We start from the raw sequence: 61,251 nt of genomic DNA, 5'->3' as shown, positions 1-61,251 counted from the left end.
ATGGGACTCTCGAAACTGAGAAGCTTTTGCAGGGCAAAAGACACAGTCAATAAGACAAAAAGACAGCCAACAGATTGGGAAAAGATCTTCACCAACCTCACATCTGACAGAGGATTGATCTCCACAATATATAAAGAACTCAAGAAACTAGACATCAAAGTACTGAACAGTCCAATTAAAAAATGGGCTAAAGAGCTAAACAGAAATTCACAAAACAAGAACTACAAATGGCTGAAAGACATTTAAAGAAATGCTCAACATCCTTAATCATCAGAGAAATGCAAATCAAAACGACTCTGAGATACCACCTTACACCTGTTAGAATGGCTACGATCAAAAACACCAATGACAACCAATGTTGGAGAGGATGTGGAGCAAAGGGAACACTCCTCCACTGTTGGTGGGAATGTAAACTTGTACAACCACTGTGGAAATCAGTATGGCGGTTTCTCAGAAATTAGGAATCGAACTACCTCAAGACCCAGCCATCCACTCTTGGGCATATACCCAAGGAATGCCGATTCATACCATAAAGATACATGCTCAGCTATGTTCATAGCAGCACTATTTGTAATAGCCAGAACCTGGAAACAACCTAGATGCCCATCAACGGAAGAATGGATGAAAAAAATGTGGTACATATACACAATGGAGTACTACTCAGCAGAGAAAAACAATGAAAGCATGGAATTTGCAGGCAAATGGATGGTACTAGAAAAAATCATCCTGAGTGAGGTAACCCAAACCCAGAAAGACAGTTATGGTATGTACTCACTCATAGGTGGATTCTAGATATAAAATAAAGAACAATCAGACCACAACCCATAGAACCATAGAGGCTATATATATAGCATGGAGGTCCCTAGGACGACTGTGACATATAATAAATTTCAGTTTTACTCAATTATTGAAAAAAATTAGCCAAATGAATGGAAACACATGAACTATGAACCAAAGGCAGAGGGGCCCCCAGCTGGATCAGGCCCTCTGAATAGGTGAGACAGTTGATTGGCTGATCAGTTTGGGAGGCAACTAGGTGGTGGGACCAAGTCCTGTGCTCATTGCATGAGTTGGTTGTTTGAAACCTGGAGCTTATGCAGGGACACTTGGCTCAGTCTGGGAGGAAGGGACTGGACCTGCCTGGACTGAGTCTACCAGGTTGATCGCAGTCCTCAGGGGAGGACTTGTCCTGGAGGAGGTGGGAATGGAGGGTGGGCTGGGGTAAGGGGAGGGGGTGGGAGGGGGAGAATAGGGGAACCCATGACTGATATGTAGAACTGAATGGTATTGTAAAATAAATATATATATATATATATATATATAAATAAAATAAAAAAAGAACACAGGGGAAAAAAAAAAAGAAAAGAAAAACAACTAAGTCCCAGGAGTTAGCTCAAGTTCTTTCTGATATTGGAAAATATGTTTATGGGTTTCAGTGTGCATCATAGCTAAAATAAAGCTTTAAACAATTAACTTCAGGTAACTAGAAAACAAAGAATTGGATGGTTAGTTAAGATAAATGGACTGAGCTCTAAAATATGGAAAGTGAAACTAGTAACCTGTTTTGTGGCAATTATAGAAACCTCTACTTATGTAAATGGCTCTGGCTGAAAGGCTCCTGATCTATGAAAAGTCTTGTTTTTCACCTGCAATATGTAAAATAGTTGATCATGTAAGAGATATGAAAAATATGTTGTTTTTACTTGTAGTCATTGTAATCATTCACTTAAAAAATAAAATGTAACCACTGTTGTTCGAATCTTAGATGGTCTTTTAATAAAAAAAAAAAAAAAAAAAAAAAAAAAAAAAAAAAAAAAAAAAAACACAGTACCAAATATTGGGGTAAAAGCTGAAAAATCAGAGAAGCAGAGCAAGCCACAGCTACTACCTATTTATTACCTCATGAACTCCACAAATCCTTTAACTGAAATCCTCTGAGTCTTCACCTAAAAGGCTCTGAGCTGAACTACCTTAGTTCCTGTTTCTCAAACCTTATACACCTTTCTCTGCCCTGCTGTCACTTCCTGGGATTAAAGGCGTGTGTGCTTCCCAGTACTCAGATTAAAGATGTGTGCCACCACTGCCTGGCTCTGTTTCCAGTATGGCTTTGAACTCACAGAGACCCAGATGGATCTCTGCCTCCTGAGTGATAGGATTAAGGGTGTGTGCCACCACTCTCTGGCTTCTATGTCTAATCGAGCGGCTGGCTCTGTCCTCTGATCCTCTGGCAAGCTTTATTGGGGGTACATAATATATCACCACATAACCACAGTGTAACTTTTATATTGCTTGAAAGATTCTGTTGGGCTGTATAAGCTGTAAGGGAAAAAATAAAAGAAGAAAGAAGGAAATCACCAGGTAAAATAAAGAAGGAAGACATCGGGAAGGATGGAGAACGAAGACGTCAGGAAAGATGTAGGAGGAAGACATCAGGAAAGATGTAGGAGGAAGACATCAGGAAGGATGGAGAAGGAAGACATCAGAAAGGATGGAGAAGGAAGACATCAGGAAGGATGTAGGAAGAAGACATCAGGAAGGATGGAGAAGGAAGACATCAGGAAGGATGGAGAAGAAAGACATCAGAAAGAGGAAGGGAAACATCAGGTAGAAGAACAGAACAAAAGAACAGAGCAGAACAAGGACAAAATAATAACATAAAGAAAAAGCTTTCATTCCTCAGGAAAGAAGTCTGTGTGTTTTTCTCACTGACTCTGCATCTCTCTGACCTGCAGAAGGCTGATCCCTCTGCATCAAACTTTGTTCAAAAAGTGTTTTCAATTCAAATGCACATGGAACACTCAGATTGGGCAATTAGGCCTTGATGGGTTTTCTAACTCTCTACAGTGAGTGCATCACACTTTTCACAAGCAGTTTTAAGAGAAAAGAAGGAAGGGAAGGAGGGAAGGAGGGAAGGAGGGAATGAGGGAGGAAACTAGCTAGCTAGACTCTGGCTGTGGATTATTCCCACTGTTGGCCCATATGGCATATTTCAACTGTCCTGACACTATGACCACTGTTACAGGGAGGAAACTGAGACCACAAGCCCAGGCCCTTAGTCCTGTGTTCCAGGACTAGAAACACAGCAGAAACCATGAGCCCCCACACTAGATGCCTACCTACCCACCTGCCCTGACCCCCAGAAACACCCCCAAAGAACAGAGAGGGAAAAGGGTCAGCTCATGCTCACACATATTTAATCTCTGTTCTTGTCTTAAATTCCAGAATGTTGCTTCCAAGCCACAGTCCCCTTCTTCTGGCCACTCAAGGCCTAGTCATCCACCACACCCCTCCCCGAGGACCCAAGCTCTCCAGGGACCACTCCGTTCCTGCCCTGACTTCTGTGGAATATGGACATGCAACCTTGATCAATCATCTACCTAATGCCATTCAGGAGAGGCAAATCAGGAGAAGGAGCTGCGGCAGCCAGAACAGGAGTAGGGGGTAGGGGGCCCTGCAGGGCCCTGGCAGTGCCCCGTGGTTCCTTTGCTCCTGGATCCATCTGGTATATCTGGTGAGGCGAGTGTATACGCCTGGATTCTGAGCTTTGATGCAGGGCTTCTTCCGTGATAACACCCCAGCCAGAATCCATCTTCCATCAACTTCACAAGCCAATGGCCCCCCGGGATCCTCCTAGGCAAAGACAAAGGAGGAAATGGAGGACCTGCCGGGACCACAGGACCTTCGACACCCACCCCTCAGTTTAGCTTAAGAGAATCACTCCTCCAGGAGCTCACTGGCTGGGGCCCCTTCGGCTTCTCAGCTGGAGACCACACTTATGAATTGCAGCCAATAGCAGCAGTCCCAGAGAAAAGAGGATGAGAACAGAGCTTGGTGCTGGTCACGGGAAAAGGGGCCAAGCCCCAGGACTCACCCTCAGAAAGAGAGTTGCAAGAAGTCCCCAGAAACTCACGTAGCACAGGTCCACTCCGTAATTAGTGGCACAGATCATGCTCTTCCGGACAAGGGGGATGACTCGTGGATAGAAAGACTTCTCGTGGAAATCACGGTCACACCTTCTGTTGTCTATAATGAACACCTCTGCCTCCCAAAGCTCTGGAGTCTGTGTCAAGTTGTCTGTAGGGCACACAATGGATAAGTTGTGACCCCTCGCTCCCTCCACTCAGCCCTGCAGGTCCGCTGAGCTCTGCCCCACCACACCCAGGCACCTCCCTTCACGTGGTCTTTCTTTACAGTGTAGGCCTGACACAGGGAGCCCTTCACCATGCGAGGCTTGGTTCGGAGCCCCTCCTCAAGGAAGCTTTTGCTGCTGAACCCGGAAGGCTACCAAGTCCCAGCACGGCCACCTACAACTTGGGACCCCAGCCCTGTGATTGTCTTCTTTCACCAGCATTTGCTCCCTTAGCCCCAACCGACAGCTGCTTCGCTAGGCATTTCCGGTCATCTGTCTACTCAGAGCTCGGCTCAGATCCCCTGCCCTTGACCTCAAGATCCGCTGGCAAGGTCTTTGCCTTGTTTGCTTTGTTTTTAAATAGTCTCATACAGCCCAGGCTGGTATCAAATTTATGTACCTAAGGCCAGCTTTGAACTCATCACTCCCTGGCTCCACCTCCCTAATGCTGGGATTACAGGTGGCATTCATCAATGTACCTGGCTTCTTCGACACTTTCTTTGTCAGCCTCTGTACCACCCACCCCCGTCCCCCACTCTGTGACTCCCTTTCCGGCAGGGCATGCATTCCAAGGCCAAGGGCTCAGAGCAGGGCAGCTGTTTCAGTTGTGGCGGGGGGGGGGGGGGGGGGGGGGGGGGGGGGGGGGGGGGCACTGGATGGCTTCCTAACTCTGAGTTTCTGTGTGAGGCAGATAATTATGCCTGCCCAGCCCAAGCAGTGTTAGCCTGACTGCAGTGCCTGTGTGAACTGTGACAGTGAACACCATGTGACAAGAGCGTCACACACTCCAAACCGCAGGCTGGAGACCACAGCCATAGCCTCCTCAAAGGCGCCACCAGGGATGGGGCAACAAAGGCCCAAAGGGACATCCCCAAACCCATCCAACTTACCCGGGGAGTGCTTCTTACTCTGGCCCCAGCCAGTCACCCAGCACTGAGTCCCAACCTTCAAGTTGAAGTTGTACTCTGGGAGACAGATGGGCTGCACATACTTGTTGTAGGTGACAGGAATATCCAGATGGAGAAGGGCAATATCGTTTCTGAAGAAGTTCCGGCCCCAGTACTTGGGGTGTAAAACGATGTCACCCACACGAATCTTCCGGGCCCAGGAAGAGGCTTTGGGCTGCAGCTTGCTGCTACCCAGCATCACTGAGTATTCCTTGTTGCTGCAGAAACAAAGCCCACCTGGCAGACATCCGTTTCCCACACAACTATGCACCTGCCTCCTCCCAGGACCCTTCCTTTCCCTAAGTCCCGAGAGACATACTCTGTCCACTCAATCTGGATTAATTCAGTCTAGGCACCCTTTCATTCACAGTCCCATTGAGTCAAGGTGTGTGGGCGTCACTCCTGGGGTGGGGGTCTGGGTTTTCCTGTTGCCCAGCTTAGGATACGGTCTCTGTTGTTTGGGGTTCCACCCCAACGTAGTCCCAAGATCTTGTAAGATCCCAAGCCTGACTCTTTCCCTGTGCTGGTGACTCTTCCCACTCTGCCTTGTTCCCATCTCCTCCATCATCTCATAGAAGTACTGAGGAGGCTGGGCTGGGCCCATGGTAGCGCTAGGCCTCTAGATCCTGGAATCATGGGTCACACTCACCCCTGGATGCAGTGAGCTGCAGAGATCACCCAACTGAAATCAATGAGGGCCCCTCCACACACGTGTTCATTTTCTATGCGAACGCTCACTTCCCAGGGCCAATGGTGGATCTCCTTCAAACTGTCTGGCCACCAGGGCTTGCCACAAACTTCAGAACAAGCATTGCAGAGAGTACAGTGTCCACAGAGAGGAAAATCAGAATGAGTGGTAACAAGTCGCCCTCCAGGGTCAGGTTGCCAAGGCTGTTCTATCAGGGGCTTCTTCCCATTTCAAAGGGAAGACACTGAGGGGCAGAGGACAGTGGACCCCAAAGGCACCGAACTAGACAAAAAATGACAGTCACAAAGATAAGAGCAGGAAGGAAGAGACAGAGAGACCAACAGCTGGAGAGTGAGGATAAGATCCACAGAAGGCCATCCACGCCGAACCTCACAACTATGCAGACACAGAGCAGGAGTTTCAAGATGGAAAGTGCTTCTCTTGCACTGGACCATGTTCTTAGAAAGTGTCCCGTTGGCTGCGTCTCTCTGATGCAAAAAGTCCCTACACTGGTCAGAGTGGGAAAAAAAATAGCTATGAATTTCTCCGTGAGAGGTCTTTACCCTCAGCAGTCCGGACCCCTCAATTATTAGTTTGCATGCTGGCCTACCAGTCAAGGTGTATGAATGAATGAATGAATGAATGAATGAATGAACATAGGTGCAGAGATTCTAAATAAAGTACAATGTGCTGCCCGGAGTGGTGGCACTCACCTTTAATCCCAGCACTAGAGAGACAGAGGCAGGTGGATCTCTGTGAGTTCCAAGATAGCCAGGGCTATGTAGAGCAATCCTATTTCTAATAAATAAATAAAATAATAAAAACAAAAAAATAGGGGGCTGGAGAGATGGCTCAGAGGTTAAGAACACTGGCTGTTCTTCCAGAGGTCCTGAGTTCAATTCCCAGCAACCACATGGTGGCTCACAACCATCTACAATGAGATCTGGTGCCCTCTTCTGGCCTGCAGGCTGAACACTCACTGTATACATGATAAATAAATAAATATAATCTTTAAAAAAAAGAAAGAAAGAAGAGGAAGAAACCCTCAAAACATTTTTGAAAAGAAAGGGTGAGTGAGAGGGAAGAATATGACAAAGTAAAATCACAAACATGTTGCAATTGTTCTAACAAAGCTGACTACATACTAACTGGAAAATCAGCAAGGGGCTGGCTGGAGAGATGGCCCAGCCATTGAGAGCGCTTGCTGCTCTCCCGGGCTTGGCCCTCAGCACTAGCATGTTGACTCACAATCATCTGGAACTGCAGTTCCAGGCGACTTGGCACCCTCTTCTGACATAAGGCACATACACACAGGCAAACACGCCAGCACAGAAGATAAAAATGAACAAAAACAATTTCATGTCCAAATAAAAACATCTTTAGGGGCTGGGAGACCGCTCAGCTGGTAAAGTGCGAGCACCAAGACACGACTTCAGTCCCCAGCACAGAATAAAGCCAGGCATGGTGGTACAGGCTTGTAATCCCTGGTGCTCACTAGCCAGCCGGTCTAATCCTAACCGGTAACCTCCCAACTAATGAGACTCTGTCTCCAGAAACAAGGTGTGGGCAGTGCATGAGGAACAGCACCTGAGTTTGACTTCTATTCTCTACATGCATTTGTACACATTCTCACACACAAGCCTGTGCACCTGCACACACACACACACACACACACGCACACGCACACGCACACGCACACGCACACGCACACGCACACGCATCATCTTAAATAAGACTGAATTACAGAGGGAAACCAGGAAGAAGTGAGGCTTGGCCAGAAGCAAGAACATAGTAAATTAACCACTTAGTCAACAGTGAACCTTAGTGGAGTCCTGACAGAATCCAAGGCCATGGAGACTATGGACTCAGCCATGAGCTCCCCGGATCTAAGGGGAAAGACAGGAAGCCCCAGGAACCAGGCTCAGCAGCCAGTGCCCCCAGGAAGCTCCTTATGAAACTGTAGGAGAGGCTCAAGCCTGAGCCAAATTCAAAGTAGCCCGCATTCTCATGGAAGACCTAGGTGCTCTTTCTTCTAAGCAGTTCGGATCATGTCCTAGATCGACAATTGCTGTTTAGGAAGTACATCCAATACTTGCTTCCTACCAAGCCAGAAATGCTAGTGAGGCAGAGACGTTGAGAACATACTTTCCCCAGGAACTGGGACTTCCCCTGCCACGGGGACCCACTGACCCACCTGGTTGGATGCGGTTCTCTTTATCACCTGAAGGAGAAAAGGAGAGCAGCCATGAAGCTCTAGCTTGCAAAGGGATGGCAGTCAAGTGGTGCATTTTGTATTAATTAGTCCACTCACTCCTTCACCAAATCGCCCCTAATCTGAAGCTGTTCCCCAGTCTGAAGTCCAGGCTGGGAAACACCTGTATCAAACAGAGCCTGTCTGGGGACACGTGCTGCCCAGCTGTTGAGACAGTAAACACGTAACTACCATGTGAGATCAGGACTGGGACAGGGCCAGAGATGTCAAGTGACTCCAGAAGAGGGGGCAGGTTTAAGAGACAGTGGAGAAAAACAAATAAAATTGATTTAAAAAAAAAAAATCCCTCGGGGAGAAACACAATAGTATATTCCAGAGCCTTTGGAGGACAAAAATGATGTCTGTGGTGGAAGAGAAAAATAATGGCAAAAACAAAAATAATAAGTAAATAATGTCTGGAGCTGAGCATCAGAGGCCAACCAGAGAGGGCCACATGAGCCAGGCTGAGAGGCTCGGGGAGGCCAGTGGAGGTGTGGACCGTGTGGACTGTATTATGAAGGCAGCAGGGCAGAGCCAGGAAAGTGGAAAGACAGACGGCGTTGAGATCTCCATAGCGTCTCTGCAGAACTCGGGCAAGCAGTGAGGGATCTGGAGGAGGCTCTGAGACAGACATGATGAGGACATGGGTTGGTCTAGAGGCACTGGCTTCTGAATTCAGAGACAGGGGGCTGTCCTTCACTTCACTAAGACAGACAACTAAGACAGCAAGCCAGTTTTCAGGAAAATGAGAGTCTGGCATGGACACCAAAGAAGTGAGATGCTTCGGGATGGTTCCGGGGAAGAGGTCCAGCAGGTGGGTACGCCTGCAGGCCATGGTTTTAGGGGTGCCATGGCACACTGCAGCTCCATGCCTGGGGCGAGTGGCAAGACATAAGCCAGGGAGTAGAGAAGGGGAAGGAATCAGTCCCTTCAGAAACATCCTATGTCAGAGGTGAGCAGAGACTGGGCACGGCGTGGGCACGGAGGAGAGGGATTCTACTGAAACTCAAGACTCAGAAAGCTGGGAAGGTGTCATGTGCTTGTAATCCCAGTACTTAGGAGGTGGAGTCAGGAGGTTCTGGACTTCAAGGCTATCCTCAGCTACATGGAAAGTTCAAGGTTATCCTAGGGTTCATGAGACCTTGCCCCCCTCCCCAAATAAAAAGAGAAAAAAAGGATTGGAAAGGGTTGGGGGAGGAGCCACAGGAAATAAAAAGGGGGGCAATAAAAAACCAAACCAGCAATAAGGACAAGGACAGGTCAGGAATGGGCTGAGGATTGCGTGGGAAATAAAATGGCAGAGGGAAGCATGAAGTGATAATGACTCTTGGGGAAGGCTGGCAGCACACTGGGAGGGATGCTCGAGCAAAGCAATGAATCGCTTGGACGGATGAGCATGTCCGGTGTAAGCAGCACCTCTCAGCCCCCGCTCCAGCTCCACTCCGCTCCGGAGGCATACTCCCACCGGCGAAGAAGTGGCCTTGGTTAGTGTTACAGAGTCCTTAGATATGGAGGGATCACTGGGGACTGCGGGGGGGAGAGTCTGAAAAGACAGCACTCAAGGGCTGGTGATGGGAAGAAGCCAACGTTTAGAATATCATCCTGTTGAGAGGCTGGAGATATGGAAGGTGCCTGAGCATGGAGGATGCTCTCCGCTACTGTCTCCAGAAGGCCACAGGGCAGTTGTAACCTGAGGAACCTAGGATGGGTAGCAGAAGGGAGGTGACAGCGAGGTGGGGATGGCGCACACAAGTTCCAAGTGGCTGGAAAGGAAGAGCCAACCTGAGCAAGACTGGAGAGGAGAGGACCCAGAAAGGGCAACAGAGAAGGGGCCTGCCTCACCTGAATTTGAAGGCGGAGGCAGCAACATCAGCATCACAAGACAGGTTAAGACCCAGGGCCTCAAGGATCCGGGCCAAGCACCCAGGCCACACAACGACGTAGCCATGAGTATCTATGGGCTGCGGAGACAGCACCAGCGTGCTGCCACGTGCCCACCCACCCCCGTACGTGATGACGTCTTAGACACGTGACATGACAGCGCCAAGAGCCTGGCCACGCCTCTTCAGGACCTTCGAATTCTCGCACCTGGACCCAATCTGGTCCTTAAGATGATTTCAGATCCTCTGACTGGGAGTGGATCTCAGATTACAGATCTATGAAAACAACCTCAGAACTCTAAGAGTGTGGCGGTGCATCGGGGCCGAACTGGTGAAAGATCCCCGGGCCAGGAACAGCCTCTTGTCCAGCCTCAGGCTGTACTCTTGTTCTCTGGGCCTGTTGCCCAAGGAGTTTCATGGTCACTACTGACAAGGACGGGAAAGCCCAACAACAGAAAATAACAATATTGCTGGGAAGGTGATCTTGAGAAAGTAATGGCTGAATTGGATCAAGGATCGGGCAGGGTTGGGGACAGGGTGCTGAGTGAAGAAGAGCATCTGTCCTCTTCCTTCCTCAGACCAACAACATGAAGGATTGTCACCACTGAAAAGGAGCAGTTGTTTGTGCCCGGCCTTGGGCATAAACAGGGCTTTCCACAGTGGGATGATCTCTATGGATCTTCAGAGTGTATATTGTGAGATGACCACCCAAATTCCTGTTTCCTGTTTAGTTCCAAGTGTCCAGCAGAACTCTTGAGATCCTGTCACCCAGTCTGGCATTTGAACATTGTTTGTGTGTTTGTTTTTTGAGACAAGGTTCCTCTGTGTAACAGCCCTGGCTGTTCTGGAACTCGCTCTGCAGACCAGGCTGGCCTCGAACTCGCAGAGATCTGCCTGCCTCTGCCTCCCAAATGCTGGGATTAAAGACGTGTGCCACCACCACCCAGCCAGCATTTTTTTTTTATTTAACCACAGTGGTGGCCCTCACTTCTAATGCCACTGGAGAGGCAGAGGCAGGTGAATCTCTTGAGTTCCTGGCCTACCTGGTCTATAGAGTAAGTTCAGACAGCCAGAACTGTTACACAGAGAAACCCTGTCTTGAAATACAAAACCAAAAATGGTTAATTTTATTTTTTATGTGTGTGAGTGTTTTGTCTGCATATATGTCTGTATACCACAGTATGTGCCTGACGCCCACAGAAGCCAGGAGGCATCAGATCCCCTAGGGCTGGAGTTATAGGTGGTTAGAAACCACCATGTGGGTTCTGGGAATCAAACTTGGGTCGCATGAAAGCTCTTAACCACTGAACCGTCTCTCCAGCCCCCAGCTTGGCATTTAAGTGAGTTTGAATGAATAACTTGCGCCACTTACACAGCAAGGTAGGCAAGAGACGCTTGTCCTGCCAGCATTTGGTTCCCAGAGTTAGGTCCTCTCAGCAGCTACACCAGCAGCACCTAGGAACTTGCTAGAAACCTTCATCCTCAAGCCTTGGCCCAGATTTCCAGGATTGAAAACGTCCTTGGTGAGACCAATAATGTGGATTGTATTTCTCTTTAGACAGGGTCCCTCTCTGTGTAGCCCTGGCTGGCTTTGAACTTGTGGTAATCCTCCTGCTTCTGCCTCCCAAGTGTTGGGATTACGGATGTGCCCCATCACTCCTGGCAGTAATGTGGACTTTAACAAGCCCTCGGAGTATGCTCACACAGGTGAAGAACGGACCATGAGGCTAAGAGTAGACCTATATAATGGGAAAACGCTCTCTCTTGACATAGACTAACTTGCTGTAGTGAACAACGTGAAATTCGTGGTGTTAGTCTGTGAAGAGTCAGTGGTTTCTGCAGGGTGGAGGTGGTTTGGGGTTTTGCTGTTGTTTTGACACAGCACCTCATGTATCCCAGGTTAGCCTCAAACTCAATTTGTAGCAAAGGACCGACTGGCTGTCCTTGCCTCTACCTTCCAAGCAGTGGGGATATGAACAAACATGACCTCCTCTGCTCTGCGTCCAATGGTTTCTTCAAGTATCTGGTGATGCATGTGTTCATTAAGAGGTGGGTCTGACAGGGCTACATAGTGATATCCTGTCTCAAAAATAAAAATAAATAAATAAAGAGGGGGTTGATGTAACCTTGTCGGATTCATCCAACCTTGGGCAGTGGTCGGAATTGAATGCCCACCAAAGCCATGGAGAACAGAGTGTGAAACATGGAGCCCTGGAAAGACAAAGGGTGGGAGGGGGGCTCGGAGGAGACTGGGGAACACATCTACAGTCAGACTGTGTATGAGATGGAGGAAGCTGTACGGAATGCAGTGAATCTCTTAACATCCTCCTGACTTTGGGAACACGGCCCTCGGAAATAAAGTCAGATGAATAGCAAGAAGAGAAGGACAAATCAATCAATCAATCAATAAATAAATAAATAAATAATAAAAAGAAGAGAAAGACTGTTTCTCCGGCCCCAGCTTCGTTCTTGCTCCCAGGTCCTGCCCCCCCCACCCCCAAGTCCCTGCTCCCAGCTTGGAAAGTGGTGCAGCTCAGCTGAAGTTCCTGCCCGGACGCTGATCTCTGATAACCACACCAGGCACACAGGGGGCAGGACTGCCTACCAAAACTACCTACAGGACTCCGGTCTGAGCTAGCCCAGGAACTACAAGTAACTTCCCTAGGTAAATGGGGATCCAGTTCTCTGAGTGGCCAAATATCCAAATACCCCAGGTGAGCAGAGCTTTCGGGACACACAGGACATGCTCCAAACATTTATTCGGCTCATATTTGAAATCTCCCCACTCCAAAACTGCCTCAACACAACTTAGGGTGACTCTGGATGTGATCACCTGAGGAAGGGGTGCCAGGCAGGATTGTCCTTTCATGAAACCTATGAGGCAGAGCTTGTACACTCACTGAGACCCCCACAGGGAATTTCTGCCAGCCTCACATACTTAAGTCCCAGCTTCATATCTCTGCAGGGAGCTGGCCATGTTCCCCCTCCCCTCCTTCCCTCTCTCCCCCTTCCTCCCCCCTTTCAGCAGTCACTGAGCCGTGTGATACAGAGCCAGTCTCTCTTCTTGGCAGGTGTCCTCCATAATGTTAAGAGTCATTGTGCTCCACCTAGCAGTCAAGCTGGCCCTCTCGTTGGGGTCAGTTCACGCTCATTCCCACCAGGCAAGAACAATCAGGTATGGGTGCGTCTGAGACAAGTGACCCGAACATCAGTCGGGACACTCTGCCACAGTCCACTATGGCTCTCCCCAGGGCAATGGATCCTGACTGGAATCTGAAGACAGGGTAGAGCGAGGGAAATGAGACTGGAGAAGAGGCCTAGTGGGAGACTCAAAACCAACAGGAAGAAAGTGGGCTAAGGCAGTCACAGCATTACCAGGATGGCCAGCTGAGGCACCAGAGACAGGGACAGGACCAAGACTCCCGTGGAATCCACACAGGAAGTCCGACTTAAAATATATTTGAGCCATTCATCGTATTCTGCAATGTCTGTGTAAACTGAGGGGACAGAGACTTGACCACAGTTGATGCCCCAGCTCACAATCCCCACCTGGATCCATGTGTTGTCAGATTCACAGACAAGGGGGCTCCCAGAATCTCCCTGAAAAAGAGGAGAAAGAAACCAACTGCAGGGAAGGACAGGGAGCAGGCTGGCTGCATTGAAAGGTGCTGGGAAGACTTCCTCCGGCCCCAACAACTCTTCCAGGCCTAGCTTCCACTATGCCTGGCCCTAGATTCTTTTAATGGCTGAGATTTAACTTTAGCTTATATGAGAACTGCAGTATCCTCTGAGCAATGCTACACCTTCTCTGATGATCAGGCGCATAAACACAAGATGCAAAGCCAGTCCAGCCCAGTGGAGCAGTCATATATTGAAATTGACCTCAGGAGTCCCTAACCTACAGATCCAAACCCTTTCTGGAGAACTTCTAGGCCTGTCATGACTCACAACTCTGACACTGTGACAGCCCTGTGCTCTCGAGTATGCAACCTGCAGAGCCCTCTCCAGCATCAGGCTAGTGTCTAGCTAGACTGGTCAGTCCTGGGTTTTGAAAACCATGAGATATTTTGAGCCTCATCATTGCATGGAGGTGCTGGAATCTTTATCACAGCCTCAGAAATTCTCTCTGCCCTAACCCCACTGAGTGACCCGCTCAATGTCAGCTGCACTGCCTGTAGGAGCCTGAGACAGTTCCACTTCAGCACAATTCTGCATGGCCTTGCTCCACCCTAAACCCAAGGCCCTCCAACCAGCCCCCTCAAGCACACCTCCCTCAGCACCCAGGCTCTGCTCAGGACTCCTAGACGATGCAACAAGCTCTGAAGTCTTCAGTCCAGGCACCGTCCGCCCAAGGGAGTCACTTATCTGGAAGGTAACTCTCACCACGCCCACCCAGCTTCACCTCCCAGTCCTGGCTGGGCCAGTCTAGAAATTTGACATAGCACTCCAGGCTGTATATATTCCAACTCTAACCACTTGTTTTTTGTTTTGTTATTTGCTGCTGCTGCTGTTGTTGTTTTCTTTTTTCTTTCTTCTTTTTTTTTTTATTTTGGTTTTTTTGGTTTTTCGAGACAGGATTTCTCTGTGTAGTTTTGGTGCCTGTCCTGGAACTCACTCTGTAGCCCAGGCTGGCCTCAAACTCACAGAGATCTGCCTGGCTCTGCCTCCCGAGTGCTGGGATTAAAGGCATGCGCCACCACCGCCAGCTGTTGTTGTTTTCTTTGTATAGCCCTGGCTGTCCTGGAACTTGATCTGTAGTGTAGATCATGTTGACAGACCACACTAGTCCCAAACTCAGAGATCTGCCTGCCTCTGCCTCCCGACGAATGCTGGGATTAAAGGAGTGCACCACCACTTGTCTGACCACATTGTGATCCCATTGCTCCAAATAGATACACAACTTTCTTCAGCATAGGACCTCTGGACCCTTAGACATGCCTGTGCCCCGTCACAACAATGACACCCTCCGCTTTCCACTAACAGCCCAAAACCCCTTCTCAAGAGTGCAGCCTTATGCAGAGGGAAGAAATGAACCTGGGGATCCTAGAGGTACTCGCAGAAAGAGCTTCAATTTATCTCCTTGGATTTTGCCTTCCAGAGATTTATAATGTCTGTGTTGCAAGGGTGAACTAAGAAAATATAGGTCAAATGCCCGCGTTGGCATGGTTGAGTGCCACATAAAACTCAGTGCAAAACACTGCATTATCACCCTCAGATTTAAATGCTTTAGCAAAGTCACTAGGTAGCAAGACTAAAACTTTTAGAAGGACCAGGCCAGGCCAACTCATGGAAAACGTGAGGACTCACTCCATAAGCCTTAACGAAGGGGTCTGTACAAGATGAAGCAGCATGCCACTGTGGCTCACACCTTCTAGCCTGGTGTCAGGAGGCAGAGGCAGGAGGATCTCTGTCAGTTTGAGGCCAGCCTGGTCTACATAACAAGTTCAGAGCTACACAGTGAAACCCTGTCTAAAAAAGGAGGCGGTGATAGCAGGTAACTCAAGCCTTTGAGGTGATGACCAAAACATACAGGCTTTAAGGGGCCCATAAACTGACCCAACAAGGACTCTGTCCTGACTCATGCCGGCCGCAGATCATCCCTTCCATCACTAGGTTTTCAGATGTCTTCAACTGTCTCTGGAACAGCCGATTACAATGCTTCTGGAGAAGAATGTTTTGCTGAACCTCCTGAAGGGGAACTGAGGTGAACACTGGATCTACAGAAAGACAATTTAGGATCTGTACCAGGAGGTGGCAGGAGCTACCAGCATCTGCTCTGTGCCACAGGGTATGTGAACATACAGTTGATCCCTTAAAACAGACAGGCCAGCCGGGATGTTGGTGGCGCACGCCTTTAATCCCAGCACTTGGGAGGCAGAAGCAGGTGGATCTCTGTGAGTCCGAGGCTAGCCTGGTCTACAAAGTGAGTTCCAGGACAGGCTCCAAAGCTACACAGAGAAACCTGTCTCGAAAAACAATAGATAGATAGATAGATAGATAGATAGATAGATAGATAGATAGATAGATAAGACTATGCACTGGACACCTGTCCCATAGGAAACAGACAAGAAAAGTTTTGCCAGCTAGAAAATGACAACCAAACATCTGCCAGAGTCTTTGTGGTAAGAGGGTCAAAGGTCCTGTGCTCTGCTCAGCCCAGGAAGGAGGAAGCTCAACCCTTCGGGGGAAGAACAGCTCGAACTGGTCAGTAAGTATCACATGACCCCAGCCAAATCTAACCTGAACAGAAACCATCACACCTGTCACCCAAGCACCCAGGCCCTGACACAAAACTAAAAACCCTAACCCAGTGACAGTTCCTCGATGGCAGTGCATTCTTCTCCCTCCTCCCCTGCGCCAGCTAGGAACCCGCCCCCCCCCCCCCACCGACCAACCCTGGAGCACCAGGCGGTCCCATCTGCATCCCGCCTGCCAGGCTCACCATTTTCCCTCTGGTGGCCCCAGCCGGTCACCCAGCACAGCGTCCCATTCTTCACCTGGAAGGGCTTCCCAGGGAGGCACACAGGCTGGATAAGTGAGGAGTAATTCACAGGGGTGGCCAGCAGAGCAAGGGCAATGTCGCTCTTCATGCTTTGAGAGTCAAAATTGGAAGGATAGACGATGTCTTGGACTGGGACCAGCGTTGCATTTTCAGACTCAGAATTCAACACGTTGTCTCCCAGCATCACCGTGTACTCCTCCTGGCTGCAAGGAAAGCGCGTGACCCTTGCAGAGGTCCTTAAGGGCTTACACACCCCCTCTATACACGGCACTTGCTTCTCAGCCCAGCCTTGTGTGGATGCCAAGCATCAACCCTCCTCCTCCCTCCAAACCATGTTCCCTTCTCCAGGACCCCTGACCACCCTTGCCTGCCCAGCAATGCTCCAAGTGTGGTTCTTAGACCAGTATCACCTGGAAACCTATTAAAAATGAAGATGTTCAGGGTGTCACCTGAAACTGAATAAGAATCCTGGACTGTCACTCCTTTTACAGATGAGAAGGAAAAAAATCTCTCTCTCTTGAGCACTGACTGCTTTTCCAGAAGTCCTGAGTTCAATTCCCAGCACCCACATGGTGGCTCACAACCATCTGTAATGAGATCTGGTGCACCTCTCTCTCTCCTGAGAATCATGAGACAGAACACTTAAATAAATAAATCTATTTAAAAAAAATCTCTCTCTCTGTCTCTCTCTCTGTCTCTCTCTCTGTCTCTCTGTCTCTGTCTCTGTCTCTGTCTCTGTCTCTGTCTCTCTCTCTGTGTGTGTGTGTGTGTGTGTGTGTGTGTGTGTGTGTGTTGGTTTCTCTTTGTAGCCCTGGCTATCCTGGAACTCACTTTGTAGACCAGGATGGCCTCAAACTCACAGAGATCTACCTGCCTCTGCCTCCTGAGTGCTGGGATTAAAGGCGTGGCCCACCACTACCCAGCTAAAATAATTTTAAGAGATGGGGACAGGACATAGCTGGATCAGGGGCCCCAAACCAGGTCCCTAAACACTCACGCATATATGCAGTGGGCCGCAGTGAGCACCCACTGATGGCTGATGAGGGAGCCGCCACACACGTGTTCATTTCTGCTCTGCAGGCTCACCTGCCAAGGCCACTTCCTTACTGCCGATGGCCTCCCATGATTTAACTCCATAATTCTACGGCCACATGGTTCTAAAGCGGGATTAAAAGGGAAGCCATTACTTCACACCTCCATCCCATCCCACACACAGTCGAGGTCATCCTCAGGAAGGGACTATCTCTCCAGCCCTCCAAGGGCAGGAGCTGACCCTGCCTCCCCAGGCAGACTGGGTTGCCCTTTGACCTCTCAGACAGGCCTGTAGAGCCCTGGCACCAGTCACCAGTGGCAGTACCTGGAAAAAACGGTCCTGCTGGAGAGCTGCTACTGGATTCCAAGACATCTTTGGGTGTGGTCGGTGAAGGAGTCACCGATCCTGGAGTCCCAACAGGGTCTGGAGACACCGGAACTACCGAAGGATCTGAAATACTCAGGGGTTTCATGCGGTTCCGGTGTGCCGGGGCCGCTGGACTTGTGGGCATCGCTCTGGAATCCCCGCTGGGTCTGTAAGTACCACCTAAGGAAGAGACCAACAGGAAAGGCTCAGGCCGAGGCGTGCCTGCGCCTGCGCGGCTGCTCGCTGCTAGCCCGACAGCCCCAACAGCACCAGCACGGCCTGCCACCAACGCCAACACCATCACCATGGCCACCCCAACCCAAGCCAAGCTCCATGCAGCCACACCTCTGCCACGGGTACCACCCGGGACCCCTGTCCCCAGCCAAGGTCTCACTAAACAGAGGCTGAAGAAGCTGAAGCCAGACCAGGAGGGCCAGGAAGCCGCCCGGGTCACCCCTGCAGAAGCTGCCCATCCAGGCCTTGGGCTCAAGCAATCCCGCTCCTGGCACCCCCGCCCCCCAGCAGTGGCTCGTGCAGATGCCTCTGTGTAGGCCTGAGGGCTGTGTGGGCTGTGTGCGTACAAGTCCAGAGTGGCTCCCTAAGACATCTGATCCCTGAGTTATTCACCAAAAGCTAGGTGAGTAGCACTGTCATGGGAGAGACTTTGAAGGCATTCTAGATCTTATCAATATTAAATAAAAAGCGGGCCGGCCGGAGCACTGGCTGCTCTTACAGAAGACCTGGATTTCATTCCCAGCACCCACATTTTGGCTCACAACTACTCATAACCCCAGATCCGGGGGATCCCGTGTCTCTTCTGACCTCTGTGGGCACCAGGCACTCTCAAGGTGCACACACACACACACACACACACACACACACACACACACGAAGACAAAACTCTCATACACATAAAATAAAAAATATTAAATGAAAGGATATTAAATAAAAAGACTACTTCAGTCCCAGACAACATAACATCCTAACAGTTTGATAATCTCCTTTTTAACCTCTGGGGGTAAAATAAGACCATACAGAAAACCACAGAAATACACAACTTTGGTAATCCATGTAAAGCGACGATGCATGTATCTACAGTCCAGGTCAAGACACAGGACTCTGCCGGTGGTTCAGGAGGCCCTCCACATACCCTCCATGGCACAACTAGAGGCTGTGCTCATTAAGCTTACTTCCATATAATTAATTACTTGTGTTTCCTGTAGTCCCCGTCCCCAAACATGCTTCCCTGCATGCTGCCCCCGAGTCTGGAAGGGCTGTTTTACGCTTAATGTATCTTGAAAGATGCTTAAGACTGCACTTCCTCCTCTGTCCTCCACACTTCCTGTGTAGAGGACCCTGGCTTGTTTGGCCTGTAGAGTCTCCTGCAGTCTAGACTCTGAGAACTGAACATATTCTTATTCTTCTCTATTTCCTGCAAGTCCACAGTGGGACCCAGGTCCCGGCCCTCTATCAGCCACTCAAGTGCTGTATTCTATTATTAGGAGACACACAATGTCCACATGGTTTTCTTTGTTTAATTTTGTTATGTGTATGTGTGTTTCACCTGCATGTATGTAAGTGTACTGCATATGTGCCTGGTGCCCATGAAGGCCAGAAGAAGGCACCAGATCCCCTGGAACTGGAGTTATGGATGCCATGTGGGTACTGGGAACTAAACCAAGATCCTGTGCAAGAGCAGCCAGTGCTCTTAACCACTGAGCCTTCTCTCCAGCTCCATCACATGATTTTCCTCTGCGACTTTACAAATGGTTTGATGATTTTGCCTAGAAACACTAGTCTCTTGGGGGTGTTGAAAAATAATCATCTCATAATTGCAGCATTTTTCTTTCAGTCGTCAGCGGGAACATTTTATCAAGAGCTTGGATATTGACACATTTTTACAGGTTTTAAAGAATTGCAACTGTCATTCCTACAGTGGTGGATTGGGAAACTCAGCCCGATGTTTTGCATCTTTATCAACCAGGAAGTGGAATCTATCCAGCTGTGGTAGCTCAAGCTTTAATGCCAGCAATTAAAAGTGAGAGGCAGTAAAAAGGCAAGTTCAAGGCCAGCTGGGCTAAATAGTGAGTTCGAGGCTTCCCAGTGCTAAAAAGTGAGACTTTGCCTCATTTTCCCACCCTGTTGACGCTAAGATGACTTTGTGATCTGCTTCTACCAACAGAAGCCACGTTGTGCAACTTCTGAGCTTAGAGGTTAAAAGTCCTTAAAGGGTCTGCCTTCACCCATTCAGACACTGTCCTGAGGCCCTGGTCCTGCTGGAGGATGAGAGCCTTCTCAAGAAAGCTGAAGCCTCCAGACTAAACTCAAGACCATCCAGGACACTGTGCTCTGCTTTATAAAGACATCATAAGCGCTGAGTTAGCAAATACTGAACCCTTGCTCTTATTGGAAATTCAGGCTCACGCTCCTGTGAGCCTCTCTCTACTCATGGCATTCTCAGTGTATCACCCGTTTCTAAGTGTGTTACTCTGTAAACAGCTCATTACATCCACTCTGTTAGTTGACTGCACTCCCAGCCCACAGCGCTTTAACCCGTGCTTGAGGAAAAGCTGCCCCAAGAAAACTTCCCCACGATGTACATCCTAGCTTTCTGGCACTTAGGAATGCTAAGCAGCATTTCAGATTATTGTTGAGGTTCTTTGAAACTGAAAAGAAAATACCAGCAAAACCCACAAATATGTAAGAAAAATGTGGTGGTAAACACTTGTTTAAATGAGAGCCCAAGGAAGCAGGAAAATTATCAGGCGATTCAGCTCTTCTGAGGAGCATGCGCACCAATGTCTCAATGTTTCCACAGCTCTGTGAATATCCACAGTGAAATGTCAAGCATGGAGGAACACTGCACTGTGTGAGGACACTAAATTTGGGACGCTGTGTCACCGGCAATGGATCCCTCAAACTTTCCTGAGGCTTGTATTTATTATTCCGTTTTTTGCCAAGCATGGTTCCCGGAAGCAGTCTTGACAGAGATGAGTGCAGCGGTTTGGGGAGAAGTGTGGTGTCATTGGGAGACACCACATAAGAGAGCAAGCGAGGCAGGACTGGAAATTCAGAGGAGCTGAGCTACCAGGAGCTGTGGCTAGGGTCTCTGCTGGTCATACCAGCAGCCCTTCCAAGTCTTGCCAAATGTAAAGGGATAGGCTTCCCCTCTCTCTCTGCATACCAAAGATTGTGTGTGTGTGTGTGTGTGTGTGTGTGTGTGTGTGTGTGTGTGCTGAGCCTGGGAAGAGATGTTATCTTAGTGGGCGAGTTCCTGGTAGCTCCACATGCTTTTTCTGAGAGGCCAACACTGAGTCAGTCTCTCAGAAGCAGGAGGCAGGTGTGACTTCTCAGCCAATGGCGTCTGCAGGTACACTGCTGCTCACTACAGAGTGAGTGCCTGTTCTGATTAGTACTTGACTCATTCGGTTAGGATCCCAGTGGTCCTTTTTTATTCTTTATGTGTGTGAGTGTTGGCTGCCTGGGCCTGTGGAGGTCAAAAGAGGTCATCTGATCCCCTGGGACTGGATTTGGTTTAGAAGAGCCTGTGTATTTGGTTTTTGACTAAGCCACTCATGTAGGTGGCTGGTGCTGGAAAGCTGCGACACCCATTGGTGACCTTGTGCAATGAGCAAAGCAACTTAACCACTGAGCCTTCTTTCCAGCCTTGACCCCAATGGTTTTAATAGTGGTCTTGATGTCTGGAACGATGATAAATATCAGATTTTACGAATTTCTTACTCACATCTATACATTTTTTTCAAGCCTTCTCTCCGGTCAAGTCTAGGGGTAATGGTGTCTCAAGATCATAAAATCTGGCCACTAGAAATGGTCACTGATATCTATTCCTCTTGGCCTTTATGACCAGAAACTGCAGTTACTATCTGTATGTTTTCTTTTGCTTTTTGTAAAATCTAGTGTGTTCAGTAGAACCCACTGTCTGCCACTCACCTCCTCCTTTCTCTGTATCATCTCTTTTAGAGAGAGGTTCCACCCAACCACCGTGCCCCTTATCGGGAGCCTTTCTAATAACTCCCTCTGTCTGGGATTAGTCCGTGTTCCTCTACTCCAGGTGGAGGACAGCCCGAGTACAGCTGTAATTGAGGCAGCTGACCACAGCACCAGCCAGGACATTTTACAGCTGAAATATCCCCGCTTGCTCCACTGAGGAGATCCGGGGCAGTGGATCCCGACTGGAGTCTGAGGAGGATGTGGCTGCACAGTGCTTGGCTGGGATGGGGGTGGCCATAGTGGTGGCTACGGTCTCTGTTCTTCCTCACGGGGAACTAAGAGCCCTAAGGGAGAGTCCAGAGAGATGCTGAAAGCCCATAGGCCCCAGCACTGAGGAATCACCTGAGATTCCCAAAGATTCCAGATCCTACCACAGCTCCTGCGTCTCCAAACCCCACAGGACTCCAAGAGCAGGGTTTCCTGCCACGGTAGCCACAGAGGGGAGTCTTAGAATCCAATGGTGCCTCCCAAGTACTGCTTCTTGGTGCCAGGGCTCTCTCTACAGGCCTGCCTAGGAGGTCAAAGGGCAACCCAGTCGAGCTGGGGAGGTGGAATCAGCTTCTGTCCTGGGGATCAAAGAGGCAGGTCCTTCCTGAGAATGATGTTGACTGTACTGGCAGCCTATGTGTAGACATGGGTTGAGAGTATGATGCCGAAATCACTAACCAAACCACAGCAATAAACCCTGATGAAGGAGAGACTAAGTTTTTGTTTGTTTGTGTGTGTTTTATTTGGTTGTTTGGTTTTGTTTATTTTAGTATTTTATTTTGGTTTGGTTTCTCTGTATAGCCCTGGCTGTCTTGGTGGCACATGCCTTTAATCCCAGTACTTGGGAGGCAGAACCAGGCAGATCTCTGTGAGTTCAAGGCCAGCATGGTCTACAGAGCAATCCAGGACAGGCACCAAAACTACACGGAGAAACCCTGTCCACAAAACCAAAAAAAAAAAAAAAAGGGAAAGGTGAGTGCCATGATAGATAGCTTCATAAAGAGCATAAAGAGTCCCAAGCTGTGGCCGACAGCATCTGCGTGTGTACAAGCCACCAAGATGCCCAAGAGGAAGGTCAACCCTGTGGACAGGTCAGTGAGGGAAGGGCCCCCGCCCAGCTTGTTGTCTGCTAAACTTGTATTGCAAACACGGAAAAGGAGCTAAAAAGGGGAGCAGGAAAGGGTACATTTTTGTCTTCACACACCTGAAAAAATAAATGCGACAAAAGGGACATTGTGCTTATGAACCCACTGCGCTGTGGTGGTCCGTATGGTCAAGGTGACAAGATCAGTGAGCATTTCAGCAAGCAGCAATCACTGAACGGGGGCGGGGAAGGGGGTGTGATGACAGAAAGGAAGGGCGGGAGGGAGGGAAGTGGTGAAGGGGGGAGGGGACTTGGTGAGCAGAAGCAAGACTCACTGCATACATGTGTGAAACTGTCAAAGAGCAAATAAAATACTTTTTAAAAAGAATTGCAGCTAAGTATTACCTTATTAAAGGTTCCTTCTCAAGGTTATGGACTAAGGAGTGGAGAGATGGTCCAGTGGTTAAGAGCACTTGGGTATCAGCATCCCTGCCAGGCCGCTTACAAGTGCCTTTAACTCTAGCTCCAGGAGACCTGATACCCTCTTCTGACCTCTGCAGACACTCATACATATGTGGTGATATTATGTTCCCCAAAATATTGTGCACCCTAATTTATCTGGGGTCAGAGAACAGAACAGCCACTAGACAGACATAGAGGCCAGAAAATGATGGCACTCACACCTTTAATCCTAGCATTCCAGAGGCAGAGATCTGCCTGGATCTCTGTGAGTTCAAGGCCACACTGCAAGCAGCCAGGCATGGTGACTCACACCTTTAATCCCAGGAAGTTATGGCAGAAAGAAGAAAGGTATATAAGGCGTGAAAACCAGGAACTAGGCTGGTTAAGCTTCTAGACTTTTGAGCAACAGTTCAGCTGAGATTCATTCTGGATGAGGACTCAGAAGCTTCCAGTCTGAGGAGACAGGATCAGCTGAGGAATTGTCAAGGTGAGATGGCTGTGGCTTGTTCTGCTTCTCTGATCTTCCAGCATTCACCCCAATACCTGGCTCCAGGTTTGATTTAATTATAAGACCCTCTAACAATTCGTGTTATATATGTATACATAAATAAAAACAAACCTTTAAAAAAGATTATGGAAATAAATTTAGACAACCTTAAAAAGAAGAGAGAGAGAGAGAGAGAGACTGAGAGGAGAGAGAGAAGCTGGGTGGTGGTGGCACAAGCCTTTAATCCCAGCACTTGGGAGGCAGAAGCAGGCAGATCTCTGAGTTTAAGGCCAGCCTGGTCTACATAGTGAGATCCAGGATAGCCAGGGCTACACAACACAGTGAAATCCTGTCTCAAAAAACAAACAAGAAGAAAAGAAAAAAGAAAAGAGAAAAACAGATAACCTGAAGTACACATACACATTCTTGCCATATAGAAAGGGCTACATTGGTGAATTCTAGCAAACATTTAAGGAATAAAAAATACCAATTCTACACAAACTTTCTCACAATAATTACAGAACAATGAATATTCTGTCAAACAATTCTATAAAACCAGCATTACCCTTTTTTTTAAGCATTTGAAGAAAAAAAAATACTTTGAGCTAGCAAGATGGCTCAGTGGATTAAGGTATCTGCCACCAAGAGCACGTGCCAGAGTTGATTTCCAACTCACACAGTAGGCGAGAACTGACCCGCCCAAAGCTGTCAGAGGATGGTATGTGAATGAGGTGCACCACTTTGGACTCACCAAAACCGGATAAATAATGGAGTGTTTTCTCTGAATCTGTCAAATGTTGATGGACTAGACATTGTTTATGTAATTCTTGATTGTATTTATTGTATATAGTTTTTCTTATATTAGTTATAACCTTCTTTCATTATTTTAGACATAAAGGGGGAAATGTGGTGATATATTGTGTACCCTAATACTTAAGATCAGAGAACAGAACATACCACTAGATTAAACACAGAGGTCAGGTAGTGGTGGCACACACCTTTAATCCTAGTACTCGGGAGGCAGAGATCCATCCAGATCTCTGTGAGTTCAAAGCCACCCTGGACTACATGAGATTGACTCAGTCTAGGAGAGAAAACAGAGCAAGGCAATGATGGCACATACCTTTGATCCCAGTACTGGGAAGCACACATGCCTTTAATTCCAGTGATGGCTGGGTGGAGAAAGGTATATAAGGCGTGAGGAGACAGAAACTAAAGGCTTTTGGGCAGAAGCGTCCCTTTCAGCTAGAGGCTTTTTTGGCTGGAGCCTTTTGGGCTGAGGAAGCTTTTTCGGCTGGAGGCCTATCGGCTGAGGCTCTTTCAGGCTGAGGAGTTGGTGAGGAAAGAGGTGGTGACTGTGGCTTGCTCTGTCCTCTGATCTTTAGGTAAATTTCATTAGGGTACACAATATATCACCACAAAAAAGTTTTAAAATCTAAAAAGAAAAGGTGTATGTAGACGATACGATAGTGTACGTGGGGATCAGAGAGGGGCTAGAGACAGACGGTTTAGCAGGTAAGAGAACTTACTGCTCTTCTAGAAGGCCTGAGTTTGATTTATAGCACCTACATGGCCCCTCACACCCATCTGGCAACTCCGGTTCCGGGATCTGACGCCCTCTTCTGGCCTCTGCAGGTACTGTGTGCAAGTGGTCCACAGACACACATAGTCAAACCCCCATATACCTGCAGTCCTGGCACTTAGGAAGCTGGGGGGAGGAAGATCAGGCTAGTCAGGACTGTAAACCCCTGGAGGCCAGGCCCTGTCCCTGAGGACCTCCAACCACCAGGCTCTGCCCACAGAACGCTCTAATGGCCATAATTGCTGAACTCAGTCTCTCAAGACACAGGTGGCCAAGCTCTGCCCTACAGAGTAAAATGCCCCAAGATCAGGCTACAAAATCCCACCAATCCCAGGCCACCCTGGAAAGCTCCGCCCCCAAGAAAGCCTTTATAAAGCCTACATCTCTCTCAGTTCTTTGCAGCTTCTCTCTCAAGCAGAGGCAGCCACCCATTTTCCCCATACATCTACTCTGTGAGGTTTCTTGTGGGGTGTGATACTTTGTGGTCTTCCTTGGCTCCCCACTGCCAGGACACCTTTCCCTTTAGAGCTGTAACACTTGCACTAGAGATACCTTTCCCCTCAGAGCTTTACACTTAGATGGACCACACAGCAAAACCTTGCATTAAATACAAAAACAGGGCTGGAGAGACGGCTCAGTGGTTAAAAGCACTTGCTGTTCTGGCTGAGGACCCAGGTTCAGTTCCCACTACTCACATGGTGGCTCACGACCATCTGTAGTTCTGATTCCAGGGGATCTGACACCCTCTTCTGACCTCCACGGGCAATAAGGCACACATAGGATGCCCAGATATTCATGTAGGCAAAAGACTCATACTCATAAAATAAATGCAGTGATGGTTGCACATGTACACACATATATGACAACTTACTGAACATATTAAGTAAACGCAGTTTATTATTATCTGTTAATCACATATAAAACAACAAAGCTGCTGAAATACATTTAATTGCTACATATAAAGATGTTAGGATCTTAATAACACCAAAGGAAGAAATCATCAGCCTGCAGACCAATAAGCATTAAATAAATGATAGCAAAATCTTCTCCTTGGCCCTACTCCACAAAGTCTTACCCAACAGTAGCTTTACTAATGAGCTCTGTCATTATCTTCTTAATTCATGTGATAAAACTGACATACAGATCCAAACTAAGCAAACATACAGCTTTGGAAGCAATATATAATGGCATTGCTGGTATTGCAATCGGGGCATGCCACTCAGTCAGGGAGCCCTCCCACGCGGCTCCTGTACCACAGTTCCATACTGCTCTCAGTGAAATGCCAATGGTTATGTCGTTCATTATCCTGTACTGTTCTTCATGGTTCTAGCTCTCAAACACATTTCCTCTGGTGCTCCCTCTAGTCTAGTAAGATTGTTTTGCATTTGATGTGTCTTTAGAGTCATGACTACACTGTACTCAGTCCCTTGAGTGTCACCCATGGAAGACTCTGGACTCTATCGCCTATAGTCTGTGAGTTTTGCTCTAGGTTGCTCCTCTGCGTCCTCTATTTCCTACTCATCTACAGTTACACATCTACAGTTAGACTTAGGTTCAGTTCTTTTGTCAACGAGAGAGCTAATGCTGCCTTCTGTCACTGAGAGACATAACATCAGCTGACCTCCTCTTGTGACAGTGCAGCCAGTTGACCTAGAAACTAATTCATTTGGGTTGCAAGAAAAGTGAGGAGACTGATCAAAATTTTGGAGACTGGGACCAAGGATGTAGCTCAGTGGTAGAGTCTTTGCCTTGTATGTGTAAGGCTCTGGGTTTGATCTCCACTGCTTCAGAGAGGAGGGAGAGAGAGCAAGAGAGGAGAGAGAGAGAGACAGAGAGAATAATATTAGGAGTTAGTCCATTTTAAAGGTGTTAAAAATTTTATTATCCTCAATGTGGTAGATTTGAAAATTTGGGCATAGCACATTGTGTCTCCACCCAGCAAGACATTAAACTAGCCAGGCATGGGCTTTTAATCCCACCCCTCAGGAAGCAGGGACAGGCAGATCTCTGTGAGCTCCAGACCAGCCAGGCATACATAGTGAGGTCCTGCCTCCCTCTCCCCCTCCAAAAAATGAAACAATACAGAAAGAAAAAGAAATCAGATTCATTTCACTGCTATCATTATCTGACCTAGCATTAAGACTTTTGGCTTTTTTGAGATAGGATACCATGAACCCTGGTTGGCCTCCAACTTGCCAAGGATGATTCTCCTGCCTGCACTTCCCAAGGGCAAAGATTACACATGCACACCACTGTGCCCAGTTATGGGTGGTGTCAGGATCAAACCCATGGTTTCACACCGCCAGGCAAACACTCTACCAACTGAGATGCACCTCTGACCAACTGTGACTTATTTTGGATAAACAGAATATGATAGAAACAAAATTGCCTAACTTCTGAAACTAGGCATTGAGAGTCCTGGCAGCTTCTGCCTCCTTCTGCCTGGACTACTGTCCTGAGGTGCTACAAGGTGAGAGCCCTTTACCAGGAAACAGAGACATCCTTCTCTATACCCTCAGGTAACTATTCACAGGACAAGACTGTCAGGGGTGTCATGGCCCTGGTAGAACTGCCACACAGAAGTGTCACAGACCTGTGCTCCCACTGGAGCAGCGAGAATTGTCCAATTCACTTGTACAGTAGTGAGATGCCCAGTTACATATGGTCATCGGCAGGAGTCACGTTTCATACTGTCACATGAGCACAGATCCATTCATTGCTCCTAAGAGAAGGACAGGCTTGGGTCCCGATAAGCTTCTGTTGAAAATATTCTCATCAACCAACCATCAATTCAACAGCCTGTGTTTGTGCATCTCTGTAATAAGAGGTTGTGTGCACTCTGTTAAATGGTGGATTCACAGCCAGCAGCATTCTGAATATCTGCGGGGAGCTGCTCCAACAGACTCCTTTTTCTCTATGAGGCCCATCGTTTCTTGCCCTTAACAGCCATGGTAGTCAGATTCATCACTGCTATGAACAAAGACCTGAGAGAACAATTCAAGGTGAGTAATTATTCATGTTGGCTCCCTGTCTTTGAGGGTTCGGCCTAAGACGGTGGGAAAGGCATGATAGAGCAGCTCACATTGTGGCAGTGTGTAGCAAACACTGGGAACCCAGGGAGGAGAAAGGGAAAGACATGGTTCTCAAGGACACACCCTCCATGACACATCTCCTCCTGCTAGGCCCCATCCTTCCCCACCTCCCAACACCATCATATTATGGACACATTTCTGACCCTCATAATCTAATCATCTCTAGACTTGCTCCTCAGAGATGTACCTAAGATCGGCTTCATCTCCTAGGGATTTATTAATGCAAGTTGTCAATCAAAAGTACCCTTCCCAGGCTAAGCAACATGTCAGCAGTGTGGTTGGGGCCCTTGAAAACCATAAAATCATCGGCAAAATCTACCAAAAAATGTAAGAGAAAAAAAATGTGGCAGTAGAGATGGAAGACACTGGTTTACACAGCGATCTGAAAGACGCAGAGAAAGCAACATGGCAGTCCATCTTTGCTAGGAGCATGGGCACCAGATTCCCCAAATGTCTGCACTGCTCTGTCCACATCTCCAGGGGAATGGTGAAGACAGAAGCACACTCATCTATGTGGCCACTGAGGGGGAAGTGGTGTATCACAAACACATTAGACCCCTCAGGCCTAGTGAAACGCCTATGGTCCCGTCTTTTGCTGGACAGATTACAACTTCTAATTAGTACCCGAGTCTTACTGTGATCCCACGGCTCCTGTTAGAAATCACCTACTCCACACATGTGTATTTCAAGCCATTTCTCCAGGTAGCCTGGTTTCATCTTGATGGCCACAAAGTCTGGCCACAGGAAGTGAGCATCGCCTTGTCACTTGCTCCTCGTGACCAGAAACTATATCTCTGAATGTTCTGTCACCTTTTGTAAAGCATAGTAAGTTCAGTAGACCCAACTACCACTCACCTCTTCCTCTGTATCATGTCGTTTAGAGACAAGGGTTGTACCCAGCCACCATGCCCTGTCACCATGGGTCTCCCCTCAACAAGCCCCTGCCACCCTGTGACCCATATCTTGTGTGTAGCCCTACACTAGTGCCCGACTTATCTAAAGTAATCCACAGATGTTGGCCAGAAAGAGGAAAAAATGTGAGCATTGGCACCTCAGGGTGGAACAGAATTCCTATTCCTTATGCCCAGAAATCCCTTCCATACCACAGACCAAAGAACACCCTATCTGGAGTCATAAACTTCTGGGAGCCGGGAATGTGTAATACAGGAAGCTAAGCCTTTGTGTACTCTGTTGAATCTTTCCCTTCATTAAAGCAACCTGGAAAGGAAAATGGGGACAGAGAAATGGGCTGAGAGAAAGGTATAGGTTGACAAAGGATCCATGAGAATTCATTTAACCATCCACTCATCCATTCATTCACCAAATGATTCCTGAACTCCTTGCTCTGGCCCAGGAGCTGGAGAACAGAAGATACACAACAGCTAGAGGGCTTCCCTGGCCCAGAGCAACAAAATGTCAACCTGTGGAGACAGAAAGAAACAGACATGGGGCCTCCAAAGTGCGGGGGACTCCGAAGGCACATTACATGCTGATGTCTGGAATGTGTGCTGTGGGACTGATGGGCTCAGAACACCCACAAAACTTAGATGGGACAGACAACCTCCTCCAGGAAACTGAATAACTTCCCCTCATAAATGGGGGCCCGTTTCTCTTTAGAGTATGCTATTAGCAGCCAAATATTCCAGATAAACAAAACTTCAGAGCATATGAGACACATTTATTCAGTTCACATCCGAAATCTAGCCTCTCCAAAACTTAGGGTGGCCCTGGAAGTGGCTGCTAGGGTACTGAGGAAGAGGGTACCAGGCAGGACTGCTCCCAGGAGTCTTACGCAGCAAAAGTTTTGTACTCACAGATGGATTCCCACTGTGGTGTGGGGAAATGCTGCCACCCACAACTGAGCCAGAGGTAGCAGTCCCAGGCCCACAACTCCGCGGGAAATGTGCTGTGCCTCCCTGTCTCTTTGTGAGTGCTCACAGAACTCACTGGTACTGCAGGGTCTCTGGTAAGAGCTATTAAACCGATTAGGTCTTGTGGCCATTCAACACTGATGATGTCTCTCTCCTCTGTGGATGATCTCCAAGGCCTCCATGAGTTATCTCCCTCCACTTGGCAGGTCAGATAGTCTTCTATCTGGAAATGGTTCACTCTCCTTCACTCCAGGCAAAGCACAACCCTTATACACTGGTAACTGAGGCCGATGACTGGAGCACCAGGCTAGGACATTTTGCAAGCCCCAAACTCCCTGTCACGCTCCACTGAGGCAAGGGATTACGAGTGGAATTTGAAGAAAGAGCATTAGCAGGGAAAGAAGGTCGGAGGAGAAGCCTCGCGGGGCTCAGAAACAAGAGGACAGTGGACCGAGGGGATCACAGGGTCACCAGGATGTCCAAGTGAAGCGCCAGGCATGTGCTTAAGATGAGGAAGCCTGGTGAGTTCCCATACGAAGCGCGACTCAGTTCTCTAACGATCCAGTCTTTGTAGTAACTCACTTCTGTATAAACGCCAGGAATTCCTTTTCGACCACAGCCAATGCCCCAGCTCACGATCCCCACCTGCACCCATGTTTCATTAAATTCACAGATCAAGGGCCCCCCAGAATCTCCCTGGAGAAAGAGAAAGAAACAAACAACAGGAATGAAATTGATTAACAGCACAACAGATTCCACCCCAAGGCCCTGGAGAGATTGATACAAACCGAACATGCACCTGCTGGTCCTAAATTTCTATGAGATTTTGGAATTAAATTTTTTTTTAACAAATGAACAGTTCTATTAAAAGAGGTTAAGTGGGGCCTGGAGAGATGGCTCAGAGGTTAAGAGCACTGGCAGCTCTTTCCAGAGGTCCTGAGTTCAATTCCCAGCACCCACATGGTAGCTCACATCCATCTCTAGTGTGATCTGATGCCCTATTGGGGAAATTATTAAGGCCACTCCACATAGTTAAAAGGAAGATTTATTTAGTGGGTAACTTACAAATGAAGGGATAGGTAGGTCGCAGTCCAGTGGTGTTCTCTGGAACTCTGCTCAGTCAACCTCCACCATCTAGGGTCCAGGAACAGAGAGAGTGCTCGCCCATCCAAGTCTCGGGTCTCCAGACACCTCCCCTGGCCCCGCCTCATAGGCGTGACAGTTGCCAGAGTCTCAATGGGGGTTGGAACTTCCAGATCCAAGCTGGAATGGCTACCCACTACATCTCCCCCTTTTTGTCTAAATAAGAAGGTTCTAAACTAGTACAAGACTATATACAAAGGAATGGTTATCAAATATTGTCCAGAAATAATGAGGGATAATGACATAGATAAGATGGAACTACAACCAATGCAAACAATATCAAGCAAGAAACACATACTAAAATCCAGAGAAGTATAGAGCATAGGTAAATGGCATGCTATAAAGATCATTCCAAAAGATGTCCTATCCTAAAGAACCTGAATCTAATACTTAATATGTTCTATCTAAGATTATATATATACTAAGTTGTAACTGTAACTGCTAGGCTTCAATCCCCCATTGAGACTCTGGCAACTGTCACGCCTGCGAGGCGGGGCCAGGGGAGGCGTCTGGAGACCCGAGACTTGGATGGGTGAGTGCTCTCTCTATTCCTGGACCCTAGACGGTGGAGGTTGACTGAGCAAAGTTCCAAAGAACACCTCTGGACTGCGATACACCTTCCCCAGACCCCGCCTCGTAGGCGTGACAGTTGCCAGAGTCTCAATGGGGGTTGGAACTTCCAGATCCAAGCTGGAATGGCTACCCACTACAATGCCCTCTTCTGATAAAAAGGCATGCATGAAGATAGAGCACTCATATACATAAATTAAATAAATAAATCTTTTTTTAAAAAGAGGAAAACTGAATATAAACCAACATAATGTTTCTTTTCTGAAATAATGAGTAAATCACTTACCCCAAGTGCGTGGAATCCCACTCAGAAGGGGCTGAAAACACCGAATTTGAATTATTGTCTCCCTGATTCACTCCCCACCCCCAGCCACTGCTGTTTCCTCCTGGAAGATCCTGTCAAACTAGCCCAGGAGCTGTGCTGGCTTGCTCTGACAATCCGTTAGCTTCAATAACAGTACATGGAGGGTCAGGGGCACAGTCCAGGCCCTAATGTCTGGGAATTAGGAAGTTCTGAGGAGAGGCTAGCAGGGCAGAGCAGCAAGGGACCCATGAACTGACCTGGCAGGAATCTCCTCCTCTCTCACTATAGCCACAGACGCTCCCTTCTTGGACTTGGGCAAATAGTTTTCCTGTGCTTTCTCTGAGAATCTCATCACACTGCTCGTAACGAATAATGCTTAGCTCAACCTCCCGGAGCTGTCCCGATGCTCTACCTAGAGGGAGATAATTTGGAGAGAGCAGATCTCCATTAAGTAGGAATGACAGGAGTCAGTTGTACCTCCTCTGGGTCTCAATTCCGTGTTCACACATGGGTACCCTCAAAGGCACCAGCTGTCATTCACATCTGACGCTGAAGGAAATGAGAGTGTAAGACAATGGAAAGTCCAAACCAAGGAAGTCAAAGGAAGGACAGCCCAAGTGAGGGCCAAATCTTGTCAGCCTGGGAGGTGACAACAAGCATGTGATATGTTCTCACTAACATTAGTGACAGTGTCTATGCACCAGGAGAGCATCTTTACTTGCTAGGACACAATCACAAACTCTCAGACAGGTAGTCCACCAAAGTACCAAACTACACTCTTCCCAGTAATAGGAGGACCCTAGAGCAGTGGTTCCCAACCTTCCTGATGCTATGACCCTTGAATCCATTTCCTCATGTTGTGGTGACCCCCAACCATAACATTATTTTCATTGCTATTTCATAACTGTCATTTTGCTACTGTTATGAATCATAATGTAAATATCTGTGTTTTCCCATGGTCTTAGGCGACCCCTGGGAAAGAGTCATCCGATCCCCAAAAGGGTCGCAACCTATAGTTTGAGAACTGCTGCCCTACAGACTCACTGGCCTCTCCTCACATATGAGAAGCTCCCTACTACCAAGATAGGTACTTCTAGCTTACAAACAGGTCATCTCCACCTGAACTAGAATCCACTCTGGTGAGTATCCACCATGTTTGGTACCCAAGTCCTCAAGCCCTAGGAAACCAGTAGAAATCCACCAATTGTGGCTCCCTCATAGCATCTTCTCTCTCCCCCTCCCTTATCCACCTGCTAGAAGCTCCAGCTCCCTGCCCCTCCCTTTAGCTTGCAGGCCAGTCCCAGTTTACGAAGCAGTCTGCTCCTGGTCTGTAGTTGCTGTGGTCTTTGTTTAGGCTCACCTTTTTCAAATGTTCTGCCCCATCCGGTCACCCAGCACTGGGTCCCAGCTTGTACCAAGAAAGCCCTGTCAGGGAGGCAGACAGGCTGGATGGAGACAGTGTAGTTCACAGGGAAGGCCAGCAGAGCAAGGGCAATGTCGTTCACAATGGATCCCATAACAGAGTAATCTTGGTGAACAATGATGTCTTGGACAGGAATGTTGACTGCATTTTTGGACGACAGGTTAATCTCTCCCATCGATACTACATAATTCAGATGGCTGCAAAGAGATCCTGAAGGGTCTACACACTTCCTCTCCACACAGTCGCCCCAGCCCAGCCCCATCCTCCTGAGACAGCCACCAGCTCCTCCCTCTGTTCTAACCATGTTCCCTCCAGGACCCCTAACCACCCCATCCAGCCACCAGTCCGTTCTCCAAGTGTGGTCTCTGCTCAGTGTCACCTGGGATTATGTTAGACATCCAAATGTTCAGGTGTCAAACGAAACTGAACTTTAAAAACAACAAAACCTACGACTGTCTGTCATCTCCCACGCCCTATAGTTTTAGGTGGGTTCTCTCATTCTGTGACCCAGGCTGGCCTGGAACACACTATGTAGACCAAGTTGGCCTCTAACTCCTGGCAATCCTCCTGCCTTAGTCTTCTAAGTGTTGGGATTACAGGCGTGAACCACCACCACCGGCTTTTTTTTTTTTTTTCCAAATAGAAAGCAAGAGGGACAGGCCATAGAACCTGGTCAGGGGCCCAAGCCCAGATCCCCGGGCACTCACCCATACACACAGTGGGCCGCGGTCATCACCCACCATTTGCTGATGAGGGAGCCGCCGCAGATGTGAGAGCTATCCACCTGCAAGCTCACCTGCCAGGGCCACTTCCTCTCTTCGGCAGGCTCTCCGCCAACTATCCTGGAACTTCTGCGGCCACAACCTGGAGCAGGTTGGTGAAGGGAGGAGGGGCTGAGGGGTAAAGCTGTTGCTGCTCCACCGCCAGCCAGATCCTTAGAACCTGCAGAACAAGCCCCCCCCCCAACCACCCCGTCCCCGAAAATAACCCCAGGGCAGGTGTGGATCCCTAAGACTCATCAGGGTCAGAGCCCAACCCCACATCCAAGGACCCAGGATCCTCCTGTACGGCAGGGTCCCATCCCCGTAGGTCCAGGCTAGTTCTCTGCGGCAAACCATGGCCCAGAAACCTCACCTGCAGTGGTTGGAATCCATGTTGGAAACCGTTCATGTGACAGAGTCATGGTTGGAAAAGAGTGATCGGGAGTAAATGCCACTGAGTTAGGGGGCATCACGCCCCCGCAGGCTGGGGGGCCTGCGAGGTCTCAGGCATCCCTGTGAGGGGCTTCTCCCGGGGACGTGCACCCAGGCTATCGATGCCATCCTCCAAGGGGAGAGGAGCAAGAGACAGCATCCCTGGAACCATCCGGGCCTCGCCCAATTGTGTCTGAAGCAGCAAGAACCTGGCCAAGAGGCCCAGGGAGGAGCTGCCTGGTAAGGCCATACCACCATGAAGGCCTCGGCCTCTATCTCGGAGCCTCCTCATGGCAGTTACCGAGGCTGCGCACAGTTCTGGGAGGAACCGGTTCCATCACGCGCCTGCTTTCAGGCCTGACTTTGGCGCATCATCCCCTTCCCAGCTGACCCACGGGACAGGGCATGACCCAGACAGAGTGGCTAGCCTGGGCCCCTGGCCATAGAGAACCCCTGCTTAGGAGCCCCAAATTCACGTAGAAGCATTCATGATGCAAGGATGCACAACGGAGCTTCTCGGGCTTGACCAGGCCTTTCCCCAACTCTCCCTTCCCTGGTGATCTGTAATCAAAAGTAAAACTCCTTCTTAGCAGAAATGTTGCGCCTAATGTTACTAAACATTGCGTCAGGGTGGACGCTACCACCTTTTTGAAAAGTCAACGCCCACAAGATCTTCAAGACCCACTAGGCATATCAGCACAACACAAATTAAAACCACAGTGAGACATCAGTGCAAGTTTATCGGGCTTTCCAAAACAAACCCGTAACAACCTCAAATGCTGACAGTGGTGCCGAGATACCGCCTGTCCACGCACTGTGGTGGGAATGTAAGTACAACTACTCTGGAAAGCACACCGGCTGTTTATTATACTTATATTCCTGGATATTTATCCCAAAGAAATAAGGATTTATGTTCTATTAACCCGTATAAACGCTTATAGTATTAATATCTTTGTTCATCAAAATCAACAGCTCAAAATAACACAGCAGTAAAACTCTTTGCCTTCCCCACAACATACATGTTCTAATCCCTGGAACTTATGAGCATGTTACTTTACTCGGCACCTGGCAATGGAATGGATTAAATTAAAGGCTCTTGACACAAGAAGGTTATCTGAACTATCCAGGTGGGCCCACTGTAATCACAAGCTTTTTTATTTATCCACAAGACAGTTGAAATCAAGAGAAGAGATGTCAGGAAGGGGACGGGAGGGGAGAAGTTGTCAATGCTTCACTGTGGTCTTTAAAGGCTGAGGAAGGGGTCACAAATCTAGGGATGAAGGTAGCCTCTAGAAACTGGAGCCAGAAAGCAAATAAATCCCCCCACCCCCTCAGGCTGGGTGGTGGTGGCGCACACCTTTAATCCCAGTACTCAGGAGGCAGAGGCAGGTGGATCTCTGTGAGTTCGAGGCCAGCCTGGACTATAGAGTGAGTTCCAGGAAAGGCTCCAAAGCTACACAGAGAAACTCTGTCTCAAAAAACAACAAACAAACAAACAAACAAAAATTTCCCCCCTTGCCAAGGGTGGCACACGCCTTTGACCCCAGCATTCAGCAGAGGCAGGTGATCTCTGAGTTCAAGGCTAGCCTGGTGTACAGGGCAAATTCCAGGGCAGCCAGGGCTATTACACAGAGAAACCTCAACTCAAAAAACAAAACAAACAAAAAAAAAAAAAAAAAAAAAAAAAAACAAAACTCTCCTCCTCTGTCTCCAGAAGGAAACAAGTCAGCTAACTTTGGTTTTAGCACCTGTGACCTCCGGAACTGCAAACTGCACTTGGGTTGTTTCAAGCCACTAAAGTGGTGGTAATTTGTTACAGCTATCCAAAGAAATCACTGCTAATCCAGATATCCTCCAGGGAGTGAACAGATAGACAGCCTTACGTTCACACCATTAAACCTGAGAACAGTGAGGAGAAAACACCCCATCCACAACTGTCCAATTAAAGCAAGCTGTGTTTTGGGGCGTGCCTGGGACTGGCCAGCCAACTGTCTCACCCTAAATTGGGATTTGAGAGACTAGGCCCTGTGGGCCCCTTGAGGTCTCTTCTGTAGGAGAGATAAGGAGGTGTTGACAGGGATGAGAGAGCTGGCCATTACACACTGTCAGAAAGACAGAGAAAGGGAAGGGCGGAGGGTAAGGGAGTACGTCACCGGGATGGGTGGAAAATTCCGTGTAGGCTGAAAAGCATGTTTTGCAGTTGACATCAGATCTAAGAAACAGGAACTCATTCCCCTTCCCCCCTCTCTCTTTTTTGGGGTGTCTGTTTGTTTTTTGTTCATTTGTTTGCTTCTCTGTGTAGCCCTGGCTGTCCTAGAACTTGATCTGTAGACCAGGCTGGCCTCAGACTCACAGAGATCAGTTTGCCTCTGCCTCGGGAATGCTGGGATTAAAGGCGTGTGCCACCAGGCTCAAGAACTTATTCTTAATTACAAATAGAAATCTTAACTTGCAAGGACTTAACACAGGACAAACAGGAACTTATTCTTTAACTATAAGCAGAACTCCTAACCTGCAAAATACATTGTTTGTGGTTCTGGCTTCCTACTAACTTGCAGGTATATTGTTCCTGCTCTGGTCTCACAGTACCACAAAGTGTTACTGAGCAATTGGAATGAACTGGTGAGGAGAAGGGAGAGCTGAGAGGGAGACAGATGAGAGAAATGAAAGTTTGATCTAATCACAATACATCATATCAATCAATGTATGAAATTATCAAAAACAAATTTAAAATATGCATTCTAGTCCAGCTCCATGGGTGCTCCTCCGCCATTGGTTCACAGTTCATGCACTTCCACTGGTTTGGCTTCTTGTCCCTGTGCTTCCTCCAACCATGGTCTCAACTTCTCTCGCTCATACAATCCCTCCTCTCTTGCGCTGATTGGACTCCCAGAGCTCCACCTGGGGCTTGGCCATGGATCTCTGCATCCGTTTCCATCAGACACTGGATGAGAGTTCTATCATGACAGCCAGGGTTTTCGGCCATCTGATCACCAGAGCAGGTCAGCTCAGGCACTCTCTCGACCATTGCCAGTAGTCCACAGTGGAGGTATCTTTGTCGATTTCTGGGGACCTCTCTAGCACTCTGCTTCTTCCTATTTCCCTGGGGTCTTCATTCATCATAGTGTCTCCCTCTCTATTCTCCCACTCTGCTCCTGATCTAGCTGGGACTTCCCTCTCCCCTAAGCTCTCTTTCCCCTGATGCTTGCCCTCCATTACCCCCCCCCCCAGTTTGCTCATGTAGATCTCATCTATTTCTGTCTAGATAAGTGAGACAGTTGATTATCTTGAACTGTTTGGGAGGCCCCCAGGCAGTGGAGCCAGGACCTGTCCTTGGTGCATGGGCTGGCTTTTTGGAGCCTGGGGCCTATGCTAGGACACTTTGCTCAGCCTTGGTGTAGGGAGGAGGGGACTGGACCTGCCTTGGCTGAGTCTGCCAAGCTGGGCTGACTCCCCAGGAGACCTTGCCTTGCAGGAGGTGGGAGTGGGGGGTGAATTGGGGGGAGGCTGGGGGTGGGAGGAGGGAGGACAGGGGAATCTGTGGCTGATATGTGAAATTAAGTTAATTATAAAATAAAAATACTACAAAAAAGAAAGAGAGAGAGAGAGAGAGAGAAAGAAAGAAAGAAAGAAAGAAAGAAAGAAAGAAAGAAAGAAAGAAAGAAAGAAAGAAAGAAAGGCATAAATTTCTAAGATGATCAGAATATGGCCAAACTCATATAATCAAAATTTATACTTTTCTCCATGTTACTTACAGTTCACTACCAAAACAGAATTATGGGATTCTATGGTTTCCTTTCTGAATATTATTTTTCTTTGATACTGTTTTATTTGGTAATTGTATTCTAAAGCTTTAGATCTCATCAAATAACTGCTATATAGAAAGAAACAAATAAAAATACTAATACTAATAATAATAAAATAAAATATGGATTCTGAAGTTTTTCCTCTGCTAATTTCATATTGCTAATACTTCTTAATGTTTTGTTGACTAGTCTCTCAGTTGTCCAAAATTTGCTGCTTTTTCATGATTTCCAAAAATATCGAATGACTACTGAACACTGTGAACATGACATTGCTGACTACCTGGATTGAATTGTCTGTCCTTTAAGAGTGTTGAAGTCTAGCAGACACCTGGACTCTCAGATCTACTTGAGGTGATTTTTTTTTCTTTGTGTGACCTGTGCCTGGACACTAGCAGTTAAGTTTTGTAGAGTCTCTCCTGACTGAGGGTGACTAAGCAGGGCCATCCTCCCTGGTTGGATGTCGCCCATGACTGTGTGACCTCTAAGAATTGTTCAGTTTCTAGTAGTCTGGCATCCATGTTAGCTAGCATCCTAGAAATGCCTGTGAAGATCAGCATTCAGCCACAGATTAAGAGGGATCACTATACAAATTTTTGTAACTGTTTCTCTGCCTATGTAAAACCTGTGATCCTTGAATCAACAACCTTTCAGAACAGAGAGCTTTTAGTTAATATTTAGACGCTGCAGACCACACATAATCCCAACTGTGTTCTCTTCTAAAAGATAACCTTCTAGGGGTTGGGGAGATGGCTAAGCACTTGCCATACAAGTGCAATCCCCAAAACCCATATAAAAAAAAAAAAACCACAGACACTTCAGTGCATGCCTACAATCCCAAAACTTCAAAGGCAGAGATAGGAGGACCTCTCAGGATTGTTGGCTAGCCAATCTAGCCAAATTGGTGAGCTCCAAGTTCAGGGAGAGATTCTGTCTCAAAACACAAAATGGAGAATGATTGAAGAAAACATCCAACATTGACTTCTGGCCAGTGTGCATGCAGGCCCAAGTGCATAGACACAAATACATATACACTAAAAATAAATATGGCCCTTTAAAAATGTATAAGTCAAGCCAGATGGTGGCGCACGTATTTAATACCAGCACTCAGTAAGTAGAGGCAGGCGGGTCCCTGAGTTCAAGGCCAGCCTGGTCTACATAGCAAATTGCAGGACAGCCAGGATTATTACACAGAGAAACCCTATCTCTAAAAAAAAAAAAACACAAAAAAAATTATAAATGAAGCTAGGTGTGATGGCACATGCCTATAATACCAGCACTTGGAAGATGGAAGCAAAGAGATTAGCAGTTCAAGGCCATCCTTGGATACATAGCAAGTTGAAGGCCATGTGAGACCTTTTCCTAAAACAAAACAAAAGTGTAAATATAATTCTTACCATAAGCCTCTGCAGAATCAGGCAATTTACTTCCCTTTCTTCCTTTTTCATTTTGAAACAGGTTCTCAACTCACCCCTAACTCCACCTCCCAAGTGCTCAGACTGTAGGCACATACCAATAGGCTGTCTTTGAAAAACAAAAACAGCAGGTGCCATGTTGGGTGCCGAAGGTGGCAAAAAGAAGCCCCTGAAACAGCCCAAGAAGCAGGCCAAGGAGATGGACGAGGTGAGGACGGGAGCGGAGGCGCGGGCGGGCGGGCACTGAGGGTCTGGGCTTCTGGCCTGGAGTGAACCTGCTCTGCCTCTCCGCAGGAAGATAAGGCTTTCAAGCAGAAACAGAAGGAGGAGCAGAAGAAACTCGAGGAGCTAAAAGCCAAGGCCACGGGCAAGGGACCCCTGGCCACATGTGGAATTAAGAAATCTGGCAAAAAGTAAGTTGTTCCTCATATCTGAGATGATGGTGAGCCTCTTCCATTCCTATTTAAACATCTGGATTCCCTGCCATAACATCTTTACCACCTACAGCTAGAGTGAAGTGTTACCCTGGAGCCTGTTAAACATCTGGATTCCCTACTATAACATCTTTGCCACCTACAATTAGAATGAAGTGTTACCCTGGAGCCTGTTGTACATTGTAATAAACTTTTGTAAAAAAAAAAAAATTATAATAATAAATAATACAATGGCTCATTGTCTCTAGTGTTCAGCAATTCCTACCTCAGCTGTGAATTTAAAGTAAACTCAGTCCGAAATCCTACCAGAGCTGTTTCATCTCTGTTGTACTCTGAATTCTGTACCACTTTGAATTAATTAAACCAACTCATTAAAAAAATAAAAAAACAAAAGCAAACAAAGCCCCTTATTTACGTGTGTGTCTGTCTGTCTGTCTGTCTGTCTGTCTGTCTTGGGGGTATGTGAGGTGCACATGTGTGGAGGTCAGAGGACAACTTGCAGGAGTCAGTTCTCTCCTTCCACCACATGGTTCCCAGGGATCCAACCGTGCAGTCAGGCCTGGCAGCATGCACCTTGGCCTGCTGAGCCATCTCACTGGCCCAGCCTGTGTCCTGAAATGCAGAGGAGCCACGGTCTGCCAACGCTCAGGTCTCCAGTATCAACCTGAAACCATCAGGCCTCTAGCCACCTCCAGCTCCAATCTCCCACTATTTATGATATCACTCTCTTCTATTGGATTTTCCCTGCGCCATCTGAAAACTACCCTAAGACCTACTCACTTGTTTCTCTTCTTTCCCAGAGTACAGTCCTCTGATGTCTGAAAATGTATTTATTTATTTTTTTTTTAAGATTTATTTATTTATTATGTATACAGCATGTATGACTGCAGGCCAGAAGAGGGTACCAGATCTCATTATAGATGGTTGTGAGCCACCATGTGGTTGCTGGGAATTGAACTCAGAGCCTCTGGAAGAGCAGTCAATGCTCTTAACCTCTGAGCCATCTCTCCAGCCCCAAATGTATGTATTTTATGCTGTCCACTTTTTTCTTTTATGTTTTATGTGTATGAATGTTTTTCCTGCAAGTATATATATACACCACATGCTTGTCTAGACCCAGAGGAGGTCAGACAAGGGCATCAGATGCCCTGGAACTGGGGCTACAGATGGTCATGAGCCTCCATGTGGGTGCTGGGAATGAACCTGGGTCCTCTGGAAGAGTAGCCAGTGCTCTTAATGGCTGAGCCATCTCTCCAGTCCATTCTTCTTTTTCTTTTTTCTTTGTTTAGAGGCTGGGGGTAGTAGGGGCCGGTATTGAGACAGGAATCTTTTTGTAACCCTGGCTGGCCTGGAACTCGCTCTGTAGACCAGGCTGGCCTTGAACTCACAAAGATTCCCATGTCTCTGCATTCCAAGTGCTGAGATTAAAGGTATGCCATGATGCTAGGCTTCATCTCACTAAAAAGTTCAGGCTGGAACTGGAGAGATGACTGAGCAGTTAGGAGCACTGACTGCTCTTCCAGAGGACCAGGGTTCAATTCCCGGGACCCATTTGGCAGCTCACAACTGTCTGAAACTCCAGTTACAGGGGACCGGACACCCATGGAAAACACCAAAGCACATATATAGACATACACACACACACACACACACACACACACACACACACACACACACACACACACACACTGTTAAGGCTGGCCTTAAGCTTAAGACAGCCTGGCTCTCTCAATCCTGCCTCTACTTCTGGGGTACTGGAATTACAAGCATGAACTACCCTATCACATACAACTCTTTACTTATTTATTTTTCATTTATATCCACTCACCACACCTGGATTCTTATGATTTTAACAACAAATGAGTTTATTATTTTTCATTGTTAAGTAGTATTGCCTTGTTTGATAGACACTTGGTTTCTCCAGATTCTGGTAATTCTAAGTATGTAGCAGGATTGAGAGGTTGGCATTGTGACTTATGCCTGCAGATGCCATATGGAAAACTATAAACAGGACAAGAGCTTGGCATCTCTGCCTTCCTTTTTGTATGTCTCTTCTGTTACCTTAAACTTTGGGTCAGATTCCTTCTCAGGTCTATACGTAGGCTTGTCGACCACTTAAGAACAGAGTATCTATAAAAACTAGAAATCCAGGTTTGCATAATGCTAAATTTAACCTGCTTCCTTGTGCCCTTCAAGACTGAAAGCAGACAGATTAGAGTAACTAAGATCTGTCAAGATCCTGGGACTCAAAGCCTTCCATGTAGATTACCCCTCAGTGAATCATCTGGACAGGAACGAGGTTGACCCCCTCAAAACAACCATTCTGTTATGGAAACTAAACTATCCAGCAAACTGCCTTCTCAAATGACTTTCCCCACAGATGGACCTTGAAGAACCAGACCTAAAATGAAGGTCAGCTAACCCCAGTGTGACCAAGGCTGCTTAACTATCAGTTCTTTTCTTTATTTTTAAACCATGTGTGTGTGCGTGTGCATGTGTGCACGTGGGCACACACTTGCAGAGTCCAGGAGAGGGTGTTGGGTCTCCTGAGGCAGGAATTACAGGTGGATGTGAACCACCCAGGGTAGGTGCTGGTAACTACATACCGATCCTCTCTCTGTAATAGCAGTAAGCACTCTTAACTGCAGAGCCATCTCTCCAGCCTCCACTGTGTCTTGTGGTGATAATTCATCTGTGTCCCCCAGTAAAATTTATCTGAGGATCAGAGGATAAAGGTCAGCCACTATTAGTAAAAACAGAAGTCGTGCAATGTTAGCACACACCCTTAATCTGTCTGGATCTCTGTGTGTTCAAGGCCATACTAGGGAACAGAGCCAAGCATGGTGACACACACCTTTAATCCCAGTACCAACCATAGAGACCTGGAGGTCTGTACAGACAGGCACTGACAAGGAAGTGAGGTAGTTGGGCTAAGAGCCAATGAGAGGGCTGAACAGCAAGGCAATAAAGGTGTGGGTAAGACAGGAAGTAACTTGCACTTTAGAAGCTGCAGCGCAGGGAGCTAAGGTTAGCTGGTGGCTCTTCCGATCCTCTGGTCTCTGTCAGATTTTCACTCCTATTTCTGGCTCCGTGTTTTTTTATTTAATAAGACCGCTTAGAAATTCGTCTACAGTGTCTACTCCATTATTACTTTGTTCCTTCCCCTAAGTCATTTTGGACCTTATTAGCCCCTAAAGGAAGACTAGGACGGTAGTCTCCCTGTTGCTGGAGTGACCACCCTGAACTATTTCTTGTTTCACTATCACCGGCATCTCGGGTTGGACTCTCACAATAGACAGCAGAGCCTGGGCTGTTGACATCTCAAGCCAAGTCTCTGTCCGAGACCTTCAATAACAAGACTCAAAACGTCACTCATTCATCACTGGGGCCGTTTTATTTCCATCTGTGGTTTGTTTGCTTTCATCTTCTCATAAATGGGTTTCAGAGAGGAGCCCATCTTAATTTTGATCAGTGTATCTGGTTTCTCTTGTATTGTGCAGACTTTAAAATTTTTAGTGCGTGCCCCCCCACACTCACTCTTATCAAAGGTCAACTTGCAGGGGTTACTTCTCTCCAAGTGGGTCTGCCCGTGGCCATGTCAGAGGAGCAGCAGATGGCAACCGACTTCAGGGCACCGATCCACCAGGAAACAAAACCCTGACGGGTGAGTCCCAGATTAGCAGAGCCCGAGAACCTCGGCCCCAGAATGTTTTTCGCTACTGCTGTGTCTTTGCGTGTTTGCCGCCGCCGCTGCCAATTTTCTCTAGTATCTGGCATGGTGTGAATGGGTGTGGGGAGATAGATCCCCACTGTCCTTAATGCAGCGTGATCTTCTCTTGGAAATATCCCGTTCTCCTGGGCATTTTTACCTGTGGATTATTATGAAGATGATTTCCTCCTAAGCTGTTCTGTTTAACTGAAGCAATGATTTTATACAACAATAGTGTTCGTTTAAATAGGATTTTGACTTTCGCTTGCATAGCTCCAGCCGAAGGAGAAGGCGGGTAAATAAGGAGGTGCCCATACCATGGCTCGTACAAAGCAGACTGCCCGCAAATCCACCGGTGGTAAAGCACCCAGGAAACAACTGGCTACTAAAGCCGCTCGCAAGAGTGCGCCCTCTACTGGAGGGGTGAAGAGACCTCACTGTTACAGGCCTGGTACTGTGGCACTCCGTGAAATCAGACGTTATCAGAAGTCCATTGAACTTCTGATTCGCAAGCTTCCCTTCCAGCGTCTGGTGCGAGAAATTGCTCAGACTTCAAAACAGATCTGCGCTTCCAGAGTGCAGCTATTGGTGCTTTGCAGGAGGCAAGTGAGGCCTATCTGGTTGGCCTTTTTGAAGATACCAACCTGTGTGCTATGCATGCCAAATGTGTAACAATAATGCCAAAAGATATCCAGCTAGCACGCCGCATACGCGGAGAACGTGCTTAAGAGTCCACTATGAGGGGAGACATTTCATTCTCAAACATTTTTTCCCTCTTCTTCCTGTTATCAGTAGTTCTGAATGTTAGATATTTTTTCCATGGGATCAAAAGGCACCGAAGTATATGATTGCGAGTGAAAAAATAGGGGACAGAAATCAGGTATTGGCAGTTTTTCCATTTTCACTTGTGTGTGAATTTTTAATATAAATGCAAGATGTAAAGCATTAATGCAAGCAAAATGTTTCAGTGAACACATTTCAACAGTTCAACTTTATAACAATGATAAACCTGTTAAAAATTTCTGGACAATGCCAACACTTGGATTTTTTTTTTTAATAAGTAAATTTCTTATTGACGGCAACTAAATGGTGTTTGTAGCATTTTTATCATACAGTAGATTCCATCCATTCACTATACTTTTCTAACTGAGTTGTCCTACATGCAAGTACATGTTTTTAATCTTGTCTGTCTTCTGTGCTGTTCCTGTAAGTTTGCTATTAAAATACATTAAACTATTAAATAAATAAATAAATAAATAAATAAATAAATAAATAAATAAATAAGATTTTGATGATTGAGGGTCTTTAATAAACATAGTAAGGGATTATGATAGAGGTCAGTTTAGTGGAAAAGTTAACACAGGTAAAGGTAGGACAAAAATAAATGTTGCCCCTGCCTCTGATAAAGCAGAGGCTGCAGAGGATAAAAATAAAACAAGGAAGTGTCACACGGCTAGAACACGTGAGTGTCTATTGAGGAGCCTTATAGACTGTGGCTTAGGTTAATGATTAAGAAAAACAGTTGAGCCGGGCGGTGGTGGCGCACACCTTTAATCCCAGCACTCCGGAGGCAGAGCCAGGCAAATCTCTGTGAGTTCAAGGCCAGCTTGGTCTACCAAGTGAGTTCCAGGAAAGGCGCAAAGCTACGCAGAGAAACCCTGTCTCAAAAAAAAAAAAGAAGAAGAAGAAGAAAAGAAAAGAAAGAAAGAAAGAAAGGAAAAACAGTTGAGTCCCAGTAGCCCAGCTAGCTTAAATTCTTTTAACTTTAATGTTGGGACATGTGTTCCCAGGTTTCGGGGTGCATCATAGCTGAAACAAAGCTTTGGAAATAACTTAAGGTTAGACTAAGGTGTTTTTGTCAAATAGCTTTGAGGTGAAAAACCCAAGAAGACAATCTAAAGTTTTAGAAAGGCACATAGCTGAGTGTGGGACTCTTAGGTCAGGGATCAAAAACAAGCAGCCCAATTATTATTATACCTTTCTTGTTAGGATGTGTTGGTGACCAAAGGTGATGACTGATTCCTTTTGTACTCCCATTTCTTCTAACCCTGCCCTCCCAGTGCTGTTACCTGGTAATAACCACCATAAAAAACTTTGATGAGTGAGTATACACCCTAAGGATTTAAAATAGAGCTGACTTATTGTTTTTCATATATAAAAGTTTATATTTGTGATTCTTCTAAGATTTCTTATAAGATTACCTTTTGAGATAAATAATAAAATGATCCTTGTACTGAGTCCACAGTCAACATCCACAGTCACTCACCAACAATAAACACAGAGAAGCTGGAGCTTCTTCCGGTCAAGCCCAGTACAATCTTATAATACTCAGCTTATATCACTTATAACTGTATGGCGTGGCAGGCTTCTTGTTAACTGTTCTTTATCTTAAAGTAACCCATTTCTACAAATCTATACTTGCCACGTACTCGTGCTTACAGCATCTCACATGCTGCTTCTGGCAGTGCTGGCAGTGACTCTGCTTCTGTTTTTTATTTCTCTCTCTGTTAGTTATACTTCCTGCTAGCCAACAATAGTTTATTTATTGACAATCAAGCAACTGACATACAGACATCCCCAGTACAGCAAGTGCAGACATCTCAAACCTGCACTCAGCCCATGCCTAATCACCTCTATGCAGACCAGCTGGGTAACACAAAAAAAGAAGGCTCCACAGACATACAAACATCACAGCACTCCTTCTGCAACAAAAATGCAGCCTGCCAGCCAAAGAACTGGCTGAGAAAAATACCTGCTTGCTCACACTCTGTTAATCTGTAACAAGTTACTTCGACATGAATGTATGTGGGTTCTTGGGACAACTTGATTTTCACCTGTAACACGTAAAATGTTTACTCATGTAAGGGATATGGAAAACATACTGTTTTTTACTTGTATTCACTATAATCACTCACTTGAAAAATGTAACCACATTGTAGTTTTTATATTGCTTGAAAGATTTTGCTGGGGAATATAAGCTGTAAGGCAAAACATAAGAAAGTTAGAAGGAAAACATCAGGAATGAAAGAAGGAAATCACTAGGAAAGATGTAGAGAAAAAATTACAAAGAAGAATAAAGAAAAGGTCAGAAGGAAACCATTGAGAGAGAGTGTGTCTTTTCCCTTACCCCCTCAGATAAAAAAGTCTTAGTTCATCAGCTCCATGTACTGCTGGAGGCTGGTCCTCACGGCAGCAGTCTGGGTCCCAGGCATGAAACTCAGGCCATCAGGCTTGGTAACAGGTACCTTTGCCCACAGAGCCATCTTGCCAGCCAGTGCCCATACTTTTTATGCCCTGTATAAAAGGTCTTTGCTTACCCAAGAACCACAGATTTTTTTTTCTTTTAGCCCTCTTCTAGGTTCTTATAGATTTGTGGTTTATATTGAGTCCTATAATTTATTTTGAATTAATAGAATGAAATATCTATACATTGCAAGGTGAAGAGCAAAAGTCATTTTCTCTTTCTTTCTTTCTTTTTTCTTTTTTCTTTTTTTTTTTTTAGACAGGGCTTTTCTTTGTAGCCTTGGCTGTCCTGGAACTCATTCTGTGGACCAGGCTGGCTTGGAATTAACAGAGATCCGTCTGTCTCTGCCTCCCAAGTGCTAGGATTAAAGGCTTGTGCCACCACTGCCAGGCACTAAAGGCCATTTTTCTAACACTTTATTTTTTTGTGATGCTAGGTATTGAACCAAGGTCCTCTTGCACACTAGACAAGAGCTCCACTGTACTGATGTACACTCCTAGACCCTCAGCAGCATTTACTAAATTAAAAAACTGTCCTTTCCCTCACTGGGTTACATTAATACTTTCATTAAAATCGTCTGGCTGTATAGGTGTGGGCCTGTTTCCAGATTGCCTGCTCTGCTCCACTGGTCTATTACTTCTGCCCCAATGCCAGTACAGCCCTGTACTGACCAGTGTTTCATTTTCAAGTCTTGAAACCTGTATGGTTTGCATTGGTCATTCTGCATCCTTTGATTTTCCCATACACATTTTTTAAAGATTTATTTTATTTTTACTTGTGAGTGTGTATGCAGACATGTGCAGGTGCCCTTAGAGGCCAGAAACTCTGGAACTAGAGTTACAGATGGTTCTGAGCAGCTGAACATGGGTGCTGGGAACCAAACTCAGGCCTTCTGCAAGAGCACCGAGCACTCTTAACCACTGAGCCATCTCTCTAGGCCCTCCATATACACTTCATTTTTGTGCTTATGAGTAGATGTGTGTGGGTGGGTGGGTGTGTGCAGGTACATGTGCACAAGTGTGAACATGCACATGGAGGCAGAGGCAATCCTTGGGTACTATTCCTCAGAAGCTGACCCCTTTGTATTTTTGAGACAGAGCCTCTCGGTGGATCTGGAGTTGGCCTGTTAGGCTGGCCTGGAGTAAGCAGTCCCCGCGGTCTGCTGGTCTCTGGCTCTCCAGCGGTAGGGTTACCTGTGCCTACCACCATGCCTGGCTGGGCATTGAACTCAGGTCCTCGTACTTGCATGTGCAGCAAGCCCCTTTACAAACCGAGTTATCACCAGAGCCCTCCGTCTGCATTTTAGACTCAGCATATCAATTCCAGGAAGACTGGGGCTTGAAAACATGTGAATGAATTTGCAGGCACAACACTACCACATTTCAAGACCAGAGAGCATGGTAACTAGGACTGAGTGGCACTTTATTTCAGAATATGTAGGAGGACACAGAGCTGAATGGAGTCAAGAAACAGCTGCTAAAATACACTGTCAGTTGGTGGTATTACTTGATGTTGGAAAAAATGAATCTCAACAAATCATATTGTAACAATTTAACAAACATTAAAGGCATAGAAATACATACTTTGATTTCTATCCTATGCCATGAACAAAAAAATTAATTTCTTGATCACAGATATACATACCAATGCTAAAACTAGAAACTTTTTTTTCTAGGGGGAGAAAGAAGAAAATTCTTCACAACCTTCAGTTTAAAGCAAATCAAGTCATAACTTTAATACTCTTATCAGAATACATGAAGAATAGTTTAAAAGTCAGCAATATAAAGTATCTGAATTAAAAATGACAAAAAAAACTTGAAAAGACAGTTCACAAAAGAGAACATGCAAATGATCCATCGTGAGGGAGGCTGAGAGGCAGTTAAGGTAAACATGAGAAGAAAAAGGACACCTCTGCCCAGGATCTAGTTTGTGTTTCCTGCTGACCAAGAGTAAAATGTCCTCAACACAAGGAAAATCAAGACGCAGAACCGCAGTGTTTAAACCTGCGTTTTGTGGAGTCTAGCTGCCCGTATGAGACAAGAAGCAGGAACCTGTTTTTGCTCTGTTTAGAATTGGTTATTAATATTCTCAGTTTAAGTGAACTCGAGCCGTTGGCGCATTTGTTGTGAGGCTTCTCCAGGTTCCCAAGCCTGCAGTCCACAATCCACGTATAAAATAATCACTCAGACGCTTATATCACTTATAAACTGTATGCCGTGCAGTTTTGTTAATGTTCTTTTTCTTAAATTACCATTTCTATAATCTATACTTGCACATGCTGGTGTTATGGGTTTCAATCTGCTTGTCCTGGGTGCTGCAGTGTCTCTCCTCACTTCCGCTTCCAGAATTCTCCTCTTCTTGTCCCTATTCTGCTAGTCATGCCATCAGTGTTTTTTATATAGAACAATATCCACAGCAGTGCAGAGACAATATTTGCTTTTCTTAGAGGAAAACAAGAGTGTTAAACAGTGTTAAACGCTACAAATGCGCCGTGCTTGCTCAGGGCCAAAACACAGGACATTTGAGTTCAATGTTATCAACCATCTTCTTGCCATTAGGTCTGAACAGGGCAGGACACTTCAGAAATCCCCTTAGTTTTACTTATAAAAGGAAATCCCCTTAGTTTTACTTATAAAAGGAAATTCTTGAAGAGAAATAATGAAATCTGCTCATACATTTTCTTAATTATTTTCAAATTTCACTTTATCTTTGAACATGGTTGCAAATTACATTCGATGAGAAATGTAACTTCACAAGATCAAAGATATTATACAGGGAGAACGGTTATAGGAGAACACTTAAGGTCCTCTCCTCTCTCTCTCTCTCTCTCTTCTCTCTCTCTCTCTCTCTCTCTCTCTCCTCTCTCTCTCTCTCTCTCTCTCTCTCTCTCTCTCTCATCACCAAGCTAACTCTGGTATGACAAAGTCTGAGGTGAGAGCCCTGAACAACTATAGTCAGGTCTAGTGCTCGCTCCACCACCGAGGAAGTCCTTTCGCAGGCCATTGTCATCCACCTGGCAGGCCAGTTTACCTTCTAACAGGAATTCATGCGCCTTCATCCCTGCCAGGCAGACCGCAGCTCAGGAGTAGCTTGACCAAGGATGGTGACTGGAGCACCAAGCCAGAACACTCTGGAGTCTCAGATCCCTGACACGTTTCACTGTGGCTCTCTCCAGGGCAAGGGATCCCAAATGGAATTTGAAGAAAGGACATTGGAAAGGAAAGGGAGAGGCTCAGAAGGAGGGTGGGATGAGACGCAGCAGTCGCCATGACCACAGGGTGTCACGAGGCCAGCAAGCACAGTAGTAAGACGAGGAAGACCAGCGGACAGAAACAGGCGGCCTGGTTCACCACCGCAGTCAGCCACCTGCTGTAGTAGGCTGTGTCTGTATAAACTCCAGGATGTCCTTGGCGACCACAGCCGATGCCCCAGCTCACGACTCCCACTTGCACCCATTTGTCATCTAATTCACAGGACAAAGGGCCGCCAGAATCTCCCTGAAGAAAGAGAAAGAAACATATGCAAGAACAGAATTGATCCCCTTTGGGTTAGGCCAGTGGCACTGGAAGACGTAAGGAGACAGGCTCGTACAGGGTTTCCTCAGGCACCCCAAAGGCCCAGCCAGAGCCAGGTGCAGTGGTATACACTTAGAGTATCCGCCCTAAGGAGCATGAGGCAGAAGGATTTCGAGAGTTCAAGCCAACCTGGCTACATACCAAGACACTGTCTCAGAAGAGAGACAGAGAGAAACAGAGAGACAGAGAGGCATCCTTGCCAGGCCCAAGCTTCTATTAATACACAAATGCCAGAACTAGGTATATAAATATGGCCCCTGAGAAGTTAACAGGGCAATGATAATATCATCTGATGTTATTATAGCAATTTCTCAAGCCACAGTGGTGTTTATTACTGAATTCTACTTTTGAGGGGCTGAAGAGATAACCCCATGGTTAAGAACACTTGCTGCTTTTGCAGAGGACCCTGGGTTAGTTGAGAACACCCACACGGTAACCCACAATCACTTGTAACTCCAGTCCCAAGGGATCTTATGCCCTCTTCTGGCCTCTGCAGACATTGCATGCACATGGCACATATACACACACATGCAAGCAAAACACTCACACACATAAAATAAAAACAAATCTTTTTTTAAATCCCATTAACTATCACTTCTATGTAGTAGCTCCTAATTCCTTACATTTAACCTGAATTTCCTCTGAACACAGCACTCTGGAGGCAAAGGCAGGCAGATCTCTGTGAGTTCGAGGCCAGCCTGGTCTCCAAAGCAAGTTCCAGGAAAGGTGCAAAGCTACACAGAGAAATCCTGTCTCGAAAACAGAAGAAGGAGGAGGAGGAGGAGGAGGAGGAGGAGGAGGAGGAGGAGGAGGAGGAGGAGGAGAAGAAGAAGAAGAAGAAGAAGAAGAAGAAGAAGAAGAAGAAGAAGAAGAAGAAGAAGAAGAAGAAAAAGAAGAAGAAAAAGAAGAAGCTCTTAACCTACAACAAAATTCTTGGACATTATAGAGTCCATTCGTACGTATTCTTCCAAACCCGCTACAGAGATCCTATCAGTGAGAAACACATGGGCTTCCTCAGTGTCTCTTACCACCCCTAACCTAACATGAATTGATAATTTGACCTCAGACAATTTCCTCACTGAGTGGTTGCCCCAGACCCTGCTCAGAACTCGATGGCACTTCCTACACTCTGAAGACAGTCCTGGTATCATACATCCAAGGGAACCACTGAGCTAAAAGGAAAATCTGACCATGTTCGCCCAGCCCCACTTCTCACTCCTGCCTTGGCCACCCTAGAAACTTGGCCACATATGATACCCTATCCTACTGCTCCAGGTATTAGAAACACCAGGACCCCCAGCTCCTCCAGTGCTGGGGGCACACCTAGGGTTTCTTGTCCAATGAGCATGTTCTTCACCTCCAATGCCCAACCTTGTCTCACTGTGTAACCAAGACTCACCTCAAACTCACTATGCATCCCATCTGGCCTTGAACTATTGATCTTCCTACCTCAACCTTATGAGCGCTGAGATTACAGGCATATACCACACACTTGGCCAACATAAGAAGTACACTCAGACCTAAGCAAATTGTCCCCTGTCTCTAAAAAAGATTTCACAAGAGGACCTTGAGTTCATGTCTTTGGATTTCACCTTCCACAGTGGCATGGAAGATATGATGTTATGATGCAAGGTTGTGATGCAGGTTAACTCAACTATTACAGGTTGATGCTCCCTTTGTCATCTTAACTGCCACAGAGGATGTGGCAGTTTGAATGTAATTGGCTCCCGTAATCTCATAGGGTGTGACACTATTAGAAGGTGTGGCTTTGTTGGAGTGGGTATGTTCTTGTTGGAGGAAGTGTGTCACTGTGGGGGCAGGCTTTGAGGTTTCCTATGCTCAGGATACCGCCCAGTGTCTCAGTCAACTTCCTGTTACCTGCAAGCCAAGCTGTAGCCAGCACCACGTCTGCCTGCATGCCATGATGATAGTGGGCTGAACCTCTGAAACTGTAAGTGAGCCACCCCAATTGAATGTTCTCTTTATAAGAGTTGCCATGGTCATGGCGTCTCTTCACGGCAATAAAAGCCCTGACTAAGACATAGGGGAACTCAATGCAAAACATTATTAGACTACCCATTCCCAACTTCAACATGTAAACAAGAACCCTACCCAACAACCTACACAGCAAGGTTACATCCTTTAGAAGGGACCAGACCAAGCCAGGTAGTGGTGGCACACGCCTTTAATCCCAGCACTCGGGAGGCAGAGGCAGACGGATCTCTGTGAGTTTAAGGAAAGGCTCAAAGCTACACAGAAAAACCCTGTCTTGAAAAACCAAAAAAAAGGGCTCATACCAGCTGGACAAGGTGGTGTCTCCCTGTAATCTCAATGCTTGGGAGGTTGATGCAAGTAGATCTCAAGTTTAAGGCCATTCTCTGCTACATAGAAAGATCGGGCAAGGTTTGCTTCAGGAGCTGTGGGGAGCGTGGCTTTCCCCATGAATTTCTTGAGTCAGAGGTAGCAAATAACTCCAGCCTTGCCATCTGAGACTGAGGAAAGGGCTCATGAACTCACCTGGCAGGCATCCTTTCCTTTTTCTTTATAGCCACAGATCATCCCACTCTTGACTAGATCAAGAGAAGTTGATGTAACCTCCATCAGCATCTTATTACATTCCGAATAATGGATGATACTCTGGTCCACCTCCTGGAGAACTTCTGTTGGAATGTTTGGTGCTAATGAAGAAGATCAGCAGTGTATTAGTCTTCACAATGGAGAGCAAGCACTCTGGCACCCAGGAATGCCCCTGGACAAAGGCTGGGAAATGAAGAGTGTCCCTATTTGACACTGGGGAAACTGAGATGCAAAACTGTCACAGGGAGAGGACTGAGTAAGAGGCAAAACTGAGCAGGGCCTAACAGCACAGGTCAATAAGTCCATGGGAGGTCAAGGCAGAAGACTCTCAAGTGTAAGGCCTGCCTGATCTACAGAATGAGTTCAAGGCCACCTTGGGCAACTTAGCTAGACTCTGTCTCAAAACAAAAAGCAGAAAGGGCCGTGAAGACAGACAGTACCAGAGCCCTTCCTGGCACATTTAAAGGCCTGGGTCCAATTCCCAGCTCTTAAAAAAGGCAAAACTGGCCGGGCGGTGGTGGCACACGCCTTTAATCCCAGCACTCGGGAGGCAGAGCCAGGCAAATCTCTGTAAGTTCGAGGCCAGCCTGGACTACCAAGTGAGTTCCAGGAAAGGCACAAAGCTACACAGAGAAACCCTGTCTCAAAAAAAAAAAAAAAAAAAAAAAAAAAAAAAAAAAAAAAAAAGGCAAAACTAAGCCAGGAGAGGGATGATGTTTCTGAAAGGGAGGCAAAGCCTAAGAAATGAGAATCCATCGAGCATGTTACTGAATGTCAGTGGTAATAGTGACAAGACATCCTGCACATCTTTCTGTTATTTTTTGTTTGTTGATAAAACTGGCATCTTTATGTAAATCAGACTAGTCTCAAACTGTCCATACTTCTGCATGTAACACCATACCCAACCAACTTTCTTCACTCTCTAGAACATAACCACAGGCTCTCAGAGAGATAGAACCCTAAAGGTCACATGTGACTTCTCATGTATAAGAACCATACCAACAGAGGCCTTCTGACTCTCCTAATTCCTCTAGGCAGAAGGAACTCCCTAACTACCTAGATAGGCATTTCTGTTGAGAAACTAGCAAGTGACTCGTTATCTCATGAGCAAAAATTCACCCAAGGTGCTGGAGAGTGACAGATAGCTGAGCAATTAAGAGTTCTTTTTTTGTTGTTTTGTTGTTGTTTGTTTTGTTTTGTTTTGAGACGGAGTTTCTCTGTGTAGCCCTGGCTGTCCTGGAACTCACTCTGTAGACCAAACTGGCCTTGAACTCACAGAGATCTGCTTGCCTCTGCCTCCCAAATGCTGGGAGTAAAGGCGTGCGCCACCACTACCTGGCTAAGGGCACTTGTTCTTGTAGAGGACCAGGGTTCAGTTCCCTCAGCACCCACATGGAGGCTCACAACACCTATAACTCCAGTTCCAGAGGATCTGACACCCTCTTTTGACCTCTGTGGGCACCAGGCATTTGCTGCACAGACATACATACAGGCAAAACATTCACGCACTTAAAATAAATCTGAAAATCCACCCAGGAGAACTGCATTGCATCTAGCCTTTGTCCATAGGGAGTGCAATACCCACAATCACTCAGCACATGTCCCCACAAAACTGCAAAAGCAGATTGACATCGTTCTGGTTCCCAGGAGAGGTACAATTCTTTGGCTGTCATCAGATATTTGTGCTGATTGCCGAGAAGGACCTCAACACAAGACCGGGATCACCGAAGCTCACCAAACTGCCCACCAGCCTATGCCAAGTAGTCTGCCTTCCTTTTTTGTCCCGCCCATTATCCTTTGTGTCTCCTTCAGGAATAAGGCGTGCTTCCTCCTGAGCACCGGATCTTACCACCTGGGGCTGGTTTGCCCCATCCTGTCACCCAGCACTTGGTCCCAGCATTCACAAAAAAAGTCTCTGAAGGGATGCAGACGGGGTAAATATTAGAGGTGAAATTCACGGGGTGTTGGAGCTTGAGAAGAGCGATGTCATTTTTAACGACAATAGCTGATGAGAACTGGGGGTGGACAATGATGCGCTGGATAGGAATCACCAGACTTGTGTTTTGGCGGTGGACACTCAGATCGCCCATCTTGACACTGTACTGGCTTCGGCTGTGGGAAAGAAGACATGCCGCCTCAGTAGCCATGACCCTACAAAGCTCCCTTGTACCCTCTCCACTCGTTTTCTGTTTCTCAACCTGGCCCCAAGCTCTTTGCCAGAAACGTTCTGTCTCTACCACCAAAACGCCTCATTGGTCCCACAGTTGTTTCTCCTGCGCCCTGCCCTAAGTCTTTCTGGTAACAAGATGATCGTAGCATGACACCCTTTTTGTGTGTCTTGGTTTGGGGATGTTGACGGTTTGTCAGAGAGGTAGACTGGACAGCAGGGTCCCTCCAGAACACTCACCTCTCCGCTTCTCGCTCCTCACCTGAAAATACAGTGGGCAGCGGTCAGCACCCACTCGGCGCTGATGAGGGAAGCTCCGCAGATGTGCATGTGTCGGACCCTGAGGCTCACCTGCCAGGGCCACTTTCCCTCTTCTGCGTCCATTCCTCCCATGATCTTCGTCAGGCGTTGGCCGCACCCTGAATGAGGACAATTTGGGAAGAACTCAGAAGAATTAAGTGTTCAGGGGCTGGAGAGATGGCTCAGAGGTTAAGAGCACTGGTTGTTCTTCCAGAGGTCCTGAGTTCAATTCCCAGCAACCACATGGTGGCTCATGATCATCCGTAATGAGATCTGGTGCCCTCTTTTGGGCTGCCGGCAGAACACTGTATACATAATAAATAAATAAATCTTTGGGAGAAAAAATAAAAAGAATTAAGTGTTCACGCCAGCACATCCACAGAAAGCACCAACAGGACCCAATGACAGCCAAGAAGGAGGCTATGCATGTCCTGCTCAACATCAGGGGCACTTCATACCCTCAGTGCTCCAGTGTCACCCCACCCCCACGGCAGTCACATTCTCCTCAGGAGCCACAGGCAAGGCAACCAGACTCCTTCCTACTCAACAGTGGCCTGGCCCGTGTCCCTCGGAGTCAGCCTGTCACTAGCTCCCACTCTGAGCCTTGACACAGTCCCCACCCCCCGCTCCTCACAGACACCCCTTCACAAGTTACCTAAGGCAAACGGCTTGAAAGCAGAGGTTTGGCCCTGACGGGCCGCCTTGGTCACCAGCACCTGCGTGGGTGGCGGTGGGTTCACCCTTGGGGTCTCACTGTGCCCTGCGGAGAAATCGGAAGTAGAGGACACAGTGGCAGCCTCCCAAGCCTCGCAGAGCTCCGACTGAAGCAGCAAGAGGCAGGTTATGAGGCCCAGGGAGGCCCCTCCGGACGCCATGCCACCACGTAGGCCACCGCCCCTCTCCCGAAGTGGCACCCGCTCCCCAGGCTCGCGTGGCCGCCCTCGGTTCTGTCGGAGAAACGGGCTCCTCGAAGGGAGGTGCCAGCGCGTCAGGGGCGTCCAGGGAGGGTCATGGCTTCCCGGGTGGGAAATGTGTCCTACACTCAGATCTTCACGCCACGCTGTGCACACCCAGAGTCCTGCCTGGGACGGAGGGGACAAACGTCTTTGATGGAGACCTCCCACTTCAGGACCCGCACTTCCTGCAGAGCCTGGTGTGGAACTGGTAAGGACCGGACTCTGGGAATAAGGGGGAGCCCTCCGTCTCCAAAAAGACACCTCAAAGCGAGATTCATTCACCATACCTAGACGTATAGGCTATTCTCAGTCATAGGACAAGATGAAACAAAATTAGCAATGTCCAGGTCTGGAGAGATGGCTCAATGCTTAAGAGCACTCGATGCTCTTGCTGGGGACCGGAATTCAATTACCAGCACCCACGTGACGACTCACACCATTCCTAACTCCTGTTCCAGAGGATCCAGCGCCCTCTTCTGGCCTCCGTGGGCTCCAGGCATGCACATACATACATACATACAGGCAAAACATTCAGACACATAAAATAATAAAATAAAATAATAAAATAAAATAAAACAAATAAAAAATTTTAAATTAGCCATCACCAAAGATACCAGCCAGTCAATCCTTTCTTACTACTCTATGTCCCTGATGTCTTCTGTGCTAACTCATGTTTTTCTCTTTGTTGCCCAGATGCTCACTAGGTCTCTCCTTCTGTGAGCATCATCACCCCTGCAGAAGAGGGGGAATGGAGGGACTATCTGTGCTTCTCACGTTTCTCCAATGGAAGGAGGAGAGCCATTGGATTTTTCAAGGCTGCTGGTACTCAACTTCCCTCATCAAGTTATTTTTCAATGTCTTGGGAAAGGGGCACGTTCTTAAGATATTCTTTTGGTCACAGGAGGAGTGGGCAAGCAGGTCATACATCATGAATATATGCCAATAATTGCACCCCCACCCACCAAAAAAACCTCTGCATTCAATTTTTTCCTCTTTGAGACAGGGTCTTATGTATGCAGAGAAGCCTCTTTGCTGTGGAATAATCCTTCTCTACACTGTGAAGATGTGTTGTTCTCATTGTTGATAAAAAGCTGATTGGCTGATAGCTAGGCAGGATTTTGGGGGCAGAGAGAACACTGGGAAGGAGGGTGTAGTCGGAGGGGATGCCATGAGACACAGAGCAAGCGAGATAGGAAATACATACAAGAGGTAAATGAGCCTTAGGGTGTAGGCAGATGTTTCTTCAGTCCCGCCTGGCCCCACGGTCCAGACAGATCTCTCCCACCTCGGTTTTACAGCTGCTTATAAAATAATCACACAGAGGCTTAATATTCGTTACAAACTGTATGGCCAATGGCTTCAGCTTCTTGCTAGCTAGCTCTTTCATCTTAAATTAACCCATTTCTATAAATCTATATGTTGCTACATGGCCATGGCATTACCAGTCTGCTGAAATTTTGTTGATCCTTCAGCAGTGGGCTTGAGTCTCTCTTGACTCGACCCTTCTCTCTGTTTCTCTGCTTGGATTTCCTGTCTGGATGTAAGCTTTCTTGCCATAGGCCAAAACAGCTTTATTATCCAGTGGGAACCACACATATTCACAGCATACAGAAAGACATCCCACAGCATAGGGGCAGCACATAGATTAATAGAAATGGATTGACTTAAGCTATAAGAGCTAGCTAAAAACAAGCCTAAGCTATCTGCCAGTCATTTGTATTAATATTAAGTCTCTGTGTGGTTATTTGGGGAGCAGCTGGCAGGACAGAGCTGAGCAGCAGTCTAGACAGAAAACTCTGTCTACATCTCTTGACTTTCTATATTACCAAAAATGACCTAGACCTTCACATCCTCCTGCCTCCACCTCCCAAGTACAGAGACTACAGGCATGTACTACCCCACGAAGTTTATGCAGGGAGACAAAAACAAACACAGGGCTTCATACATGTGAGACAAGCACTCTTACCAACTGATCTACAACGCCAGCCCAGTAAGGAACTTCTGACATTTTGTGTTTGGTGCCCAAGTGTGGGCTACTGTTCAGCTTAGGTTTAAAACAACTAGGAGAGCATGAACCCACAAACCGAGTCTCTGGTAGGCATACTCCTAATTTGGGCTCAAGCATAGCTAACCAATCGTGCTTAAAACCCTCGCAAACTCTCTTTGTAAGGAAGCTTTTCCCTCCTGCCTTATACTTTGCACCTGTCCTGCAGCATGCTGGGAGCTGACGTAGTCACTGGGTCCAGTGACAGTGAGGACTAAAGTGATACAGGTACAGAACTGTTGTTCTTCATAACACACCTTCTTCAAGTAAAGAAGTCAGTGAGGCTGACTGCTTCCGTCAGCACGGGGCGGGGGTGGGGGGGGGGTGTTTCAGTGTGGCTAAGTGGCCAGATGTGCCCCATTTAAATTGTCCTCACTTTTCCCCCACCAAGGCCTTGACTTTCATGTAAGAATTCTCATAAAGCTGTTAATCTGTGTTGAAACTGAAGCAGCCAAGATTAAACACTGTATCTTATTTCAGGTACATCCATGGCACAGTTGTAAGAAACGTGAAAATACCTCAGAACCTTTTAATCATAAGGTTAAAAATCACAGAACCTCTTAATCCAAGAGGTTAAGATCAGAGATTCCCGGTCAGTCAAATAGCTTGGAGGGTGGAGGTACTTGATGTGCAAATCCTATCACCTGTAATCCCAGGACCCACACTAGAAGAAGGCACACACTCCAAAGAGCTTTCCTATGAATTCCACACATACTCCTGTACGTACACGCACGCACGCACGCACGCACATGTATGTGTACATACTGAGGTTTGAACCTAATGCCTCATGTGTGCTGGGCCAGTGCCCACCTCTGCTGAGCTCTCTATATATACCCTGTATCTCTGGCCCAGTGCATTGTCTTAATATATAAAAGACAGAGTGTGACCTACTGCAAGACTTCAGAACTTCTAGGAGCTGCAGGTCCAAAGTAAATCTGCACCTTTTCCTAGGCCTTTCTTCATAAATTGCCATCAAGTGTTTATGAGAAAGATTAGAGGCAGGCAAAGGCCCAAAGAAAGCCTTGCTTACAATGTGGTTTAGGGGAGGCGAGCAGAAGCCAAACACTGAGCATAGGAATGCAATCAGTCTGAGCCTTCTGCCGCCTTTCTCCTGCCCTGCCCTGAAGACAGCCGTGTGCTAAGAGGAAGGAGGGTCAAAAACTGACTCTGGGGGCATGGGTCAACGGATATGGTAGTTGATAACCGTATCTAACACAAGACAACCTATGCTAGGAGGAGACCCCATCCTGATGTGTCCCAAACATGTCCCCGCTTAAAGGGGGTGGCTCTTAGAAGCACACACACACACACACACACACACACACACACACACACACACACACCCTAGCAAGTGTCCAGGAACAGTAATAGCAATCTGCTGCTGGCAGAGAGGCTTACAAAAATGGTTGTAGAGAAACAATCCCTCAGAGGCACAGGCACAAAGAGAAAGCCAGTCACTGAAAAGGAAGCAGACACACACACACAAACCTCAAAGCTCTTCACCCACCAATATAATAATAATAATAATAATAATAATAATAATAATAATAATAATAATATTAGAAGAATTTGAAACCTGTACTTAGGAGAGTAACCATGGCAACCACAGTCTCACTTGATCTTCTCAATGCTTTCCACTACAGAAAAGGCGTTTGAAACCTGTACTTAGGAGAGTAACCATGGCAACCACAGTCTCACTTGATCTTCTCAATGCTTTCCACTACAGAAAAGGCGTACTCAACGCTGGGAGTGCAGTTCAGAGGTGAAGCACTGGCCTCCCTGGCACCATGGGGGGGGGGGAGGGAGGGGGGGAGGGAAGAGCTAACTGACTGGAGGTGCCTAGTGTTCATCACACACGTACAAAAACAAAACAAAAAGGAGCCAAAACAACGAGTAAAGAACTATATCTCAAGCACAGTAGCACACACCTTTAATCCCAGCACTCGGGAGGCAGAGGCAGGAGGATCTCTGTGAGTTCAAGGCCAGCCTGGTCTACATATTGAGTTCCAGGACAACCAGAG

At 47.0% G+C, this 61,251-nt stretch overlaps 5 protein-coding genes, 1 long non-coding RNA gene and 1 pseudogene across 6 annotated transcripts in view; 3 read left to right on the top strand and 4 right to left on the bottom strand.

Moving 5' to 3' along the window:
• Window positions 1-4,050, top strand: part of LOC119088373 — a 10,423-nt gene extending 6,373 nt beyond the window's left edge. Inside the window, exon 2 of the long non-coding RNA XR_005092046.1 lies at window positions 3,223-4,050. This is a non-coding gene — a long non-coding RNA (uncharacterized LOC119088373). The remainder of the gene's footprint in view (window positions 1-3,222) is intronic.
• On the bottom strand, window positions 3,178-9,993 carry LOC114705263 (inactive serine protease 45). Its single transcript, XM_028887068.2, has 6 exons — window positions 9,858-9,993; window positions 7,959-7,985; window positions 5,726-5,873; window positions 5,020-5,294; window positions 3,911-4,074; window positions 3,178-3,630 (listed from the first exon to the last, which is right to left on the bottom strand). Exons 1-6 carry the CDS (start codon window positions 9,961-9,963, stop codon window positions 3,388-3,390), a joined length of 963 nt encoding a protein of 320 aa, XP_028742901.1. The 5' UTR covers window positions 9,964-9,993; the 3' UTR covers window positions 3,178-3,387.
• Window positions 9,994-12,916: 2,923 nt separating this feature from the next.
• Window positions 12,917-18,303, bottom strand: LOC114705170 (putative inactive serine protease 43). Its single transcript, XM_028886859.2, has 6 exons — window positions 18,191-18,303; window positions 17,755-17,976; window positions 17,395-17,554; window positions 16,338-16,600; window positions 15,452-15,612; window positions 12,917-13,495 (listed from the first exon to the last, which is right to left on the bottom strand). The coding sequence occupies exons 1-6, from the start codon at window positions 18,267-18,269 to the stop codon at window positions 13,259-13,261; spliced, it is 1,122 nt and encodes a 373-aa protein (XP_028742692.1). The 5' UTR covers window positions 18,270-18,303; the 3' UTR covers window positions 12,917-13,258.
• Window positions 18,304-30,159: 11,856 nt separating this feature from the next.
• On the bottom strand, window positions 30,160-35,762 carry LOC114705167 (serine protease 44-like). The gene is given in 6 exon segments (XM_028886856.2): window positions 30,160-31,069; window positions 32,648-32,802; window positions 33,751-34,010; window positions 34,521-34,677; window positions 34,948-35,052; window positions 35,055-35,762. Coding segments are annotated over 6 exon segments (1,158 nt in total). The 5' UTR covers window positions 35,299-35,762; the 3' UTR covers window positions 30,160-30,832.
• Window positions 35,763-40,322: 4,560 nt separating this feature from the next.
• LOC114705258 (translation machinery-associated protein 7-like) lies at window positions 40,323-40,963 on the top strand. Its single transcript, XM_028887055.2, has 2 exons — window positions 40,323-40,432; window positions 40,519-40,963. Exons 1-2 carry the CDS (start codon window positions 40,361-40,363, stop codon window positions 40,639-40,641), a joined length of 195 nt encoding a protein of 64 aa, XP_028742888.1. The 5' UTR covers window positions 40,323-40,360; the 3' UTR covers window positions 40,642-40,963.
• A 3,683-nt stretch (window positions 40,964-44,646) lies between these two features.
• LOC114705260 lies at window positions 44,647-45,171 on the top strand (annotated as a pseudogene).
• A 5,112-nt stretch (window positions 45,172-50,283) lies between these two features.
• Window positions 50,284-57,132, bottom strand: LOC114705165 (serine protease 42). The gene is made up of 5 exons (XM_028886854.2): window positions 56,886-57,132; window positions 56,193-56,349; window positions 55,613-55,875; window positions 53,704-53,864; window positions 50,284-51,108 (listed from the first exon to the last, which is right to left on the bottom strand). Exons 1-5 carry the CDS (start codon window positions 57,103-57,105, stop codon window positions 50,893-50,895), a joined length of 1,017 nt encoding a protein of 338 aa, XP_028742687.1. The 5' UTR covers window positions 57,106-57,132; the 3' UTR covers window positions 50,284-50,892.
• Window positions 57,133-61,251: the final 4,119 nt, after the last annotated feature.

This window comes from Peromyscus leucopus, chromosome 7 (genome assembly GCF_004664715.2).
Source record: "Peromyscus leucopus breed LL Stock chromosome 7, UCI_PerLeu_2.1, whole genome shotgun sequence".
NCBI lineage: Eukaryota > Metazoa > Chordata > Mammalia > Rodentia > Cricetidae > Peromyscus > Peromyscus leucopus.
Note: the sequence above shows the minus strand (reverse complement) of the source record. Positions and strands in the feature narration are given on the sequence as shown.

Excerpts from the sequence above, each read along its gene's own strand:
- LOC114705170 (XM_028886859.2), bottom strand. The coding sequence starts at position 18,269 with ATGGGCAGCTTCTGCAGGGGTGACCCGGGCGGCTTCCTGGCCCTCCTG. Across the intron at positions 16,601-17,394 it reads GCGGCCCACTGCATATATGC|CCAGGAGGAGTACACGGTGA; the intron begins GTGAGTGTTTAG and ends CTTTCCTTGCAG. Across the intron at positions 15,613-16,337 it reads GGGCCACCAGAGGGAAAATG|ATCCAGTGTTCACCTCAGTT; the intron begins GTGAGCCTGGCA and ends GTCTTTCTGTAG.
- LOC114705165 (XM_028886854.2), bottom strand. The coding sequence starts at position 57,105 with ATGGCGTCCGGAGGGGCCTCCCTGGGCCTCATAACCTGCCTCTTGCTG. Across the intron at positions 56,350-56,885 it reads TTTCAAGCCGTTTGCCTTAG|GGTGCGGCCAACGCCTGACG; the intron begins GTAACTTGTGAA and ends GTCCTCATTCAG. Across the intron at positions 53,865-55,612 it reads GGGCAAACCAGCCCCAGGTG|CACCAAACATTCCAACAGAA; the intron begins GTAAGATCCGGT and ends CTTCTTCATTAG.
- LOC114705263 (XM_028887068.2), bottom strand. The coding sequence starts at position 9,963 with ATGGCTACGTCGTTGTGTGGCCTGGGTGCTTGGCCCGGATCCTTGAGG. Across the intron at positions 4,075-5,019 it reads GAGTAAGAAGCACTCCCCGG|ACAACTTGACACAGACTCCA; the intron begins GTAAGTTGGATG and ends TGTGCCCTACAG. Across the intron at positions 3,631-3,910 it reads ACGGAGTGGACCTGTGCTAC|GAGGATCCCGGGGGGCCATT; the intron begins GTGAGTTTCTGG and ends GTCTTTGCCTAG.
- LOC114705258 (XM_028887055.2), top strand. The coding sequence starts at position 40,361 with ATGTTGGGTGCCGAAGGTGGCAAAAAGAAGCCCCTGAAACAGCCCAAG. Across the intron at positions 40,433-40,518 it reads AGGCCAAGGAGATGGACGAG|GAAGATAAGGCTTTCAAGCA; the intron begins GTGAGGACGGGA and ends GCCTCTCCGCAG.